The sequence below is a fragment of the Crinia signifera genome, chromosome 4 (assembly GCF_055691185.1).
Source record: "Crinia signifera chromosome 4, ASM5569118v1, whole genome shotgun sequence".
Lineage (NCBI taxonomy): Eukaryota > Metazoa > Chordata > Amphibia > Anura > Myobatrachidae > Crinia > Crinia signifera.
The window spans coordinates 318961093-319033181 of NC_139220.1; the positions used below are offsets into that span (position 1 = coordinate 318961093).

The following is a 72089-nucleotide window of genomic DNA, read 5'->3' on the forward strand; positions in this document are numbered from 1 at the left end:
CAGTGCAGTCACCGTTAGTTTAAACCCCCCTCCATGGCTGTGATTGGTCCGTCGGTCCGACGGACCAATCACGGCCTTTGGGGGCGGGCGGGGTGAGGTGGGGTGACACCAGTGTCACCCTTACACCCCGCGGTGATTGGTGCTGTACTTTACAGCACCAATCACCTCCGATCGCGTGTCACCGGCGAACGTTATTCGCCGGTGACACAGAAAACGCTGTAATTGGCTGTTCACACTGAACAGCCAATCACAGCGATCGCCGACGGGGGGGCGGCATCGCAGCCCCCCCTGGGCATGCACGGACATGTCTGCTGTCAGGGACAGCAGACATGTTGAAACTGTCACCGCGTCTATAGACGCGGTGACAGTTAAATGCCATGACGTACATTTACGCCATGTGTCGGGAAGTACTTCCCGACCATGACGTAAATGTACGTCAATTGTCGGGAAGGGGTTAACCCCTCCTGGTGTGTCTACCCTGTTGCATACCTTTGTGTCATCTGCAAAAAGGCACATTTTACCCTCAATTCCATTTGCAAATCACCAATAAAGATATTAAAAAGCAACGGTCCAAGTACAGATCCCTGGGGTACTCCACTTGTAACCTTTCCCTCCTTTGACTGTACTCCGTTTACTACAACTCTCTGTTTTCTGTCCTGCAACCACACTCTTATCCATTCAACTATCTTAGAATCCAATCCCAAGCTTTCAAGTTTATTTAACAGTCTGCGATGTGGGAGAGTGTCAAAAGCTTTACTAAAGTCTAGATAAGCTACATCTACAGCCCCACCTTGATCTATTACTTTAGTCACCCAGTCAAAAAAGTCAATAAGATTTGTTTGACATGATCTTCCCCCAGTAAACCCATGCTGTTTTGGATCCTGTAAATTGCTGGTTTTGAGATATTCTACAACTCTTTGTTTTAAGAGTGTTTCCATCATTTTCCCTACTACTGATGTAAGGCTCACTGGTCGATAGTTGCTTACCTCTTCCTTGCTTCCACTTTTGTGCAGTGGGACTACATTCTCTGTTTTCCAGTCCTCTGGGATTACTCCAGTAGCTAGTGACTGGTTGAATAATTCTGTTATTGGTTTTACCAGCTCCCCTTTAAGCTCTTTTAGTATCCTTGGATGTATCCCATCTGGCCCCATTGATTTATCCACTTTCAGTTTTGAGAGTTCTGTGAGGACTTTCTCCTCTGTAAATGTACTTGTCTCTACCTCAGTTTTCTGACTATACTTGCAACTTAACTGTGGCCCCTTCCCCTCTCTTTCAGCAGTGAATACTGAGCAGAAATAATTATTAATATTATCTGCTATTACATTGTCCCCCTCAAGAAAACTTCCACTCTCTGTCTTCAGTCTAAGTATTCCACTTTTTGCTTTTCTCCTTTCACTTATATACCTAAAAAAAGTTTTCCCCCCTTTACCCACTGACCAGGGGCTGGCTGGCAAAGTTTAGCCTGGGGGGCATGCACAAAGGACAGGCCCATGAGTGGCAGTCCATCCTCCGCCTCGCATCTACATATATACATGCACCGCCTCTCACATACATACATACAGCACCACTATCATACATACAGCACCACTATCATACATACATATACCGGCACTCTCATACATACACCATCACTTTCATACATACATACTCTGGAACTCTAATACATACATGCATACTCTGGCACTCTCATACATACATACATACATGCATACTCTAGCACTCTCATACATACATACATACATACTCCGGCACTCACATACATACATACATACTCCGGCACTCACATACATACATACATACATACTCCGGCACTCACATACATACATACATACTCTGGCACTCTCATACATACATACTCTGGCACTCTCATACATACATACATACATACATACATACATACTCCGGGCACTCTCATATATACATACGTACATACTCCGGCACTCTCATATATACATACGTACATACTCCGGCACTCTCATACATACATACGTACATACTCCGGCACTCACATACATACATACATACATACTCTGGCACTCTCATACATACATACATACTCTGGCACTCTCATACATACATACATACATACTCCGGGCACTCTCATATATACATACGTACATACTCCGGCACTCTCATATATACATACGTACATACTCCGGCACTCTCATACATACATACATACATACGTACATACTCCGGCACTCTCATATATACATACGTACATACTCCGGCACTCTCATACATACATACATACATACTCTGGCACTCTCATACATACATACATACTCTGGCACTCTCATACATACATACATACTCTGGCACTCTCATACATACATACATACATACATACTCCGGGCACTCTCATATATACATACGTACATACTCCGGCACTCTCATATATACATACGTACATACTCCGGCACTCTCATACATACATACATACGTACATACTCCGGCACTCTCATATATACATACGTACATACTCCGGCACTCTCATACATACATACGTACATACTCCGGCACTCTCATATATACATACGTACATACTCCGGCACTCTCATACATACATACGTACATACTCCGGCACTCTCATACATACATACTCCGGCACTCTCATACATACATACATACTCCGGCACTCACATACATACATACATGCATACTCCGGCACTCTCATAATACATACTCTGGCACTCTCATTCATACATACATGCATACATACTGTGACCCTCTCATTCATACATACATACATACATACATACACTGGCCCTCTCATTCATACATACATACATACGCTGGCACTCTCATTCATACATACATACATACTCCGGCACTCTCATATATACATACATACATACTCCGGCACTCTCATACATACTCCGGAACTCTCATACATACATACTCTGGCACTCACATACATACTCCGGCCCTCTCATATATACATACTCTGGCACTCTCATACATACATACTCCGGCACTCACATACATATGTACATACTCCGGCCCTCTCATATATACATGCATACTCCGGCACTCTCATACATACTTACTCTGGCACTCTCATTCATACATACATGCATACATACTCTGGCACTCTCATACATACATACATACATACATACATACGCTGGCACTCTCATTCATACATACATACTCCGGCACTCTCATATATACATACATACATACATACTCCGGCACTCTCATACATACTCCGGAACTCTCATACATACCTGTACATACATACTCTGGCACTCACATACATACTCCGGCCCTCTCATACATACATACTCCGGCACTCACATACATATGTACATACTCCGGCCCTCTCATATATACATGCATACTCCGGCACTCTCATACATTCTTACTCTGGCACTCTCATTCATACATACATGCATACATACTCTGGCACTCTCATACATACATACATACATACTCTGGCACTCTCATACATACATACTCTGGCACTCTCATACATACATACATACATACTCTGGCACTCTCATACATACTGTACATACATACACTGCTGCTCTCATACAAATACACACACACACACACGCACACACACACACTGCTGCTCTTATACATACATACATACATACACTGCTGCTCTCATACTCATACATACATACATACATACATACATACATACATACACTGCCTCTCTTATATCAATCCAATCATATATACATCGACACACCTCATTCAAATCCATACATATATATAACACCACCATCCCCCTCCCAACAATACAAAACAGCTCCATACACAATTACAAACACCCCCTACCTGCCCTCCGCAGTCTCCCTAGTCTGACACCACCTTCCCCGTTTGGTGACTTCATACAGCCACTACTCCGGGGCGGGCTGCCTCAGTGTGCATTGCAATAAATGGCAGAGTCTAGTACCTCGCTCTGGCAGCCTGCTCCATCTCTGATACTCTGCTGCACTGTCTGTGACCCGGGCCGTGCACTCTCCTCCTCCACTCTAGCAGCCTCCTGCACTACGCGTGTCCTCAGTGCAGGAGGCCGGCGGCCATGTTTCTGGAGACCAGAAACCAGACGGTCAGCCGTGGCTGCAGCAGCAGCAGCCTCAGAGTCAGAGCAAGGTGGCGGCGGCCCGCACACAAAACGATTGAGCGGCCCGGGGGGCACATGGCACCCTGCCCCCCGGCCCAGCCCGCCCCTGCCACTGACTGGGCCATTTTCTCTTCAGCCTGTGCTTTTGCACATCTGATTACCTTCTTAGCCTCCTTCTGTCTAACAAGATACACCTCTTTGTCCTCATTCTTCTGCGTCTGCTTAAATTTCTTAAAGGCCAACTTTTTTGCTTTCACAATATTTGCTACTTCTTTTGCAAACCACAATGGCTTCCTTTTTCTTGTGTTTTTCCTAACTCTTTTGACACAAAGTTCTGTTGCTTTTAGAATTGCACTTTTTAATTTTTCCCACTTATCCTGCACTCCTTCCAAGTTCTTTCACTCTGTCAAACATGACTTTGTGTCGACGGGTCGCGAGGTTGACATGGGTTTTTTCACAGTTTTTTTACCCGCATGTCGACATGTTCGACTCGGACACAGTTGGAAGTGAACCGCAGCCCCTCGCAACGCTCGCTGCACTCGGCACACTGTTTTATTGTCCCACCACGCCCTAGTGGATGGTAGGGCATGAAATACCACCTGTCGGCACGTCGGGTCAAAAAACAGTGGAAAAACCCATGTCCACCTTGCGACCTGTCGACACAAAGTCATGTTGACTGTTTCACCTGTACATTCTATATGTCGGTATTTTGACCATGTCGGGATTTTAAATGTCGGTATTTTGACCTTGTCGGGATTTTGTCCTTGTCGGTATTTTGAGCCATTCAGGATTTTGACCCTGTCGGGATTTTGACCGTCGGGATTTTGTCTGCATCCCGGCACAAACACGTGGTCCATCTAGTGGCACTTCAGCAGCAGTCAGGATGGCAGTTTGAAAAACTACTGTAGGCTGCAAAGAGCTCATAATGGCAAAAGAAAGAGGTGCAACATGGAATTGTCCTTGAGACCTCCCACTCACCCATATGTTGCGTAAATAGGACATGCACACTTTAACAAATCAATCATTTCAGTGACAGTGCCTACCAAACTACTGTGACTGAAATGATTGGTTTGTTTGGGCCCCCACAAAATAGAGAAGCAATTCATCTCTCTTCCTGTACAAACTGGCTCTACAGAGGCAAAATGTCATCCTCCTTCTCTGATTCCTCGCCCCCTTCCGTGTGTACTTCCTCATCCTCACAGATTATCAATTCATCCCCGCTAGACTTTGAATTGATCATCCATTTTGATGAACATCATCTTCTCCACATTTTGTTGAAGGACCCTTCTATGCCGCTCTGTGACCGCTCCACTAAAAACTCTTTTGGAGAACTGACTATATTTTACCTGAGTTGTCCCCCTCCAGTGTGGAGGGGGGACAACTCAGGTAAAATATAGCCAGTTTGTACAGGGGCTTCCAAACTGCCTATTTTTCCCGCCAGTACAGGTAAGGACTGTCTGACCTGTCTACGTTGATGCAGTCACCAAAGTACCCTCCACCATTTCTTCAATGGTGACAGCATCGCATGCAGTGACAGTAGACATGTCAGCAATTGTTGGCAGGTCTTCAATCCGGACCAGATCAGCAGGTCTTTGCTCCTTTGTAGACTTTTGTCTGTCGGAAACAGAGACACAACATACGCTTTAAACTTAGGGATCGAGCATGGTGGCCAGAATGTATTCCTCTGACTTTAATAGACTGACCACCCTCATATCCTGGCAAAGTGTGTGAAGGGTTTTATACACAAGAGCTACATGCTTATTGGAATCGCTGCGCTTTAGCTCTTCCTTCACTTTCTCCAGCTGCTTCTGCAACAGCTTGATCTGGGAAATCACCTGACTCGAGCTGGAAGTGTCAGAACTGATTCACATGTGGAAATTTCAAATGGTTGGAGAACCTTGCACGGTACTCTTTACCTAGATGGGCGCCCGTCGCGGGCATCGCGGGTACATTTATGTCTGGCCGCGACGCGACCGACGCGATGCCCGCGATTTCCCATTGAAACCAATGTTAAACATGGAAATCGTGTCGGTCGCGGCCGGCTATAAATGTACCCGCGATGCCCGCGACGCGATGCTCACGATTTCCCATAGGAATCAATGTTAAAACGCACGATGGACCCGATTTTACTGTTAAATGGCTCAATCCACCCGATTTGGCCATAGGAATCAATGTTAAATGGGCCACAGAGCCCATTAACCCTTAAATGTCCCCCCAAATTTTTAACGCCACCCCACGATCCACGCCAACCCGAAGCGTGGCGAGCGCAGCGAGCCCGCGAGGGGCGGCGGTACGCGTCCTCCGACCTTTTCATGCCCTACTATCCACTAGGGCGTGGTGTGAGAATATAATAGTGTGGGGAGCGCAGCGAGCCACCGAGCCCGAAGCGTGGCGAGCGCAGCGAGCCCCGCGAGGGGACGCGGATACCTTCACAGTTATGCGCGTCCCCTCGCGGGCTTCACAGGTGTCCGTGGCGAGGCGGACACCTGTGAAGCCCGCGAGGGGACGCGTCTACCTGTGAAGGTATCCGCGTCCCCTCGCGGGGCTCGCTGCGCTCGCCACGCTTCGGGCTCGGTGGCTCGCTGCGCTCCCCACACTATTATATTCTCACACCACGCCCTAGTGGATAGTAGGGCATGAAAAGGTCGGAGGACGCGTACCGCCGCCCCTCGCAGGCTCGCTGCGCTCGCCACGCTTCGGGTTGGCGTGGATCGTGGGGTGGCGTTAAAAATTTGGGGGGACATTTAAGGGTTAATTTGGCCTATTTGGCCCCAAATAGGGTCCATTGAGCCATTTAACAGTAAAATCGCGGTCAATCAGCCGTTTTAACATTGTTCCCTATGGGAAAATCGCGGTGATCGCGGTCATCGCGGGCATCGCGGCCATCCCGATTTACCCGCGATGCCCGCGATGACCGCGATCACCGCGATTTTTACCCCCGACGCCCGCGATTTCAATCGCTGGCGCCCAACTAAGTAAAGAGTACCCCTTGCACGGTACTTGTGTAATAGAGCGGTGCACGGCTACGCTATGTTTTAAGCGTACTCTAAGCTACGCTGTCAGCATAGCCCAATGGCTGCCTAGCGTAGTTAGCATAGTGACTCCGCGGCAGCCTGGCTCTGTCCCCGGTATCCCTGGCAAGCCTAGTGAGAGCCTCTCACACAGTGCCAGTAACAGCCAGATCCCCTGCGCTGGCGGACTTCGGCGGAGAGGGGATCCTGCGGGCACCGACGGAGAGGCGCTCCATCTGTCTGAGGCACAGGAGCGTCTGAGATGCAGGAGCATCTTAGATGCTACTGTGTCTCAGTAATTATTGCGGCAGGGTATGGCAACGCGCAAGTGCGTCTCATGCAAAATAAAGGAGGCATTTGCCAGTGCTTCATGTTACATACTGGCAAATGCCTCCTTTTCAAACCCCCACTATCCACGCCAGCCCGAAGCATGGCGAGAGCAGTGAGCCCCGCGAGGGGATGTTACCCATCCCACCGACCTGTTCATACCCCTACTATCCACGTAATATCCCCTCCTATCCACGTTGGCATGGAGTTGATTTTATACAGTGTGGAAAGCGCAGCGAGCCACCGAGCCTGAAGCGTTTTGAGCGCAGCGAGCCCCACGAGGGGACGCGTTACGTGTCCCCCTGACCTGTTGATACCCCCACTATCCACGTCAGCGAATTGACTTTATAAAGTGTGGCGAGCGCAGCGAGCCCCGCGAGGGGATGCGGAATACATGTAAAGTAATCCACGTCCCCTTGCGGGGCTCGGTGGCTCGCTGCGCTCGCCACACTTTATAACATCAACTCAAGGCTGACGACGATAGTGGGGGTATGAACAGGTCTCGGGCATGCGGCCCGTGCGCTCGCCACGCTTCCGGCTGGCGTGGATAGTGGGGGTAATACAAGGCACTTATTGCATGTTACATAATTGCCTCCTTAATAAAAAAAAATCCCTATATCTGTATTCTGTACAATTTCTATAGACCACTTGGTCTTAAACTCGTGAAAAGTGAAATAATTAGCTCAACCTGTGGATCTTTTCAAATGTGTCAGTCAGTAATGAATGCACCTGTTGAGTGACCTGGAAAATGTGAACTGTGTGGGACCGACTTTGAGAACCACTGCTATAGACTATAGTATATTTAGCCTGAATTGTGCAGGGAAGACACAAAACATCTGTATCAAGAATATCCGTAATCTTTCTCCAAGGAAAATAATTATCGCAAGTCTCATGTGTAAAACACCCTCAGGAAATCTGTCTTCAATTCTCGCTGTGGCAAAAAGTATTTAATTATCTACAAAGTGGGCTATTAAGCCTTCAAGAAAACACCTAGGTAATTAAAGCTGTATATTGCTGGGCGATTTCTCTATAAAAGGAAACTTCAGCAATTCTTCACAACACAACCAATGACAACCACAACACAACCAATGACAAGCACTGTAAGTATGGCACCCTGGAATGATGTTACGCCACTTATTATGCCAAAATAATCACCTTGATATAATGTGCATCAGGGATGTTAAGGAACCATCTGACGGGGATCACTTTGACATGGTAGGTGGGTAGGCAGGAGCTAAGAACCTCACAAAGTACCTATTCATATAAAGACCTATTCATCAAAGCATACCCTTCCACTGCATAAACCAGCTGGTTCTCCGACCCCTTGCCTGTTTACATCCTGCTATCTAACCACCACCCACTTGCTTGCACCTCTTGTAATCTGTCTGTCTCCCCTTCCTACTAGATTGTAGATCCTCCGAGTAGGGCCCTCTTCCCTCCTGTTGTCAAAGCCCTCTTCTCTTCACATGTCACTCACAGCTCTCCTATACTCCAACACTCAGTGAACATCTTTGTCCGCATACTCATCTCCATCATTGGCATCTAGCCTCTAGTTGTATGTTGATTGAGTCCTCACTACTTATATCCAAGCTGTAATGTGTATTGAACTGTGGCGCTCTTTATTTGTACTGTATTCTTGTTATTTATTCAATGTTATGCCAAGCTTTGTCTCCCTGTATTGTTCCTTTGTACGGCGCTGCGAAACACTTGTGGCGCCTTATAAATAAAATTATAATAATAATAATAATAATAATAAAAGTAGGGAATTCAATTGGCAGCAAAGGGTGTGAATTGTATAACTGCAGCATTTAAAAGCCAGCAATGGTGGTCCGACTCGCACAGTGTTCCTGGTTGGCCAAACTCCCAACTCAGACACTTCTCCTGGGTGGCCAAACTCTCGATTCGTACACTTCTCCTGGTTGGCCAAACTCCCGACTTGCACACTTCTACTGGTTGGCCAAACTCTCAACTCAGACACTTCTCCTGGGTGGCCAAACTCTCGATTCGCACACTTTTCCTGGTTGACCAAACTCTCGACTTGCACACTTCTCCTGTTTGGCCAAACTCTGATGGCATAGCAGACACTTTTGTGTGAGATCCTGCAACCAATCAGAATCTAATTATTTGTAATTTAGCACCTTCTCGAAGATATTAGATAGAATTTTAGTGGTTGTCCCATCTTCGATAGTAAATAGACCCCATAGAGGGATGGATTGGGAACTGAAAGTGGCCTTGGAAAATCATGTAGAAGTGGCGTGACATGGGCAGCCATTTGGAAATCTTTGGATATTTCATTGCTCAACACAATTTGATTGGTCAGCGGCCTCTGGTGCACCAAAAGAAACTGCGCCTCTCCTCGGATGTTTCCATTGGCCGCCTGGCGGCCAATCAGGAGCCGAGAAAGTCAGCTCCTGATTGGCCGCTAGGCGGCCAATGGAATCATTCTGAGGAGAGGCGCGGAAGATGAACATCTCTGCGCCTCTCCAGTCCGTGAGCGGGTACCAGCCGGGAGCAGCGCATCTGCCGGAGAAGATGCCGGGGTCGTCGCCGGGGACCAGGTGAGTAGGATTTCCTTCCTCAGGTACCCCTTTTGGATTACTTCGGATCCTGGACCCCGGAGACATCATCCCTGGAGCCCAGGACCCCAGACCAGCCCCGGAACCAGGACCAAGGCCCCGGAACCAGACTCTTCAGCCTAGGAGCCCCGGACCCAGGATCCAGGGACCGACCTACGGGCTCAAGGTAGGTAAGTATCAGTATGTGTGGGCTGTGGATGTATTAAACTTTTATTTTTCTGGTTGTCAGTGTGTGTTTTATTTAACTATTTTTTGTACTGTGGAACTACAAGTGCCAGCGGGCTCTTTAATGCCCCGCATGCTGGGACTTGTGGTTCTCCAAGTCCCAGCATGTGGGGTAGGCTTGCTGGGACTCATAGTTCTACAGTATAAGACAATAGTTTTTATTCTTTTTTTTTACACTTTTCATCAGCCCGATGCCCACCGCCCAGGGGCATCGGGGACAGCCCCAGACTTTCAGCATGGGCTGGTAAGTCCTGGAGGGGGGGACCCCTTCATTGGGGGGGTCCCCACTTCCCCAGGACCCCTGCCCATGCTGACCAGCCACGGGAATAATGCTTTGGCCGCGGGACCTTATATAATAAGTGTCCCCCGGCTGTGGCATTACCCTGCTGGCTGGTTGGGTCTGGGGCTGGTTCTTAAAATACGGGGGACCCCTAGTCATTTTGTCCCCCGTATTTTGGGAACCAGCGCTGGACCTTGAGCCTGGTGCTGGTTTCATTAAATCAAGGGAACCACTATTTGTTTGTCCCTCTGATTTTATGATACCAGCACCGGCTTTTTGAGCCCGGGGCTGGTTATGCTCAGGAGGGGGGACCGCACGCCGTTTTTTTTTGTTTGTTTGTTTTAACTAATTTTTTTACAACAGAACCATGCACAGATCTCAATGATCTGTGCATGTTTCTGACAAAATTGCCAGTCAGAACCTGGTCTATTTTTTTTTGGCGATTTTTAGTAACCTTTACTAAAAAATGGCAACCCATTAAATATGCGAGTTCTATACTTTTTAATGGGAAAACATCTGGATGCGATTATTAGTCTAACTAAAAATCGCACCTTTAAAAAATGCGAATTTTTCCGAAAATCGCAACATATAAAATATGCGATTTTCGGAAAATGTCCGAAAACGGCCATTTTTGCGAAAAAAAACGCAAAAATAAAAAAACCGCACCCTATTAAATTTCGCCCAAGGTGCCTAGAAAAGTTGAGAGCCGACTTTATGGGGAAATAAGGGAAACTCCTGGTCACAAAGAAACCTTTATACGCACATAGGGCTGGGGAGAAAGGTCCGTCCTTGGAAAGAAGAGGAAACTTTGGAAAAGACAAATATATTCCTGCTACAGAAAGAATATGCTCCTTTCTTTCTGTGTTCGTGAAGGTCAACATCATTGGGAGGACGACCCCTTCCACCTAAAGGAACAGCGCACAAGTGTACACTCTTTTGTATGTAGATAAATAAAACACATTATTTTAGCGGAATGGTTTTGCAGAATGTAGCATTACGAGATTAAGCCGAAATGTTTCATTTTTTGTTATATTTTAGATGTTTCAATTGTTTACATTTTAGATATATTCACCACTATGGTCAAATCTTCTTTGTCCAACTTTTGTTTGTTTGGATTTTATGCTGTTACATATTTAGGGGTAAATTTATGAAGATGAGAGGTCTATTATAGATAGGAGGTTGCCGGTGGCAACCGAACAGATTCTATCTATTTAACCTTCTAGAAAGTGCCAAATAAATACTGTAAGTAGAATCTGATACTCAAAATCTTGCCTTTGTTTGCAGTACAGAGTGTGTGTGTGTGTGTGTGTGTGTGTGTGTATGTGTGTGAGACCTTTAAAGCAACATTTTTTATTTATATTATTTATTTTATATAGCAGCGCAGGCACCCCCTCACCTGAATGCGCTGTCAAAGTAGTGGGTCTCCCTGTGCGGCGGTGGGGGGCAGTTCTCCCTGTGTGGCAGAAGGTGTCTCCCTGTGCGGCGGTGGGGGGGTCCAGTCTCCATGTGTGGCAGAGGGGGTCTCTCTGTACGGCGGCGGGGGTCTCCCTGTGCGTCATAGGGGGTCTTCCTTTGCGGCAGTGGTGGGTCTCCCTGTGCGGCGGCATGGCTTCTGTATGCATAAAGGGGGAACACAGGACAGTGGCAAAGCAGAATGGGCGGCCCGGTCGCTTCCATCTATGTTAGAGTGGTCAGGCCAGGGACCGCTGTACCCACAGCACCCCCTTGTTGGCAGCCCTGACTGAGGCAGTGTGAAGTGGCCAGCGCTGATGTCAGAGACATGGTAAATAAAAGACAATTGCAGCAGCGGACACTGGCGCAATTATAACAGTGGCAGAGATATATTCTAAGAAAAGCACACGAGGAGAGAGGGCCCTGCTCGTCAGAGCTTACATTCTAAACATTTACTGATACTTCCTCAGAGACAGGTGCAGACTCTGTTACAGACTAGGCAGCAATATCACTTATTAATAATGATGCAGATCCCCTTCCACTGTATTCCTCTCCAAGGCTTAGTACATATGGTAGACCCCATTATTCCACCTTTGTATAACACATGACTGCATCATTTCTTCCATATTGTTAGTAATTGAAGAAGAGTTTCTTATGTTTCTAGGTACTTTACAATGGCGTCCGGTTTATGCTGCATCGTCTGGCTCCTCCTCCTCTCCCCAATTATCTCATTTTCTTATCACGAAGACCACCAATGTCATCTGGAGTCTCCAGGGCTGGAGGGGATTTCACAGCCCGGAGATGTAATACTGGGAGCTGTGTTACCGGTTCGCATCGCTGATGTTTACCAGCGTCCTTCTTTTGTGGAAAGACCTCCAACCACCACCTGCACAATGTAAGTGCTGCTGCAGTAGTGTCAGTAATAGACTTGTTAGGCAAGGAGGCTGCTCACCCCTCTCAAATATTTGAGAGGTGCTGGGCAAAGTATTGGCCCGCGGGACGCAGTGTGGCCGTCATCTACGAAATGGGCAGTGTCTGGAAGGAAATAATCCCCCTTCCGACTGCCCAACCTCATCCCTCCCAAAATCCTTCTCCGCCTACCTCCAGGGCCCTTTGTCCCCCCCCCCCCCCCCCTTCTCTGCACTCATCTCCAGACCCTACTATATACTGTGTCTGGTTATTTAGTGTGGGACGGCCCCTCTTCTGGGGCCAGCCCTGACCCCTTATCACCTCCAACTTCATACATTCCCTTCTTCTACAAAAAGGAGAGATGCAGTAGCAGCCAATTAGCTCCTAACTGCTGTGTTACAGTCTGTGGGGTGGATGTATTAAGCCTTAACAAGAGATAAACATGAGGGTGATAAAGAGTAATAAATGTCTAGTCTATCAGCTCCTAACTGTCACATCACAGGCTGTGGGCCAGATGTGCTAAGCTTCAAAAGTGATAAAGTGGAGAGTGATAAAAAAAACAACCAATCAGTTCCTGCCTGACATTTTTCAATCACAGTCTGTGACATGTCAGGCAGGAGCTGATTGGCTGGCTGTTTATCACTCTCCATTTTATCACTTTTGCAGCTTAGTGCATCTGGTCATGTTTGTGTTTGAAAAATGGCAGTTAAAAGAGATGATTGGCTGAATGTTTATCACTCTTTGGCCAGACGTATACAGCTTCAAAAAGTGATATAATGGAGAGTGATAAACAGCCAGCCAATCAGCTCCTAACTGTCACATTACAGGTTATGTTTGAAAATAGGACAACTGGGGGCTGATTGGCTAGTTATTTATCGCTCTTTTTGAAGCTTGATACGTCTGACCCTTTATCACACTCACATTTATCTCTTTTTAAGGCTTAATACCGCTGCCCCAGTGTTTAAAAAGTGGCAGTTGGGGGCTGGTTGGTTGGTACTGTATCTCTCTCTCTCTCTGCTGTATCTCCATCTAAGGCTTAGACCCCTTGGTCACTGGAATCTGTGGTATTAGTGTCAAAGGCACCAATCTCAATAGTCTAGTACAGGGCTGGGCAATAGCGGCCCTCCAGATGTTGATGAATTACACATCCCAGCATGCATTGCATCAGTTTCAGCATGGCCACATAGCAAACCTAATGCAAAGCATCCTGGGATGTGTAGTTCATTAACATCTGGAGGGCCGGTGTTGCCCAGCCCTGGTCTAGTACCACACAGAGCTACTGCACACTGATTGGTCATAGTTTGACCAAGCCATTCTGATTGGTTAATAGTGGTACATCCCCGCATGATGTTTAGCCATAATGATCTATACACTGAAACATTTTATAATATTGATAGCAAGATCAATAGGAACAACCAGTGACAGAGATGCCACATAGTGACTAAAATATTTCAAAAACATTAGTGAGCAAATTCTACTCGCCCTTTATTGACTGCGGAAGTATTATTATACAGTATATTATTGGATGCATACCTCTACTTTACACGTGGTATTTAATCTAATCAATTAAAAAAATATTATTCTATGTATTTCATTGTCCACACAGACCCCCAGAGGACCGTCTCCCCCAATCAGATTCTGCCTACTGTACCTACGTCTCCCCCAATCAGATTCTGCCCACCGTACCGTATATATGTTATTACTGACTAAACTACGTTATCTCTTCCCCAGGTTCCCCATTGCCTATTTCCAGCAGCTTCAAGCCTTGTTATTTGCCGTAGATGAGATCAACAAAGAGGGGAGGTTACTACCTAATGTGACCCTGGGGGTGCAGTGGTATGATTCTTGTGGGGTGATACCCGTGAACACAGCGGCGACGTTGCAAGTGTTATCCGGACGCGGCATGGCCATCCCCAACTACCGGTGTCTTCAGAATGTTCCACTTAGTGCCTTTATTGGCTCCGCCTCTTCCACGCACTCTATATCTACTGCCAATATACTCGGACTCTACAGATACCCTCAGGTAGATAAAGGTGGATTTTCCTGACCTAAACTGTATAAGTTGGGAAAATAATGGAAACGGCCAAGGTAGACTGTTCTGGGTGGTGGGCAGCGCTTACCCGCTTGCTGTGCAGCAAATATACGCTGCCTAGTGAGCTGGTCTGAATCAGGCCCTTAGAACAACAACCTTCTTAGACAGTTGACTGGTGTGCCCATCCTACCATATTCCCTGAACCGGTGAAAGTACAAAGAGAATATAAAAAAAAAAACAGTGACCTCCAAATCTTGTTCCCCATTACTGTATCATTGCACTTTTTTTTTCAACAGGTCAGCCATTATTCCACCAGTTCCTTTCTGAGTGACAAGAAAAAATTTCCCTCCTTCTTCAGGACTGTCCCTAGCGATGCAGTCCAGTCCCTAGGACTTGCAAAGCTTGTGTTGCACTTTCGTTGGACCTGGATCGGCCTACTGGCTGCAGACAATGACTATGGCCAGCAGGGAATTCAGGTAGTCAGGCAAGAGATCATCAAGGCTGGAGCATGTGTGGCCTTCATGGAGAATATTTTAACCAGCAAGCAAGATCGCAATGCTCCACACATAGTTAGAGTCATCAAGGAGTCAACAGCCAGAACTGTGGTTGTCTTCTCCACTGGACTCGATTTGATCCCTATACTGGATGAAATTATGAAACAGAACATTAAGGGCATCTCATTTGTGGCTAGTGAAGGATGGTCTACAACGACTCTACAATATATGGGCCGTTTTTCTCATCTTCTGCTTGGCACAGTCGGTTTAGCTTTTTACAGTGGGTTGATTCCAGGCTTTAGAGAATTTCTTAATAAGGTCCATCCTAACATGACTCTAGGAGGGAATCTGGTGAGGGCATTGTGGGAGGAAGTGTTCAGCTGCAAGTTTTCAAATGAGAAGAGTTTGTCCATCCAAGACCAAGTGTGTACAGGAGAAGAGAGTCTAGGCAGCATCCAGAACAGCTACACCGATGTCTCCAATTTAAGGGTTTCCTATAATATCTACACTGCCGTTTATGCTGTGGCTAATGCCTTGAAAGATCTTAGAGAAGGACAATGTCAACTATCTCATGATGGCTGTCCTAATATATGGAATTTTACTCCATGGCAGGTATGTGGGGTATGTGGGGTAAAAGGAATATTGTTTTATCAAATAAATCTCTCTAAAATCTAATACAGCGGTTCTCAAACTGTGGGCCCTGACCCCAAAGTGGGTCCCGACCTTCTCAGCATGGGGTCGCGACTCCAAGTTGCTGATGATCAGGCTGATGACTTCTCTAAACTCAGTCATTGATTCAAGGAGTCTGAAACATCTGTTGAATTGTCCGTAACTGTAGACTCCTCCCATCATTTTGTTCCTCCACAATGCTGCCATGTATGCTGGCTACACATGTGATGTGATGACCTTCTGCAGTAACTTGCTGGGGTCCTGTAATAATTCTTATTGTCTAATGGGGTTCCAGAGCAAAGTAGTTTGAGGACCCCTGATCTGATATATACAGTATGATAATTTATCTGGCAAAATCCTACAGAATAGTGATGGGTATTGTAAAAAAAGTTGATCATATGACAACTTAACACTATTTACCATAGTCCTTTAGAAAGTGGTGAAATATAATGCTGGGTTTAATGTTAAATAAACCATTATTTCATTAGCACATAATAGCAGATGGACTGTAACATTTTCTAGAAATTTTGCGGCACCTGCCAAAAAAGTTTCTGGTGCCTCCTTCCCTATATTAACATTAACATTAAGGGGTGGGTTTTTCTGAGGCAGGTAAAACTCCTAGGACAGGTTTTTTTCTGCCCAGAAAAACTCACCATTTCAGGGGCTGCCGGCTAATTCTGCTCCCCTGAGCTTCTTCTACTAATGGAAGCCCTTTGGGTTCTTGGGAGCTCGGGTATACGGGACCCTCAGATGCTTGGACTCCCGGATATCTGCGGTGGGGGGGAGCAGAGGTGCGTTAAACAGTGGGGTGAGGGGATGGTGAGGGGTGAGTGACGTGGGGGGAGCAATGGGAAGGGGGGGCAATGGAGGAAAGGGAGTGGCCGTCTGGGTGGTGCTGCCAGATGGTGCACCACTGGTACATATCTACCATTAAATAGCATGCCCAGAAATTTACAGAGATTGCCAGCCACAGGTCATAGGTCATAGCATGGTCACAATGAACCAGGGCTCCCAGAAAATGGCACTTCCGGATAGCGCTGTAGACGCTGTGTTCCTATGAAAAACGCTAGAGGACCTCTTGGATCTGTTACTTCTTGAGGGATGTTTTAGCAGATTCTATGTGTATAGCCAAATCGCATGGAATGTGCAGATGGTGCATCTTTGGCTCTGGCTGCCTCCGCCTGCAATTGAGCTGTGGTGGTATTTTTACACCACTGGACTTTAATCTCTAGCTGCCTTGTTGACATAAATTTTGAGCCCCAAATAATATATAATAAAAGATAAATGCTGCTTCTCACCTCTATGTGGGGGATTTGAGTGGTTTGTGCACCGGCGGTCACTAGATTCATGTGCTCACAGCCTGGTACCTACAGCAGTTATATATTCTTGTTGCAATTCATTGACCTCTTAGCTCACGTCTAAAATACAGGAAGGTGAGGCCATGGTATATTGACAAATGGTGACATTGATCATGGATTTTGCACAGGATCCACAAAAGTCCTTCTAGTCCCACGAGACAACCTGAAGGACATTATAAGTGATATATACATACAGAACCATCAGATGTGCCCACCATTGCCTGGGTCATTTGTATTAAATTCCCCTTTTTTAGTAAATTCTGTGGAACCCCGTGACTATAGGCGTGACTGCGATTTCACATGTTTCCATTAGCCAGGGCTTAAAGTGGTCTTGTTGTGGTGGTGGAACTCATTTACCTCTGCCACCTAAGTACCCCCCCTCCCTCCCCCCACTCCACTCCCCACCATCCCGCCCCCCCCCCCCCCCACTCCCCTCCCCTTAATAGGCAGAGCCAAGGCCAGTGGTAGAGTTTTTGGTTAATATTAAAGTTGGTTAATATTAAAATTTCCACCTACCTTTGTAGAAATTGCCATTCATAATATATTGCGCTTACCTTTCACCCCCGATCCGGCCGGCCTAGAGTTTTCTAGACACATCATTCATTTACAGAATGCTATCTAACTTATGGTGTAAATGTTCTTTTTTATGCATTTTGCACTATTTATCATTAAAAAGTGTGAAGAATAAAATGTTCTGGCTTTCGCAGTGTTTAATGCAAATTGGTCGTAATTGATCCTGCCCATAATTATTTATTTACAGTGTCTTATATAGCGCAGCAGATTCTGTTGCGCTTTACAATAGTAGACAGTGATAAAACAAACTGGGTAACAGACAGACTTGGAGGTAGGAGAGCCCTGCTGCAAGCTTACAATCTATAGGGACATAGGAGGGAAACACAAGGACAGGCATCAGTAATAGCATAGCAGTCCCACCAAGTTACAAGTCCAGAAGGGAAGCTATATAATACATAAGTGCCTCAGAGGGTTATGCGTGTAGAACTTAAACATGATAGGCTTGCCTGAAGAGGTGAGTTTTCAGGGAACGCTTGAAAGTTTGGCGGCTAGCGGAGAGTCTTATTGTGTGTGGAAGGGCATTCCATAGGATGGGAGCAGCCCAATGACAGTCCTGTAATAGTGAATGGGAGCTAGTGATCCGTGCAGAAGAGAGACGCAGATCTTGTGCAGAACGGAGTGGTCGAGATGGGAGATATTTTGTGATAAGTAAAGAGATATATGCTGGTACAGAATGGTTAATGGCTTTGTATTCTATCAGAAGGGTTTTATATTGAATACAGTAAAATACAGGCAACCAATGGAGGGACTGGCAGAGCGGATCAGCAGACGATGAGCGTCTTGTTAGTAAGATCAGCCTAGCATCAGCATTTAGGATGGATTGCAGTGGTGAGAGTCTGTTCTTGGGAAGACCAGTTAGGAGACTATTGCAATAATCAATGTGGGATATAATGAGTGCAGGGATAAGAGATTTAGTAGTGTCGTGTGTATAACATAAAGGATTCTGCACATCTCTATAGTCTTTGGGGTATTAAGCCTTGGAGAGTGATGCAGTTCAAAATTCATATAGGGGAGACGCACCAACTGCCCGTGAGTCAATTTGGAATGGCATTTGCTTCTCCTTTTGAATTTGAAGTGTGCTGCACAGATCCCTCTGGAGCTGCCACTGAGCCCTGTTATGATGACCATTCAGCCACAAGTGAGATGCAGTTTGTTGGCTCATGACTCTTGTACCTTATATAATATTAATAGGAAAGATGGGAGAACAAACTCTTAGGAAGTGAATTGAGCATGTATGCAATTTTTAAGACTGAAACACATCCCCAATAAAAATTGTGTATTCATGTATCTCAAGCAGATCTAGTAAATAAAGCTTTTGTGTTATTTTTCTGTATCTCTCCCAGCTCCTGCGCTATATGAAGGCGGTGAGGGTAAAACTAAGTAGCGGTAGACAACTCTACTTTGATGAAAATGGAGACCCACCCGCCGTCTATGACATAGTAAACTGGCAGCTGGGTCCGAGTGATGTCATACGGCAAGTCAAGGTCGGTAATTATGACATCACAGCGACCATCAACTCAAGTCTGTTGCTGTGGGCTACGGAAGACAAACAGGTAGAATCAAGAGATTGTATTATTCTGGAATTAATATACTGTATGGTTCCGTACTAGTAAATACACCTGTCTAATATGTTATATTACAATAGTACAATATGTTTTACATACAAGTCCGTAGGTTCACTCGTTTTTTTTGGGGGGGTGGTGGTTGTTGGGCCAGGGGACCTGCCCATGGGAACGCTCAGCATTTCATAGGTGTTCCCATGAATACACTGGCTGTCTTCATGGAAATCACCCAGTGACGTGGGCACCAGGGGTGGGCAGCTGGCATCACCGGATTGGAAGATTGGAAGCCAGCACACCTGAACCAGCTGCGGAATGGGCCTATGGATATATAGCCAACACAGTAGGCGGTAAAGAACAATCGGTCCGTGACAGTAGTAAAGGAGATCAGACAGTATCAAAGCCATTGTGTATCATTGCCAATAGCAAACACTCTTACTCTACCCAAGGCTGAGCATAAATTCAGTTATTAGGCATCTTATGTATAAAGGTGTTCCCAAAGAATGATCTAAAACTCCACCCTAAACTATACAGTGGCAGTATACCATCCTGCAGGCTATACATAAGTATCTTTATTTTCTCATTATTTGACTCAAACATATGCAGTCTCACACACATTTTTATAATTATTTCTAGATCTTCTGTCCCATTTCAATTCCCCTCCCTTCTTCATACTTTTTCCCCTTTTTCTCCATCTCATCCAACACTACTTAATCTGTGGAGCTTTCTCTGTATTCTGCCACATGTATAAATGTTAACTTGGTTATCTGGAAGCCCATAGATCAAGGGTGGCCAAACCTGTCCTCGAGATCTACCAATGGTCCATGTTTTCCAGATCACCTAGCTGGTGCACAGCTGTAGTCATTACTAACTGTCACATTTTAAAACCTGCTGCATTCATTCCTACTATAGATCCACAGGTTGCCTGGAAAACATGCACCGTTGGTAGATCTTGAGGACAGGTTTGGCCACCCCTGCCCTAGATGGAGCAGGAGTCAGACCAATTCCACTTAGATAAGCTGGTTACTAGGCTGGGCCGGGATGGATGGGTTTTACTGGCTGGGACCACTAGTGACAAAAAGTCTTGGCTGGAGTTGGACTTTGTTAATAGACTGGGACCAGAAGTGCTCAAGAGTCCTGGCTGGGTCTGCTTTGTTAATGATGGTTTGGTGGTCAGCTTATCAAAACCTAAATGGCACCACCAAGCAGATGGAGGCAGTAGGAATAACAGTAGAGAGGACATGGGGAACTGACCTTACCCCGGGGTCACCGACTTTTCTAATTTCCTCTCCGGGAGAAGCCCGGAGAGAAGACTTTTAGAAGGAGTTGGGGGGGGGGGGGGTTTGAACGTGACGTCATTAAGCCCCACCCCCATGCTGGAAAATTACCCGATTTACCCATCTCCATGGAGGGGGCAGGGCCAAAATGACGCGATTATGGTACTTTAGCCCCCGGAGATAAGTAGATAAGGTTATTTAAACGGTGCGTATGGGGGGGGGGAAGCTGCGACCAGGGGGTGGTGCCATTTTCGGGACCCTCTCGGCCAGTCTAGGAGGGTAGGCAACCCTGCCCTACCTGAACACAGGGGCAAATTACAACCATCAGAGATTCACAGGAGTGCTGGAACATGTAAGTAAGTGTGGGGCAGGTGGTCACTGGTCCCTGACAAATATGGTATAAAGAAAGATTAAATTTAGTTTATATTTGCAATGCAACAGAGCAGTTTATTAAAACTACATTTCCTAAGCTAAATATCCTGCAATAGAGGTTACAAGTAATGAGTTTCTCTGCCATTGTCTCAGGTTCCAGTGTCAGTTTGCGCTGAGAGCTGTCCTCCAGGACACAGGAAGGCTCCTAGGAGTGGACAACCTGCCTGCTGCTTCCAGTGTGTCCCCTGTCCACAGGGGGAGATGTCCAATCATACGGGTAAGAAGAAGATTCAATTAATATTCGAAAGCAAAACGTTACAATTTTTAAAGCTTAAAAATTGCTAAAAAAAAAAAAAAACAGCCGCCTTGCTGACATTTTTAGCAGATGTTTTGAGGATCTCTCACAGCAGTGATGTACCTACATTTTTGTTGCCAGAGGTTTATTGCTCATTGCCAGGGGCTTCATTCTTGTTGCCAGGGGGTAACATGCTCGTTAGTACAGGTTTCATGCTCGTTGCCAGCGGTTACATGCTTGTAAGTAGAGGTTCATGCTTGATGACAGGGGTTTAATGCTCACAAGCACTGCGTTTAGTGCCTGTTCAGCAGATTTGCATAAAACAGGCACCGGCACTTGGCATTGGTACACCACTGTATTTGCCGATCATTTGTTTCACATGGAGAAATAGTTACCCAACATTCTTGGAATTGCATGCATACACTGACCACTAGGGCTTGCTTTATTTGTACATCTGTGTCATCTGATGCGAGTGGCCGCAACTTTCTTCATGCCAAGTTCCACTGTGCTTCATCTGCGACTTTGAACGTGTATTACAGAAAATGCTTTGCTTTCGAAATCACACCCCTGCATCTCTGGTCCACTGTGACTGACCTTTTCCATGATGTAATTGGGATGTAAAATATAAAAAAAATATGATATATATCATATACTCATCTGATGCTGCTTTCCCACTGCAGACCAGTTTAAAGTACTGGTAATCTTAAATGGTATTTAAAACGGTATTAGCATTCCCACTGCAGCAGATTACCGTTTTAAATACCATTTAAGTACCATTCCCATTGCAGTGAACCGTGTAAAATGTAGAGTGCCTAACCCCCCCCCCCCAGTGTAAAGAGTGCCTAATCCACCCCCCCCCCCAGTGTAAAGAGTGCCTAATCCCTCCCCCCCCCCAAGTGTAAAGAGTGCCTAACCCCCGTACCTGCCCTGTGCCCCCACCTCCCCTTCCCTTGTACTTACCTGCACGGGAATGCAGGGCAGTGGGGAGGCAGCGGGGGTCCATGCAGGGTCCATGCGGGGTACAGGCAGTCCCAGTGCCTGATGAGAACTAGTAGTTCTCACTTTGCGCATATGTAATGAGTGCACGTGCATACTAATGAGCCGCTCATTACATATGCGCATATGTAATGAGCGGCTCTTTATTATGCACGTGCACTCATTACACATGCACAAAGTGAGAACTACTAGGTCTCATCAGGCACAGGGACTGCCTGGAGGCTAAATAACGTTTAAGAGGCATTCCCACTGCCTCTTAAACGCTATTTTAACGTGTAGGACTCTGCTTTAAAAACGGGTTGAAATACCATTTAGCTTTAAACGGTATTTCAACTCTGGCACTTTCCCACTGCAGCCTTAAAACGGTAAATTGCGCTGAAAATCGTCAATTTACCGTTTTTAGCTGCAGTGGGAAAGGGGCATGAAACGCACCGTGCATCATGCTCTGTTTGGTGTAAAAACAATGTATGATCAAACATCAGTATCAGCTTTGCATGAAACATTTTAATGATTTTGTAAGTAAGTTTGAACATTAACACTATTTTGACATTTGTAAAATTATCCTGCAGAAATTTAAGAAATTGCAATAATATTATTATTACTATATTTATTATTATTATTATATTTTAGACTCTGTTGAATGTGTCAAGTGTCCATGGAATGAGTGGCCAAATCCACAGAAGACCAGTTGCCTTGAGAAGCACATAGAGTTTCTCTCCTATGATGAACCACTCGGAGCAACTTTAACCACCACATCCATCTTCTCCTTCTTCATCCCTATTTTAATTTTAAGGCTTTTTATCCAATATAAATCCACACCTATAGTAAAAGCCAACAACTTCTCTCTAAGTTGCTTCCTTCTGATGTCATTGTCCTTCTGTTTCCTCTGCCCTTTGGCTTTCATTGGCTACCCCAATCGTGAGAAGTGTCTGTTCCGCGAAGCTACATTTGGACTGGTTTTTACCCTTTGTATATCTTGCATTTTAGCTAAAACTGGTTTGGTAATGTTGGCTTTCATGGCGACCAGACCGGGCAGCAACCTGAGGAGATGGACCAATCTTCGGGTGTCCTACATGATAATTTCCACTTGTTTCCTTCTACAATTACTCTTGGTCATCACTTGGTTGTCCATAGCTTCTCCATTCCCACATTATAACAATGAAACCAAACCTGAAATCATCATTGTAGAGTGTAATGAGGGCTCCAACATTGCCTTCTGGACCATGTTGGGTTATCTGTTCCTTCTGGCCACCATTAGCTTTATTGTTGCCTTCCTGGCTCGGAGACTTCCTGACAGCTTCAATGAGGCCCAGCTTATTACTTTCAGCATGCTGGCCTTCCTCAGTGTCTGGGTCTCCTTTATCCCGGCCTATCTCAGTGCTCAGGGGAAATACACTGTTGCCATGGAGATATTTGCCATCTTAGCTTCTAGTTGGGCTCTGGTGATCTGTATGTTCCTGCCGAAATGCTTCATCATAGTGTTCAGGCCTGACATGAACTCCAAAGAAAATGTTATGGGTAGAGTAAGAAACTAGTACTATAAGCTCTCAAAAACATAAAACATGGAATGTAGATTTTTTAAACTACTGATACATAGTACAAAACAAATAAAAGTTTTAAGTTACAAATGATCCAATAAACTTATTTTATTTTCAGATACTTTTGCTTATATTTCTCCATTGTATGGCTTTGTGTCTAATATACTGTAGTATTAACATTCGATAAGGCTTGTTCCAGGGGAAAACGCAGGATTTTCAGAAGGGGGTTTCCAAAGGGGGGGAGCAAAGCACGGAGATGGACACTTTGGTGACCCAGTATATGCCGGGTCAGTTAAAGTATTATACTGTAGATAGCCCAAATGTATATAAATAAAAATAATAATAATAATTTAAACAATATATACATACATGCACACACACAACAGCGTAGACCCCTGGGCATAGCAATGTATTGGGGCCCCTACTGATCCTCCAGCGGTAGGAGTGGGGGAAGCATTGATGCCCCGCGGGTGGTAGGGGGTATTATATCAACCGCTCAGCACGTAGGGCCTGGATCAGTAATTTCCACTAATTACCCCTTTACTGCACAGATGGTGGGAGAAGGGGGCATTGGGCTAAATGAAGGGGCCCTGATACATAACTTCCAGGGTGGTAGAGGAAGTTTAATACGCAGAGGAGGGGTGTATAGTGGAGTGGGCTTATTATTCATAATTTTCTTGTGGGGGGACAGCTTACTTGACTGCAGATATCTCCAGTTCCCGGAAATAGATTTCTTAGATTTTAATGGAATTAAAAACTAGAGAATCCCACCTACCAAATGGTATTGGGGACTATGGGATCAGAGTTCAGGAGGCAGAGCAATCTGCCAATGAGTATATTTATTTATTAACAGTTTCTTATATAGCGCATACAGATTCCGCAGCGCTTTACAGAGTATAGTTGAACATTCACATCAGTCCCTGCCCCAGTGGAGCTTACAATCTATATTCCCTACCACATGCACACACAGACATTATAGGGTTAATTTTTGTTGGAAGCCAATTAACCTACCAGTATATTTTTGGATTGTGGGAGGAAACCGGAGTGCCCGGAGTAAACCCACGCAAGTACGGGGAGAATATACAAACTCCACACAGTTAGAGCCATGGTGGGAAGCGAACCCATGACCTCAGCGCTGTGAGGCAGTAATGCTAACCATTACACCATCCGTACTGCCCTACAAAACTACATATAAAATATATAAAACTACATACCAGGTGTGTGGAGCTGGAGCAGTAACCAGCTGCTGGAAGGCTGATATCTCTGGTTCTGGGAACAATAGAGACAACCTACTAGTGTCCATCAAAGGGGGAGAGTCCCAGCTTTTGGAATATACCCTCAGAAAAACTCTAAGTCAGACAGAACCTGAAATATCTGACTGGGAAGAGCAATTAACAGGCTTGGATGGGACCACTGTTTTGAAGTCAGATATCTCTGGTTTCCAAGTGCCGATTTTTAAAATTCTTGCACCCATGGAAAGAGGGGACCCTCAGCTTTCAGTCTAGGGCCCTTAGCCTCCTGGGGGGGGGGTTATGGGTACTCAGAACACCCCCCCCCTGCGTGTGCTAATGTGTTCCATAGCAATTTATGATATTAAATTCACCAATCAATAATGAAAATCTGAACCATTAAATATATTTAATTGATAATATTATGACCTCTCATACATGTAAGAGTCTGAGTTTGTGGAGGTAATCGAGACCTCCGCAAACTCAGACCCTATTACATTTCCAGTACATTTTTGGATTGTGGTAGGTAACCGGAGCACCCGGAGGAAACCTATGCAAGCATGAGGAGAATATACAAACTCCGCACAGTTAGGGCCATGGTGGGAATCGAACCCATGACCTCAGCGCTGTGAGGCAGTAATGCTAACCATTACACCATCCGTACTGCCCTACAAAACTACATATAAAATATATAAAACTACATACCAGGTGTGTGGAGCTGGAGCAGTAACCAGCTGCTGGAAGGCTGATATCTCTGGTTCTGGGAACAATAGAGACAACCTACTAGTGTCCATCAAAGGGGGAGAGTCCCAGCTTTTGGAATATACCCTCAGAAAAACTCTAAGTCAGACAGAACCTGAAATATCTGACTGGGAAGAGCAATTAACAGGCTTGGATGGGACCACTGTTTTGAAGTCAGATATCTCTGGTTTCCAAGGGCCGATTTTTAAAATTCTTGCACCCATGGAAAGAGGGGACCCTCAGCTTTCAGTCTAGGGCCCTTAGCCTCCTGGGGGGGGGTTATGGGTACTCAGAACCCCCCCTGCGTGCGCTAATGTGTTCCATAGCAATTTATGATATTAAATTCACCAATCAATAATGAAAATCTGAACCATTAAATATATTTAATTGATAATATTATGACCTCTCATACATGTAAGAGTCTGAGTTTGTGGAGGTAATCCCGACCTCCGCAAACTCAGACCCTATTACATTTCGGTGATTGTGTGCACAGTAAATAAGAAATTCCAAGAATTTTTTATTTCAGAATGGGAAGAAAAATGGACTGGAATGAAGGAAGAGATCATGACAGTTAATTTGAATTTGCTTAGTTATGAGGTTGGGTGTCGTATGTAGGGGTTGAGCCACTCTCAGTCAATCAGGAGCCGAGTTTTGCCAACGGCAGGCCAATCCTACAGTTCAGGGGAGGAGCTGAGAATGTAAACCATACATTCTCCACTAATCCCGGTCCACTAGTTATGGTCATCAGGTTTTATTTTACCTCTCGTGGATGCTACTTTGGAACAAAGCAGATACAATCTTCGCGGGAGGACCCAGTAAGCAGGCCCGCCGACAGGGGGGTCTGTGGGGTCTGGTGTCCCAGGCCCTGACAGAGAAGGGGTCCCAGACCTGATCCTTGATCCTGATGCACCACCAGAGAGGAGGAGGCCCAATCAGAGCCTGCAACCACTCTGGTGCCAGGAGATGCTTTCATTAATGTTGCTTATCACTACTGGCCAAATGTAATGGTCTCTGAGTGCGGCGGCCATGCGGGATACGTGACAAACCCAGAGGTTTTTTAAAAGGGCAATAACTTATAATGTCTTCTATGCTTCAATCATATTCCTGCTGTATGTTTTTCATAATTTTACAGTGACATGATTTTTCTGCTTCCATAAAAATATTCTAAAAAAAAAAACTTTTATTTATTATTTATTTATTAAATTTATTTAAAATCTAAAAATATTAAATAAATGTAAAAAAAAATCTTTAATCCAAATAAATTACTTTCCTGGCAGTTAAGATTTTGGGATCATCTCTTTTACAGTATGAAATGTTTTTCAGGAATCTTGCAACTGTAAAATCACTTCCGTACCATAAATTTAATTTTTCTCGCAAGACACTGTTGGGCGCAGAACCCATTAAACTAGCCCACGGAGAATATATTTTAGCTCTTTCATGGGAATATGTGGTATGTTAATTGTCCTCAAGTTTGTCGTTGTGCAAGGCCACAGGGAATGTATAGTTAATTTATAATTTGTATTCTCTAGTTATAGCTATACATAATTGAAATTCAGCATTAGTCACAAAGGAGACGAATAGTGACACGGTAATTATGAACTGCCGGGATGAAGCTGGATGACTTTTCCTGCCAAATATATTATATGCTTTCCACACTACAGTATTATAGTGCATCACTTTCTCATGTTCTGTCTTCAGTTAGTAATTAAAAATAAGCTAAATAAATACATTTTATACATATATTAATTTCTGTTATTTTAGTAATTATTTATATAAATATATATATATATATATATATATATATATATATATATATATATATATATATATATATATATATATATATATATATATATGAATAGAAGAACGTGTCACTCCAGGGACTTCACCAAACTTAATGTTTATTGGCGCATATCAACGGCATTTCGGGACATTTCCCGTCATCAGGATAATTGCCTCAAACATAAAACAAGTGCATTATATACATACCGGCAGGTGTAGGCTCCCCCCTCCTTCTGGCGGTTCTCCGTCCCGTTCTCCGCTCCGACTTCCGTATCTGGACCCGCAATAGATGCTAGTGACACTGTCATTTTTGTGATCAATAAAGTTTGTTGTATCCATTCACAGGTCTCGTACACCTCTGGTGTGCGTTCCACCGACCGGGAACGCGTCACTTCCGGGTCCAGATCCGGAAGTCGGAGCGGAGAACGGGACGGAGAATCGCTGGAGTGACACGTTCTTCTATTCATATGTTGGAGCACGCTGTGGCTTTCACGTGAGCACCCGGGCAAATAGAGCTCAGCCACCTCCTGCGGGCAGTGGAGTGCCAGACCTCTTTGTTGGCTATATATATATATATATATATATATATATATATATATTCATATTCTAACACATCGATGGCACTCACGGACTCAACTCTCAAAGAATAACGCAACACAACATGTCAGCAACGTTTCAATGTTCAGCACATTGTCATCAGGCTTACAATAAAGAGCACAATTATTACCTTAAATAACACCATCACCCCCAGTGAGCAGCAGCACTTCCGGACGCGGGACTGCACACCCGGCCCGCTGGCTCATACGTGACGTCATCAGAGCACTCCCATTACCAAGGAAACCCTTCAGCGTCTAAGTGATAAAATGAGACGAGCAACCACATTAACAAAAGCATGTACATACACAGAAATATATAAAAAAATTTAATGCAGTACGGATAATTGTCTTCAAAAACAGCTAAGACCTAATTGATCATTTAAACCATATGGAAACATAGTTTCCAGCCTCATAATCCACTGACTTTCCTTCCTTAATAATACTGCTCCCCAATCTCCACCTCTCTTCAACGGGGGGACATAATCAATCATTCGGTAGCGAATGGCTGCAAAAAATGTTTCCTCTCTACAAAATGTCTAGCGACCGGCTGGTCACTAGACCCTGTTTCAATAGCGGCATTAATTGCCAATCTGTGTGCTGCCATTCTCTCACAGAATGTGGGTTCAGACTTACGAATGTAAGATAATCCGCACGGGCAAATCATTTGGTAGACCAAAAACCGCATTTTACAGGTAAGATGGAATCGTATGTCACTTTGCCTGACAGGGGATGTGAAAAACTGTTGCCTTTAATCAGGAAACCACATGTGGTACAAACACAGGCAAAACACCCATTCTTTGCCTGCAAAAAATGTTTCGATTTATTCAAAAAGTTTCCAATGTAAATGGGATAAGTAAATAAAGAAAAAGGTGAGAGACTTCGTGGATATAAAGACACATATTTGTGCCGATCACTAGCGGGGATCCCCAGCATCAGCACTGATTTCTAGGGCCCAGGAATCAGAATAATGCATTACACAGTTTAGCCTGCCCCCCAGCCAATAGGAGTCCTGGGGGCGGGCTTAAGTGTGTAATGCATTATGCTAATTCCCGGGTGCCGCAATCTGCAGTGGCAGTCCCCAGGGAAACAAAAAGTGACATAGCTCAGAAATCTACCAGAGTGGTCAGCGCCACCAGCGCAGCTCAGTTGGGAAGATTTCCAGGAATACCACTTAAGCGTTTAATCCGGAACCTGTCAGTTAGTCAATTGATATGGTCAAACCACCAATAGGAGTCTGACTAATAATGTTGATGATAATACTAATGTTATTTATATAGATCTGCTATATAACTGACATTTTAACATACTGCAGAAAAGAGACGCTCAGGACGAAGACAGGGTGGGCGGCTGATGTCATGTGATGTCAACCGACTGCCCGGCACATTGCATCACAGCTGCATGGGATGCTCATTAAAAAGCTGGGCGTTTCCATGTCCCAGCACCGCCACCGCCCCGTCCGCCCCTGTCCTGTCCTCTATGTGCGAGTGCCACGGCGACTGAGCAGGTCGGCAAAGGCACCCGCACAGAAGCCCTGCACACGGGCATATGAGAATATCATATGGCATGCACAGTACTTCACCATCGGTCCCCCATGCAAACTCGCGGGGACCAAAGGAATTAGAATTAGGGCCAGTAAAGAGAATACAATATGTGTGTTATGCAGTATGTCAGGTCAGGTATGGATATTTTAAGGTATCATAGTAACATTGACTTCTGCACTTTGTACCAGATACTTTACAAGTGGTGCAATTATTTTGCTGTGAGACCCAGGTTGAGGGCATTGCTGTGTTCCGAGCATGATGACACAAATACACATATGTAGAAGTAGAAAGATTTTCTGATAAAATCAAGTTCGGAATCTGTATGTTACTAAGATGAAAGAAGTATGATTAGATCATGGCTCATACTCGATAATTAAATGTTCAGCCACAACGTGGTCTGCTCTGAACTTCCAGACCTACAGTAATCCCAGATATTTGGGAAAGCTGCTTGTCCTTTACCAGTAAGATCTTTTCATAGGGACGATTCAGATCTGTCTGTACAGGTCCGAATTCGGCCCCATTTCCGAAGGAGGGGGTGTGCGCATGCACATAGTCACTCATGCCCGAGCGCAAACCCCATGAGCGAATGCTTTCAGCGAAATTTTACACCCCCGGTGCGTTCTTAAATTGTGTGACAGGCAGGGGGTGGTCGCTGGGGTCCACCCAGCATTTCACGGTCATGTCCACAAACTCGTTGGCCTGTCCATGGAAATGCTGGGTGTACACCTGCTTGGGGCAGGCAGATGATGTCAGATGACATCAGCGCCCACTTTAAATTCGTTGGGAACCATCCACGAGGAAGTAAGTAAAGAATTACTTTTCTTTATGAACAGAGGAGAAATCATTCGCTGGAGAGTAACCATCGATAGATTTCTCCTCTGTGTGGACGCATGCTAACTGATTGTAGGGTGGGGATTTGGGCAGTGAGGTGTGCGTTTGGCGGTGTGTGTTCGGGGTTATGGTGTTTATCTGCTCGCTAGGCAGTGAATATACACAACCTAGCTGGTCTGAATTACCCCCATTGTATATCCTGTTTTATCAGGATTCAGTTGCAACCAACAGGCATCCACTCCCAGATCTCAAATAGACCGCCGTTTAAGATTTCTACTGGTGTAACATGGACAAGTCAAGAATGGGTCCTGTCATCCACCTTCTGTTCTCCATTACTGCATCTTTTTTTTCAACAGGTCAGCCATTTTGTCCCTAGGACTGGCAAAGATTGTGTTGGACCTGGGTTGGGCTGTTGGCTATGGATAATGACTATGAGCAACAGGGAATTCAGGTAGTCCAACAAAAGATCGTCAAGGCTGGAGCATGTGTGGCCTTCATGGGGAATATTTTAACTGGCAAGCAAGATGCTAAAGCCCCACACATAGTTAAAGTCATCAAGGAGTCAACAGCCAGAACTGTGGTTGCCTTCTCCACTTGACTCAATTGTCTCGCTATCCTGAATGAATTAATGAAGCAAAACATTAAGGGCATCTCATTTGTGGCTAGTGAAGGATGGTCAATAACTACTCAATATATGGAATGCTTCTCTCATCTGATTGTTGGCACAGTTGGTTTAGCTATCTACAATGGTTTGATTCCGGGATTTGGAGAATTTCTAAATAAGATCCATCCTAACGTAAAGCTAGGAAGAAATTTGGTGAGGTCATTTTGGGAGGAAGTTTTCAATTGCAAATTACCTAATGAGAAGACTTTGGCAATCCATGAGAAAGTGTGTACAGGAGAAGAGAACCTAGGCAGCATCAAGAACAGTTGCAATGATGTTTCAAATTTAAGGATTACCTATAATATCTACACTGCTGTGTATGCTGTGGCCAATGCTTTGAAAGATCTTAGAGAAGGCAGCAAAGGACAATGTCCATATTCTCGTGCCATCTGTGCTTATATATGAAATTTCACACCTTGGCAGGTAATAAAACAAAAGAAAATTAGATTAATGAAATCTGTTGTCTAAATGTTACCTTGACCTCAGTGGCGTAACCAGTGGTGTAACTATAGCCCCGCAGCCACCGCGGGGGGGGCGCTGTGCATATGGGGGCGCCGGGGGCTGCGGTGCTATAGTTACACCTCCCCCCAATCCCCCCGCAGGCTTACCTATTTCGCTGGTCCCGGCGGCTCCGTTCTTCTGCTGAGGACCACCACAAAATGGCCGTCCCCATACAGCAGACAGAAACTGTCTGCTGTATGGGGGCGGCCATTTTGTGGTGGTCCTCAGCAGAAGAACGGAGCCGCCGGGACCAGCGTGAAAGGTAAGGCTGTGGGGGATTGGGGGGGTTTGCATGGGCGGCGGGGGGCGCCCCCCCCCCTAACGGCAGGGGGCACCCAAAACGTAGCTACGCCGCTGGGCGTAACTATAAAATTAGCTCCCCCCTGCCTAAATAGTTTCTGGCGCTTCTAATGTTCCATCAGATTCAGGCTTCCTTTTACCTTTTGTTGACGCAGCCAGAACTACCCATTGAAAGGGTGGATGGGCAGGTGGCAGTACGGAGGGAGGGATGGGTGAGTGGCAGTACGGAGGGAGTGATGGGCGGGTGGCAGTACAGAGGGAGGGATGGGCGGGCAGCAGTACGGAGGGAGGGATGGGCGGACGGCAGACTACGGAGGAAGGGAGGATGGGCGGGCGGCAGACTACGGAGGAAGGGAGGATGGGTGGGTGGCACGCTACGGAGGTAGGGAGGATGGGTGGATGGCACGCTACGGACGTAGGATGGACGGGCTGCAGCCTACTGAGGGAGGGAGGATGGGTGGGCGGCACGCTATGGAGGGAGGGGGATGTCCTTCTATTCAGCGCCGGTGGCTGTCAATGCCTGTTCCCGAGAGGCGCAATGTGGCAGCAGCAGTGGCTCAATTATTCTCGGCGCCCAGGCAGACCCCGCTGGCTCTGGCTCCTCCAAGCCACCGCTGGGGCTGCCTCAGCATAGCTACGCCACTGCTTGACCTAATTAATTTACAATCAATACTATATTATTCATTAAAGAAGTACACCCATTACTCATAACAGTAAAAACATCTGCCTAATATTGTGTTTTTCCAGCTTTGTGCCACCCAAATCAGCTGTGACCTGTTGATGGTATCACAAGACCTCTACCATTATCCTATGGTATCTGAAACCAGGACATTATGGAAAGTCCTGCTATGGAAAGTTTTCCTCCCCTGGGAAAATCGCTAAATCGGGCAAAAAATCACTCTGTGTACGCACTGAGCGATTTTCAGCCCAGCGATTTTTCCCATCAATGTTGACAATACACACTGGGCAAAATTGTCCAGTCTGTCTGGACATTAGGTCCTGTTAGTTTTGAGGGTGGGAATCCATGGATCAATTGTTCTAGTATATACCAAACATTCTCTATCAGGTTGAGATCTGGGGATTTTGAAGGCCAAGTAAAGACCTCAAACTCTTTGTCATTGTCCTTCCTGAAACATTTTTATCATGGTTGGTCACACTATCCTGCTAAAAGAGGGCACTGACATCAGTAATCGTGTGTATATGGGGGCAGATGTACTCGACCTGAAAAAGTGGAAAATTAACAATTTACCAAACAATCAGCCCTTAACTGTAATTTTTCAAACAAAGCCTGCAGGGCGGCCGGTGCAAGGCATAGCCCGGCGGATAGCGCTCGTTATTTCTTATTGACTGCAGGGACCCCCCGCTGCCGCCGCCGCCGCCAGCTTTAAATACACAGCGCCGCAGGACAGGTACCCCCGCGGCACGGGGGGCAAAATGCCGCCCTCCAGTGACCGGCGCCCTAGGCAAATGCCTAGATTTGCCTAGTGGTGGCGCCGGCCCTGATAGCCTGTAACATTGCAGTTAGGGGCTAATTGGTGAGTTCTTTTTATTTCTCCACTTTATCACTCTTCAAGGCATTATATAACTCCCCTCAGTCTGAAAAAATGTTTAGATAAGGGGAACATGTCAACATAACATCCACAGGAATGGTAGGACCCAAGGTTTCCAAGCAGAGCATTGTCCACTAGTGTTACAATATTTAATACATTTACAATAAATATGGATGAATAATCATGATTTGGTGTGTCAAACGAGTGTGATAATGACAGAGATATAAACAGTCAAGTGTTTCTAAACTAAGCCCATCATTTTTCTGTATCTCTCCCAGCTCCTGCGCTATATGAAGACGGTGAGGCTAAAACTGAGTAGTGGTAGACAACTCTACTTTGATGAGAATGATGGCATAGTGCATTTCCACCCTCTCTCTCTGTGTAAACCATTTTATTCTCAGCAGATGGCACCTTTCATTACCGAGGGTGTGCAATTTAGAGCCACTTTTCCCTACTATGTGTCTGTGTAGAAATACACACCTGAGGTTTGAGAATGCCTCATCTAGATTAGCACCCATCCCCCACCGCCCTCTATGTTTTCAAGCAGGGAACCAGCATGGACTGCACTCAGACAGAGGCATAAGTCCTATTTATTTGTACATAGTGTCAGAAAATTTGGGGTTGGCATCTGGGCTTGGGGCCCCCGGGCTGCTCTGGCGGGCCTATCTCAGGGCATCACAACTTAAATACACAGTCACTTTTTATTATTTATGTACGCACTCTTTATTTCACACACTCTCTACCTCCAAACATATAGTAAGGACCTTCATACTTATAATTTTACCACTTTACTATCACTATTCTTTATTGTGATGCCCTGGGGGGGTCCTTAGCTGGATCATGTTTCGGGGTTCCCTGCGTCCCAGGTGGTGACTCCATAATGCTAGGGACCTGCTCGACAAGAGGTGACCTGGACGATTGGTGGGCAGGCCAATATCACTGGCCAATGATATACCAACAACCTCTCTCTCTGTGTAAGGCATTTTATTCTCAGCAGATGGCACCTTTCATTACTGAGGGTGTGCAATTTAGAGCCACTTTTCCCTACTACTAATACTACACTACTGCTACTACTGCTACTACTACTACTACTAATAATAATAATAATAATAATAATAATAGTAATAATAATAATAATAATAGATCTTCTGAGATGTTTATATAAAAAAAATATAGCATTTCTTTGATCCATCTCATTTAGACACCTGTCTGAAAATACATTACAAATGGGCTCTCCAGACAATGTGAAATATGTATTATGAATTACTGTATGCCACTGGGAATCCCCATCTGTAGCAGGAAGGATGTCATTTTTCTCCCAGGAAAATAATGGTCCCAGATCTCATGATGAAATCACAAACAAATAATTATTTTCATCTCTTTCATAGAAGTAAATTAAATATAAAAGTATTGTGGAATGCAAGGACACGGGGGTATATATATAGATAATTTATACTGCATTTACATAGTGATCCCTTTACAAAAATGGAAATTCAGCTGTGAATGCAAAGTGTGCAACAGTAAGTATGAAGTACTGGTACACGGCTGATCACTCCTCACTATCACACTGTAACACGATATCATTTCATTTCATGTACAATATTAGGTTTATCAAAAAGCCCTTGACCCTTATTCTGTCTTATTTTTGTTATACTTATTATAGGCACAGCCCAGTTAAAGCTGCGTGTTCATCACTTCAATATTTCTTTAACTCATTTACTTGCATTTGTGATCATACTGTATATTGCTATCGTATTTTATTCAATTACATTACCATTATTTTATATACACACACACACACCCACGACAATTGAGTTATTCACAGTGAGTGCCAGGCTGACCTACAGACCTACATATATATAATATATGTATATATAGTATCGCCACTTGTATGTCCTTAGTAAATGTCCCCAAAAATTAACAATATCCCCTTCTTATATATAGGGTGTCAGCCAATCCTTAAGTACAAAGTAGTGGTAAATTACTTTAAATAGAAAGGTGAAAACAATGGATATGGATGCGGTGACTAATTGTATAATTTAAATAAATAAAATATATAAGACTGGATACATAAAAATTACTAACTATGCAAATAATTAATTATAAAACAGGGAAAGTTTATTTAGTTTAGTTTATTTAGTACAATATTATGAAAAATGAAAAAAATCCATCATTGAAAAAGACATAAAAATTTCAAGTAATGAGTAGGACAAATATAGCTAAAGGCTTATCTTTTGTGGTAGGCAGGAGGCTGTAGGTTGCCCAATGCATTTCGTCTGTCTGACTTCTTCAAGGGGTATATACTGTATATACATATATATATATATATATATAGTATATAAATAAGACAAGAGTATATATATATATACTATATATATATATATATATATATATATATATATATATATATATATATATATACACACACACACACATACACACACACACACACACACTAGTCTTCAGGCCTGTCCAATGGATGGGTGAAAGTTTATGCTTATGCAATTCTTGTTACGCCTACCCTTCCCAACCACAGCAGGGCAGAAGTTTCTGCAGCAGCCAGAGCAGGTTTCCAACTATCCACCTACCCTTCCCAAAAACAGCAGGGCAGAAGCTGCTGCAGCAAACAAAGCAGGTCTCCAACTATCCACCTACCCTTCCCAACCACAGCAGGGCAGAAGCTGCTGCAGATGCCAGAGCAGGTCTCCAACAATCCACCTTCCCTTCCCAACAACAGCAGGGCAGAAGCTGCTGCAGCAGCCAGAGCAGGTCTCCAACTATCCACCTTCCCTTCCCAACAACAGCAGGGCAGAAGCTGCTGCAGCAGCCAGAGCAGGTCTCCAACTATCCCCCTTCCCTTCCCAACCACAGCAGGGCAGAAGCTGCTGCAGCAGCCAGTGCAGGTCTCCAACAATCCACCTTCCCTTCCCAACAACAGCAGGGCAGAAGCTGCTGCAGCAGCCAGAGCAGGTCTCCAACAATCCACCTTCCCTTCCCAACAACAGCAGTGCAGAAGCTGCTGCAGCACCCGGAGCAGGTTTCCAACTATCCACCTTCCCTTCCCAACCACAGCAGGGCAGAAGCTGCTGCAGCAGCTAGTGCAGGTTTCCAACTATCCACCGTCCCTTCCCAACCTCAGCAGGGCAGAAGCTGCTGCAGCAGCCAGAGCAGGTCTCCAACTATTCACCTTCCCTTCCCAACCACAGCAGGGCAGAAGCTGCTGCAGTAGCCAGAGCAGGTCTCCAAATATCCACCTTCCTTTTCCAACCCTAGCAGGGCAGAAGCTGCTGCAGCAGCCAGTGCAGGTTTCCAACTATCCACCTTCCCTTCCCATCCACAGGAGGTCAGGAGCTGCTGCAGCAGCCAGAGCAATTCTTCAAATATCCACCTACCCTTCCCAACCACGGCAGGGCAGTACCTGCTGCAGCAAATACAGATGATCCCTAAAATGCTCAATGTCAAGAGAAAAAAGAAATGACTGGGGATCGATCTCACAATAATATCTACAGATTTTTGTAAAGTGACATTTTTTCATTTAATGGACCCTTATAGGCCCTTATGGGTCCACTTAATGGAGTCTGAGTGCTCGCCAGAACCTCCCCGCTGGCGAGTGCTGGCGGAGAGTAGCACCATCAGACTGGGAGACTGGCGGCTGGCGGGAGCTGGTGATAGAAGAGGCCGGATACATCTGTAGAGTATCACAATGCATGAAAACAGAAATAGCGCTCTCAAGAGCTTGTCCGATTAAGCCCATCTTCAAACTTAGATCATCCCTTAAGACAGGGGTGGGGAACCTCAGGCCCGGGGGCCATATGTGGCCCCCATAGCCTGTCTGAGTGGCCCGCCCACCCGCCCGGCGGCTTTGCCGGGAGTCAAGTACAGGGAAATTCTCGCGAGAGGTTGGTAGTTCTCATGAGATTCCTCTTAATCAACAGCAGCCGGAGACTGTCAGTACTATACAGCGGCAGCCGCAGGAGCGTGGGACGGCTGCAGCAGGACAATTTGTAGGATAAATTTTTACATTTGGCCCCCAAAGGATTTTTTCCCCATACAAACGGCCCTCGGCACAAAAAAGATTCCCCACCCCTGCCTTAGGATGATAAGGTACTGCGCAAAGTTTGTAGATGATTAGTTAAATCATTATTGTTATTAGTTATTGTGGAACATCCATACACACATACATTGTTCAATTATACTCATGTAGATATTTTTTGTTATTAGTTATTATCATTATTCTAGATGGATCAAGAAATTATAATTACTGTACATAAAATAAAATAAAAATATATGGTTCAATTTTATGTAATTATGTCTGTATACAGTATATAATATTTCCCTTTTGTATTTTATTTGATGTTTTTGATAGGCAATTATTTAGTATTTTAAAATACCAATTACAATGAACTTATTCCCCGTCAATTTCGTCTTTCCTATGACAAATATTATAATTCAGATACAGTCTAAAGTCCAAGTACAGCACAATAAGAAAATTCTTCTTCCTTCATTATTCTTCAGCAAATAAAACATCTACTGTAGCATACAAGCTACATATTGCAAAAGCATTGAACACAGATCTATACATTCATTTTGTGATTTCGTTAAACTATTGTGTTTGATGTGTGTTTCTACATGGTAGATTAGAGCTGTATATTAGTGTATGTATTGGAATATTAGCTACAGTACTTATGTGTTTATGTAATTTATTTATTTCGGTCTTAAAGAAAGCACAGAAACAGAAAATGCAAAAACAAAAACAAAAGTAACAACAAAGAAAATAAATGTTTAATATGGCAATTTTATACGATTTAGCATTAGTCAATTCTTATTTTTTTAATAAAATTACAGCAAGTAAAAAATGGTATTTAAAAAAAAAGTTTTCTTATTCGTAAATTTATTTACATTTACTTAAAAAATTGACATTCATTTTTAATGGGCAACTTCACTTAAAATTTAATTTTTATTGTAATTATGTTATATTATCTATGTTCTAAAGGCTTCTTTCTGTGCAGTAGATGTCTTGCAATCTATTTAATTGTAATTTATTAAAGACTTGAAAGTCACCGATGCTAGATATCCTTTGTTAAATTGGTGGCAGTGTGTGGTTGGGATATGTAGTAGGTTGAAGTTTGGCCTAGGGTGCCGAGAATCCAGACACCGGCTCCCTAACCTAGTGCCATTTTTTGCTTTATTCCAATACGGAGTCTGCGGCAGAATCTGGTTATCCTATCTGCCCAGAGAGTTGATGGAGGATGGAAAATGTGAAAAATCTAGAGAGTAGATATGTGTGGACTGTACAGTGGGGATGTGATTAGATAGGAACGGTATATGAAGGTTAAGTGGCTGGTTTTGGAATTTGATAAGTTTGCCTGAAGAGGTGAGTTTTTAGGGAACGCTTGTAGGTTTGGAGACTGCTGGAGAGTCTTATTGTGCTTGGGGGGGCATTCCACAGAGTGAGTGCAGCCCGAAGAAAGTCCTACAGTCGGGAGTGGGAGCGAGTAATGAGTGTGGACGAGAGACTCAGATCTTGTGAGGAGCGTAGAGGTCGGGTTGGAAGATATCTTGAGATTTATGCAAAACTAAGATTGAGCCATTATTTAAAAAATTACGATTCTGTGTTATCTCCACAGGTGTTTCTAAATTATGGTTCATTTACATTGCACAGTTTGGCTCCTCCTCCTAACTGTAATTGTTCCCTTTTCCTGTAACGAGGACCACCAATGTTATCTGAAGTCTTTGAGTCTTGAAGGAATATCACAGCCCGGAGATGTAATACTGGGGGCTGTGTTACCGGTTCGCATCACAAATGTTTACCTGTATCCTTCTTTTGCTGAAATACCTCCAGCGACCATCTGCACAATGTAAGTGGTGATGAAATATTTGCATTTATTTTTTTAAAAAGCAAATTGCAAAACAAGATGCATGCACATCACATTACTTATATGCCAGTCAGACCTCCCACATTGCCATCAAAAACTCCATCATGCCTCTAAGACCTATTACATGATCATATTTCCTACATTCCCATCAAACCTACTTCATGTCCACCAGAACTACCCACATTCCCATCAAACCTACCACATACCTCAGACCTACCCACATGCCTATCAGACCTACATTCCCATCAGACCTACCACATGTACCTTAGACCTACCCACATACCTATTAGACCACCTATATTCCCATCAGACCTACCACATGTACCTTAGACCTACCCACATACCTATTAGACCACCTATATTCCCATCAGACCTACCACATGTCCATCAGAACTATCCACATGCCAATCAGACCCCCTACATTCCCTTCAAATCTACCACATCTACCTCAGACCTACCCACATGACTATTATACCTCCTACATTCCCTTCAGACCTACCACATGTCCATCAGACCTACCCACATGCCTATCAGACATATATTCCTATCAGACCTGCCACATGCCTATCAGACCTACATTCCCATCATACCTAAACCCACTTACTTGCCCATAAGAACTCTTACATGCCCACCACATGCACTAACATGCCCATCCAACTTTCTACATCTCCATCGAACAGACCATCATGCTCCTAAAATCTCTCATATGCCCCTGTGATCCACTGGCATGTCCATCATACTATCTCATATGCCCATTAGACCACCCACATACCCATAATACCTACCACATACCCACTAGACCTCTAACATGCCCACCAGATTCACCCGCATGGCCATCGCACTCATCCACATACCAACCAGATCCCAAATTGCACAAACATGTCCATGAGCCCACCCGGAAGCCCAAAGACCTACCTACATGACCATCAGACCTCCCACATGCTCATATGACTAACTCACATAAATACACCGGGATGTTATATGTAAGTGATTATCCATTATAATTATTATTATTTCATCTCTTCTCAAGGTTTCACTTTGGCTATTACCAGCAGCTTCAAGCCTTCTTATTTGCTGTAGATGAGATCAACAAAGATGGAAGGTTATTGCCTAATGTGTCCCTGGGGGTGCAGTGGTATGATTCATGTGGAGTGACACCACTGAACACAGCGGGGACTTTACAAGTGTTATCAGGAAACGGTATGACCATCCCCAACTATCGCTGTCTACGCAATGTTCCGCTCAGTGCCTTCATCGGCTCTGCCTCTTCCACTCACTCTATATCTACTGCCAATATACTGGGACTCTACCAATACCCTCAGGTAGAATCATTGGCAACTTTTCCAGCTTGTATAGCACTACAAGTCTCAGCATAGTCTGCTAACCAGAGGACTGATTTATTTATTTAATAATTCAATAATATTTCAGTTAAAACACTTATATACTGTATGTGATATCTGTACTGTTCATGTGTCCAAATATAATCCAGAGTTGAGCAGGAGAATCCGGCAAAGTCATCTTTTACTAACCAACAATGTTGCCGCTGACCAGGTGCTGAATTATATTTTTTATGTGTAAGAATAGAATTATATATATATGTATATATATACTGTATGTAAATTGGGTATGGGTCACTGGGTTGACAGTATTTAGGTTGACATGCATTGATCCAAATTCCCTTTGGAACCTTTATATCCACTCACCCCATTGGGCATGTGATACATGGCTTGAAAATTATATTGTAAACTGTAATTAAAAAATTATTATTTGAATTTCCAATTTCTTATTTGAGCATTTATGACGGCTATCGCTTCAGTCTCGATGGGTTTGCCCGTACTGTGAACCAAGACATTGGCCTTCAGGAACTGAGATAGCTGATACAGTATGTGGTCATGAAGATTTGGGGGATAGCTCAGGAAGGACTTTTCTGCTGATTACTGCATTCAGTACATTCTGATAATTACCCAATGCTGCACCTCACGCAATGGTTCACCGGCAGCCACTCGAGGGTCTGAGAAGTGGCCGTGGTCCGAATTAGCTAGCACGGCATATGGTGGAAGTTCGCATAGGCACGGTTACGCACATGTGCAAACTCCTGCCACCAGCGCCTTCATCGAATTTTTCATTCTCCGGGGAGCTAGCCTACAGAGTGACAAGCAATGGGTAATCCGACGGGTCTACCCAGCGTTGTATGAGCATGCCTCCAAAATGGTGGACGTGTCCATAGAAACGCTGGGCAGGCCAGTCAGAATCCAGGCATGACCCTGCCTGCTCAGGCAAAGATGACATCAGATTATTTTTGTTGGTAAGCTGCTCAATCAGAGGTGTGTCACTCAGGTGCCAAAAGGGAAGGGTAATTCTAGCTAGGAAAAAACATTTGGTATCCCAATTGCACACTGAGTGAAACATAACTACATAATAATCAGATAACACAGAGATTTTGGTTGCGTATATCTGCAGATATAGGGCTAAGCCCCCAGGCCGTACGTCAAGGCAACTCTGTCACTGGGGGTCCCTAATACTGGGTATGGGTCTGGGGTGTGGGCCCCCAACATGCCGACACAGGCTGAGTACTCCAGGGCACCACACAAATGAAAATTAGTAGGGGTTAATAAGAAGCACATAGGTGCTATGTAGGGAAGTGAAGGTGGGATTAAAATACAAAATATATACAATGTGATAGGAAAAATAAGTGTTAATAAAGTGTTAGGGTGTGCTACCCTGGAGCAGACCAGCCCTGGAGAAGCCAGGGGTAGCTCCAGGTAAGCTGGCTCTCAGATGTAGTAAGCCATTATCATGTGGCCTTACACTGGGCTATTAAGCCCAGACATATATGTTACTGCTAATGGGATGGGTTTGGGAGTGTGATTCCCCCTGTGTTGGTAGGGCTGGTCTGCTCCAGGTTAGCACACCCTAGCTAGCTGGGGGATTACAGTATTAGTAACCCTAGGTTGCTATATATGGCTAAACCCATCCATAATAAGTATGATCAGCGTGATATCCAGCATCAATTGTATATATCCACTTTAGACTGGAGATTAGGTGGCAATAACAATTCAATTTAATTGGGAATTAAATATAGAAAATTACCCCCCCCCCCCCCAAATTGTGACAACCTATTGAGTCATCCAATTCAATATTGACCTTTTGAATGTGTCGACCTTTTGTACCCACCGACCTTTTCAAATGTCTAACTTAAGCGCGTTGAACTAATGGCCCGTTCAAGCGTTTGACCATGATGGCCTATTATCTCCATCCACTCTTTCTCTCTCTAAGGCTTGGTACATTGACCCTTTAGAGCTACAGTTTGAGTAAGCCGATGTCTTCTTCCAATCAAAATTGTCAATGTCAAGATTATGTCCTGTCACCATATATTTTTTTCCAACAGGTCAGCCATTATTCTACCAGTTCCTTTCTAAGTGACAAGTTACAGTTCCCCTCCTTCTTCAGGACTGTCCCTAGCGATGCAGTCCAGTCCCTAGTACTGGCAAAGCTTGTGTTGCACTTCCGTTGGACCTGGGTCGGCCTACTAGCTGTGGACAATGACTATGGCCAGCAGGGAATTCAGGTAGTCAGGCAAGAGATCATCAAGGCTGGAGCATGTGTGGCCTTCATGGAGAACATTTTAACTAGCAAGCAAGATCGCAATGCTCCACACATAGTTAGAGTCATCAAGGGGTCAAAAGCCAGAACTGTGGTTGTCTTTGCCACGGGACTCGATTTGCTCCCGATCTTGGGTGAAATTATAAAACAGGACATTACGGACATATTATTTGTGGCTAGTGAAGGGTGGTCTACTACTACTCTACAGTATATGGAACATTTCTCTCACCTGCTGCTTGGCACAGTTGGTTTAGCTTTTTACAGTGGTCTCGTTCCAGGATTTGGAGAATTTCTTAATAAGATTCATCCTAACATGACTCTAGGGGGGAATCTGGTGAGGGCATTTTGGAAGGAAGTGTTCAGCTGCAAGTTTCCAAATGAGAAGAGTTTGTCCGTCCAAGACCAAGTGTGTACAGGAGAAGAGAGTCTAGGCAGCATCCAGAACAGCTACAACGATGTCTCCAGTTTAAGGGTTTCCTATAATATCTACACTGCCGTTTATGCTGTGGCCAATGCTTTGAAAGATCTCAGAGAAGACAGCAAAGGGAATGATCTCCTTCCTCATTTCAGTCCATGGCAGGTGAGAAACAAATTATTAAATCGATCTGTCAAAATATTCTGCATATAATACATTCTCTACATGTGTCGGAACTAAAAGTTGCAGTATGCCTTGTTATCTTCTGACTTGTAGCCTACAGAAAATCACAGGTTGATGTGACTGTAACAGCTCATTAGGTCAACACAAGCACTAGGTCGACACGGGGAATGTCGACAGTCAAAATGTCGACATGGACTTTTTTTGTCGAGGATTTCAACAGATTCTGCATCCCCTTGCATGGCTTGCTATGCTCGCCATGCTTCGGGCATGGTGCCTCGCTACGCTGGCACACTATTTTATTTTCCCACCAAGCCCTAGTGGATGGTAGGGCATGAAATACCGCCTGTCGGCACATGTCGGCTCAAAAAAAAGTGAAACCCCCATGCATGATCATCCACCATGATAAATCATCTGTTTCTACTCCCTCCTTCACTGTCTATGGGATGCATTTACATCTGCCTTGGTTCCTCACTCCTGGCTCCATCAGATGACCCAGCAGTCTAGGCCACTCTCATGGACGTCTCTATACTGTATGTGGGCTGATGTGGAAAAGGACTTCAGGAAATCCTCAGTGTTTTACAGATAAGAAGTTACGAGCTAAACCCAATTGAAAAGTAGGAAACTCCAAGTTCCCAATATGAATCTTGCTCAGAAATATGAGGGATCTTAATGATCCTTTGTGTATTTAAGTCAGTGATTTATAATCTCCAGGTCACTCACTTCCTAAGGTACTGGTATAATTTCTCAAAACGATAATTATCAAGTCACAAATCCAAAGTATGATCCAACTGGGGGACAATTTAAAGGATAAAATACTTAATTCTAGAATACCATGAGGGAAGCTTTAATTTTTGATTGATTAGAAGGGGTATTATGGACAAGGATCATATTGGATTAACACTTTAAATTAGCAAATGATTGATGATCTAGGTAGATTAGAGGAATGGTCAAGAGCATGGCAACTAATGCCAAAAAATGCTAAATCATGCACTTGGGTCTCAAAAATCTAAAGACTAAATGTAAATAAAGTATAATGGAAACTACTGAGGAAGAGAGGGATCTAGGTGTCACTATTTCAGAGGATTTAAAGGCAGGTAGGCAATGTAACAACGCAATGAAGAAGGCAAGTCAGATGCTTGGTTGCATAGGGAGAGGTATCAGCAGTAGAAAGAAAGAAGTAATAATGCCACTGTATAGGTCATTGGTACGACCTCATCTAGAGTACTGTGTTCAGTTCTGGAGGCCATATCTCCAGAAGGATATAAATACATTAGAGACTGTACAAAGAAGGGCAACTAAAATGGTGCATGGCCTACATCACAAAACGTACCAGGAAAGACTAAAAGATCTTAACATGTATAGTTTAGAGCAGAGAAGGGAAAATGGGGGGACATGATAGAAACTTTCAAATATATCAAGGGTTTTAACAAGGTACAGGTGAGAGACATTCTTCACAGGAAGAGGAGCAACAGAACACGAGGACATGCACTGACACTAGAGGGAGGAAGATTCAGGGGAAATCTGAGGAAAAATTACTTCACAGAAAGAGTAGTAGATAAGTGGAATAGCCTCCCATCAGAGGTGGTAGAGGCAAATACAGTAGTACAATGTAAACATGCTTGGGATAGGCATATTGATATCCTTACAAAGATATAAGGATCAAATATGGTTTGAGGTAACATGTTTACAAAAGGAGCAGACTAGATGGCCAAGTGGTTCTTATCTGCCGTCAAATTCTAAGTTTCTATAACATTTTGTAGCCCTTCTTATCTTCGAAATCCCAATCACTTTGGGTGCCCACAGTTCACCCTTAAGAAGGGGGATACTCTCATGCATCATACCTTGGCTGTGCCAGAACACACTAGAGCGATATTGTGTATGAATGCACGATTTGGACTGGTCATGTGACTGGATCTGTGCACATCTTGTGGTATATCGGGTCCATGCGTGGCCCCACGGGTCGAGAGGTTGACCCTCAGATCATATGGGCTGCACAACTGGGTAATTGGGTGCAGATTATGAGTTGTTGTTTTTTTGCACATGCAATCGGTCATTTGATGGCTCATAAGACCGGACTCATTTGAGTGGCATTTTTCAGGACACTCTCACCCTGTCGTGAGACAATCAATCGTATGCGGTAGCTGGATCGCATGATGGATTGTTAGCACATCATTAGCATATCGGGTGTCAAAAATGCCCCAAACCGTGAGTCCAGGGAAATCGTGACACAATAAGAATAACAATCAGGTCTTTCTAGTGTATGGCCAGCCTTAGAGTACCATTCATCATTCTGGAAAACCACCTTGCGCCTGGAAACTCCAGGTGCCTCTATCTTCTCATCAATCCTGAAGTCCACTGCTCTCCTGACATCCTCAGTGCCTCATACCTCTGTCTCTATTACATATTAACATTCTGGTAGCATCTGGTGCTCACCTCGCAGGCCATAATGTGCCCCCATTTGGAGAAGGTGCACCAAACCATGAGTGTTACCAGTTGTTCATGGGAATCTGGTGGCAACCGTACCTAGTCTTCCACAAACTCAGAGATGGCAATGATCTGTGAGGCAGTAAAATGTACATGAACGCTATGGTTGACAAAATAAAATGTAATATGGACCAATGTTACCAAATACAAAGATAAATTACTGCCAATTTACTGGCCTATAGGTACTTACAGTAGGTTGCACCACATTGTATTATTCTGTACATGGGAATTATGGAGCTGCGGCATTTGTTAAGTTGAGGACAAGAAATATTGTACTAAAGGGTTTGGAATGTACAAAAAGTAAATTATTCTTCCAAGTCTCCTTCAGTAGATGAAGTCCAATAAACGAATGTTGTAATGATTTACCCATCTGCAGCTCCTACGCTATATGAAGAGGGTGAGGGTAAAACTGAGTAGCGGGAGAGAACTCTACTTTGATGAGAATGGAGACCCACCTGCCATCTATGACATAGTGAATTGGCAGCTGGGTCCAAGTGATGTCATACAGCAAGTAAAGGTCGGTAGTTATGACATCACAGCGTCTCTCGGTCAGGTCTTCACAATCAACTCAAGTCTGATTCTTTGGGCTACGGAAGACAAACAGGTATGAATGTGTCAGAAAAAGAGAACAATTAAATGAAATCTAAACAATGCAATGCTATTGGTTGGTTTTGCGTTATTTCCATATGTAACAACATTACAGCAAGAGTACAGGCAATATGAAAACTACACATTGGGCCTGATTGATGTCTAGGTGTTTATGCCGATGCTCATACATCGGTCCTGTACTGCGGATATGACGTATGTCTGTGTGACGTTGGTCCCAGATTAGCTGCATATCGGCAGTGATTGACAGTCTGATGCTGTATGGGTGCTGGGAGTGGATGGCAAAGGCAGCTAAAGACGGAGGGTGGAGATTTTACTGACCTCTGTTGGAATTGACATGGGTCACATAGCCGGACGATGATGTCACAGGTGATCTGATGCAGCGCCAAAAAAGAGGCTTTTTTTCCAGGTGGCGGGATTAGGGTATAAAAATGTTATATCTTGTTACTAAGGGGGTGTTAGGGGGGTACTGTTATTATATTTAAAGACCACTAGAGGGTTCTATTGGCAATAGGGGAGTGAGGAAGATATTTTAGAATGGGGACCTATGGATATTGGGGAAGGTGGGATAGGGTATGCAAAACAACCGCTAGATACATATATTTTAATAAAATATTTTAACATATTCAAATTCTTTTTAAACTTTAATAAGTAAATAAAATAACTATTTCTGACATTGTCTTTAATCAGTTTTCAATATTTATGCCCTGGAAGATGTTGTGTAGTAGTGTAATCAATGTATCATCATGCAACTGAGTATCAGTGGTGCAAGTAGAATTTTTTTCTTAGTGGTACTGATAGCCTCCACCAATAATGGGCGTGGCCATGTGTCATGAGGGGGGCGTAGTCACACAAAGCTAGAGGAGTGACTAAATGACAATAGAGGCGTGGACACAGGAGACAGGGAATGAGAAACAGGGAATGACTGGGGGTGGGTTGGCTCTTGCTTGGGGGAGAGCCGGGCAGCTTGTGCTTACAATAGTGGAGCCTGCTCTTCATGCTGTCGGCGCTGCTGATGCCTGTCAGTGTGACAGGCTAAATCAGCAGTAGCCGGTAGCTTCATACAGCACCAATCATAACGCTGGGTGGGCGGGCTGCGGGTGCATTATATTTCGACTTAACATAAATATAGAATTGACAGTGGGTCAGGGGGTAAGTGGTACTGCGTACCTGCAACATATTTCTTACGGGTACTCCGTACCACGCCGTACCCCCTTACTTGCAACACTGCTGAGTATAACCAGCCTTGTCTCCCTCTGCCTCTCAAGCCTTCTCCACGTGTATTCCAGCCTCCTGCACCATTTCTCTTTTTCCTTTTCATTCCAGCATTCTACCCCCTGTGTCTCTCCAACCTCCTTCTCCATGTGTCTACCTCCCTGTCACTCCAGCCTCCTGTCCCCTGTGTCTCTCCAACCTGCTTCCCCATATCTCTACTTCCGTCACTCAAGCCTCCTGCCCCCTGTGTCTCTCCAACCTCCTTCTCCATGTGTCTACCTCCCTGTCACTCCAGCCTCCTGTCCCTTGTGTCTCTCCAACCTGCTCCCCCATATCTCTAATTCCCTGTCACTCCAGCATCCTGCCCCCTGTGTCTCTCCAACCTGCTTCCCCATGTCTCTACTCCCCTGTTACTTCACCCTCCTGCTCCCTGTATCTCTCCATCCTGCTTCCCCATGTCTCTTCTTCCCTGTCACTCCAGCCTCTTGCCCCCTGTGTCTCTCCAACCTGCTTTCCCATGTCTCTTCTTCCCTGTCACTTTAGCCTCTTGCCCCGTGTCTCTCCAACCTCCTTCCCCGGATCTGTCCCTTGTCACTCCATCCTTTTGCTCATTGCCAATCCTGCCTCCTGCCTTTCTAGTCTCTATATGCATGTGACTTCAGCCTCCTGCCCAATAACTCCAGCCAGCTGTATTTCAAGCCTGCATCTTGTCACTCCAGCCTTCTGTCTCTCCAGCCTCCTGCCTGGTGGATGACCATTAAAATAGACTGCAGTGGCACCTCATGCCACAGCACACCAGGCAGTAGCCATGCCAGCCCGCCCCCTTGAGCCACCCCTCACACTGTCACAAGACAGAGCAGTTCCATGTGATCTCATTGTGGTTACCTATTTTCCACCCCAAAATGCCCATTTCAAATCTGGCCAAGATCCGCCAAGCTCGGATAAAGATATGTGATTAATTCTATCATACACCATCCTCTTTATACAGTACATAGACATAATCAAACAAATACAGTATTATTTGTTTGCACAGTACAAATGCTTAGCACAGCTTGCGAAAACAGGCCTGCGAATAGCTGCAAATCCATTGACAAGCAGCTCACCATCGATTGATGTTTCCAATGTGTGCAGTCTGTGCGTAGCCCAGGACTTACTCAGCAGCTGCGATAGAAACAGGCTAAATGGGGGCTGGAGCTGACGTCACATGACTTCCCCTCAAATGCCTGACCACACCTGTATTTTACTTGACACTCCTAGAAAACTGCCAGTAACCACCACCAAACAGGGGCTTCCTGACAGTCAACTTGCAATCAATCAGCGACAAAAGAGAAGTAGCAGGATTTTATTACAGGATGGACTAGCGCATGCGTACTACAGGCCTACATTAAGCCTGGCGAAGTGATAAAGTTGTGAGGTACTTGTTTCCTATCTGGGCGCCCACTAAGTTAATTGCGCACCATGCTATTCTCCGTAGAGAAATCGGATCGCATCGCATCGTACACATACACGATATTGAACGATGCGATGCGATGCGATGCGATCCGATTCGATTTCCCATAGGAAACAATGTTAAATGGCTCAATTTAGCCAAATTATCATAGGAACAATAGTAAATGGGCCAAAAACACCCCTGAACATTGAAATGTCCCCCCAAAAGTAGTTTACGCCACCCCGCCATCAACGTGAACCCGAAGCGTGGCGAGCGCAGCGAGCCCGCGAGGGGCGGCGGTACGCGTCCTCCGACCTTTTCATGCCCTACTATCCACGTCGGCGTGGAGTGAGAATAGAATAGTGTGGCGAGCGCAGCGAGCCACCGAGCCCGAAGCGTGGCGAGCGCAGCGAGCCCCGCGAGGGGACGCGGATACCTTCACAGGTAAACGCGTCCCTTCGCGGGCTTCCCAGGTGTCCGCGTCGCCCGCGAGGGGACGCGTATAACTGTGAAGGTATCCGCGTCCCCTCGCGGGGCTCGCTGCGCTCGCCACGCTTCGGGCTCGGTGGCTCGCTGCGCTCGCCACACTATTCTATTCTCACTCCACGCCGACGTGGATAGTAGGGCATGAAAAGGTCGGAGGACGCGTACCGCCGCCCCTCGCGGGCTCGCTGCGCTCGCCACGCTTCGGGTTCACGTTGATGGCGGGGTGGCGTAAACTACTTTTGGGGGGACATTTCAATGTTCAGGGGTGTTTTTGGCCCATTTACTATTGTTCCTATGAGAATTTGGCTAAATTGAGCCATTTCACATTGTTTCCTATGGGAAATCGAATCGGATCGCATCGCATCGCATCGCATCGTTCAATATCGTGTGTGTGTACGATGCGATGCGATCCGATTTCATTACGGTGCCGTACGTAGAAAACCTGGGCGCCCAGATAGGAAACAAGTACCAGTTGTGATAATGAGATGATAAAGTGCAAGGTGACAACGTGCTTGAAAAATGAGAGTTGGGAGTTGATTGGCTGGTGCATTATCACCTTCCACTTTATCTCCCCTTTATCACTTTAGGCTTAATACATCTGCCCCCCGTGTTTGATAATTATGCTAGAAGCTAACCTAGCCACAATCTTCTCAGGTCCCAGTGTCGGTGTGCACTGAGAGCTGCCCCCCAGGATTCAGAAAAGCAACTAGGAGAGGACAACCCACCTGCTGCTTCCAGTGTGTCCCCTGTCCACAGGGAGAGATCTCCAACCTTACAGGTATGAGGTGTATGTGATATGGGGGGTGTAATAGTCAGTGAGATGAGGACTGACATGGTACCAGCGCCAGACTGGTGAGTATAAATAAATGGGTGCAGGCTGCATGGTGTAGGGGACCCCTGGCCCCAGGGGCCCTGTGTACTGTACACCTTGCTCCCATCATAGATACACCAGTGATCTGGTAGCGTGGTGGCTAGCAATACTGCTGCACAGCACCTGGCCTATCTGTGTGGGCTTTGGGCCTACTTCAGACTTGATCCCAAGGCAAATTTGTTCTCAAAATGGGCAAAACAATTGGAACTGCGGGTGGGGCAGATGTTACATGTGCAGAGAGAGTTAGATTTGGGTGGGTGTGTTGAAACTAAAATTTCAAATAAAGCAGCCAATATTTACCCCGCACAGAAACAAAATAAGTCACCCAAATCTAACTCTCTGCACATGTAACATCTGCCCCTCAGACAGTGCAGCATGGTTTTGCCAAGTTTATCCTGTATTCAGGTGTAAATTAGGCCCTTTGTGTGTACATGAGTTTCCACTGGATGCTTCAGTTTCCTCTCAAATTCCAAAAACATTACTAAATAAACATGGCTAAATTAATAATAATAATAATAATAATAATAATAATAATAATAATAATAATAGCAGCACATAGTGTGAGATCGTGGTGACTAAAAGGCTAGAATTGGTGTCATGTGTACAGAGCGGAGGTACCTATATGTAGGGTAGGATGCATCTCTTTAAAAAAATACTTTCCTGCTGTCCCCCACCCTAGCAGAGAGGCAAGGTATTTTTCCCCAGGTGAACAAAGATTGGGAAAGAAATATAATGCAAAAATAAATAAATCCTGCAAAGTATAATAAGACCAAATTTAATCATCATATAAATAATTGCTGACACATATTGTAATCACTATAATAAGACATGTTTATCTCAGGGTTTGCTTCCTGATGGCACATACAGATATAGCGCCACTCATCCAGCGCCGGGACTCGCCAGACCACCCCCGCAGGTGAGCAGTCCCACATGCACGCACGTCCCAGTTTCCCATCGGTGGGGGACGGGAACCCTGCCCATCTCTGCTTTAGGGAGACGAGCAGGGTTGGGGAGAGCGCGGAGGTGGAGGAACGTGGCGGGGACCGGTGGCGGGGTGGCGGAGGGAGCTCTGTTGCGCATCCCCTTCTGAAATCTGGTGAAATCTGGTGGCACATGGCGAATCCACCGGCAGCCCCTGCAATGATGAAAGGGGCTGCCGGTGGTAAGTACAGCTGCCAATCAGTCTGTTGTGTGGTTGGGAGCATAGAAGATACAAACTGGGCTTGATGAATGGAGGATTGCCCTCTCTCTCTATAAAATCCAGAAAAACTTTAAACCAGTTATTACTGTACTTATTATTTATTTATTTATTACCAGTTATTTATATGGCGCACACATATTCCGCAGCGCTTTACAGAGAATATTTGAACATTCACATCAGTCCCTGCCCCAGTGGAGCTTACAATCTATATTCCCTACCACATGTACATGCACACACACAGACATTCTAGGGTTAATTTGTTAGGAGCCAATTGACCTACCAGTATATTTTTGGATTGTGGGAGGAAACCGGAGTACCCTGAGAAACCGACGCAAGCACGGGGAGAATATACAAACTCCGCACAGTTAATGTCATGGTGGGAATCGAGCCCATGACCTCAGCACTGTGAGGCAGTAATGCTAACCATTACACCATCCGTACTGTACTTGGGTTAAGTCTTTTGGTGAGCTGTTACTCTATATCAGAATTTTTCAAAACTCCCCAATTAAGCTCCAGGTTTTAAGGATATCCTTGTTTAAATCCAGATAGTTAAATTGAATTGACGGAGGTGCTAAGTAAGTATTAAGTAACGTGCTTGTGCATGGATGTAGGTAAACCCTTGACATATACGTGATTATAACAACTAATAGAACTCTCAAATATGAATTTATTGTATATAACCCTGCCTCTAATATTTTGCATTATATTTCAGATTCTGTTGATTGTGTCAAATGTCCATGGGATGAGTGGCCAGATCCACAGAAGACCAGATGCCTTGAGAAGCACATAGAGTTCCTCTCCTACGATGATCCACTGGGAGCAACTTTAACCACCACATCCATCTTCTCCTTCTTCATTCCTAACGTCATATTAATGCTTTTTAGGATAAATAAATTCACACCTATAGTAAAAGCAAACAATTACTCTCTAAGTGTCCTCCTTCTGATGTCATTGTCCTTTTGTTTCCTCTGCCCTTTGGCTTTCATTGACTACCCCCAACCTGAGAAGTGTCTGCTCCGTCAAGTTATATTTGGACTCGTTTTTGCCCTTTGTATCTCTTGCATTTTGGCTAAAACGATCATGGTGGTGTTTGCTTTTATGGCCACTAGGCCGGGCAGCAGTCTGAGGAAATGGACCAATCCTCGGGTGTCCTACATGATCATTGGCATCTGTTTCTTGCTACAGCTCCTCCTGTGCATCACATGGCTGTCTCTTGCCCCACCTTTCAAACAAAACAACACACAAAGTCTGCCCATGCTCATTATTGAGGAGTGTAATGAGGGCTCCACCATTGCCTTCTGGACCATGCTGGGTTATCTGTTCCTTCTGGCCACCATTAGTTTTATTGTTGCCTTCCTGGCTCGGAGACTCCCCGACAGCTTCAATGAGGCCCAGTATATTACCTTCAGCATGCTGGCCTTCCTCAGCGTCTGGGTCTCCTTTATCCCAGCCTCGCTCAGTGCTCAGGGCAAGTACACGGTGGCCATGGAGATATTTGCCATCTTGGCTTCCAGTTGGGCTCTGGTGATCTGCATGTTCCTGCCGAAATGTTTCATCATAGTGTTCAGGCCAGATATGAACTCCAAGGAATATCTCATGAGAAGAGCCAGAGATCAGTAGGATAAAATCAGAAGAATATATGGATAAAATACCGTACATACAACACCCAGGGTCTGCTTCTGAGTCGCATGTAATCCACACACAATGTCAATGTCTATGTAAACTGTTTGTGCATGAATATTCTTGGTAACCCCTACGGCTTATACAGAGTGTGCACACAACGGTGCAGTTGGGATCATTGGGCCCAATGGTATCAATGTGGCAGAAAAGTAATGGCCATTCCTGGGTGGTGAGTGAGATGTGTCTAATAGTGCTCTCAAAGACGTGTCTATTTGGTGGGTGGTCTATGGGAGATTCACAGACACAAGTGTTTCACAGATGCAAAGGCACAAGCATAGAACAACGTGGTCCGGTGAAGAAACTGCACCTCCCATTGTGGTGTTGTGGTTTCTATTGTGCGAACAATGGTGGCGTATAAGGACACACCAGCTGGTATATCTGTGCAAACGGATGCTAAATATAGAGGCCTATCAAGTGCCAGACGGCTGACCGCCAATAGGCAGCTGTGTGCTCCTTTACATAAGACTCGGAATAAGCCCTCTATGTACAGTTGAAGGTACTAACCATCACATTCACAAATGATCCAATAAAGTTGATTTTTTTTTTTAAAGAACATATACAGTATCAAGAGGGAAGTCCAGGTAGCAGCAGATGTAACCTGTGCAGAGAGAGTTAGATTTGGGGTGGAGTCATTTTGTTTCTGTGCAGGGTAAATACTGGCTGCTTTATTGTTTCACTGAAATTTAGATTGCAGAATGATCACACCTCACCCAAATCTAATGCTCTCTGCACCTGATGCATCTGCCCCACCTGAAGTGCAGCATGGTTTTATCCATCTGTAAATATTGCAGCACAGCTGATCCCTGTGGGATTGTTGCAATTTTTTCGTCTCTGTGGGCAATAATCTTTGAGTTTAACAATTGTCCCGTGTGTAAGTAACAACTTTACTTTTGGTGTCTTTGTATCTTTCTGGCAAAACCTGGCACTCTGCCCACCTGCCCACTGAGCTGTCAATCAATGCTGCTCTCAGTGCGTCTGTACAAGCAGTCAGCCTATTGGTTAATCAGGCACTGAGCAGCTAGCTTTGATTATTTAAATGATGTACCCCTCACACTGACACGCCCCCACCACTCCTTTCCCGCGGTATAAAACGGGATCGCTCCCCCTTGTCACACATACCATTGTTTCATTGCAAATACAGACTTGCTATGGACAACCAATCAGAATCTACTTGTAGAAAATGATAGATAGAATCTGATTGGTTGTATGAGCAACAACCCATCTTCAATAAAACTCCTGTCTTAGTAAATTCACCCCTGAGTGAGGGCCTGTATCAGGTGATAACAATAAGATGCTTCTCTTTGATGAACCCTCCACCCCACAGGCGGCTGCTAACTCATACTGTATTTATATAATAATTAGAGATGAGCTTTTGGGATTCCACGGGATCCGAACCGCTCTGAACATAGCCGGCCCGAGTGCCCATGAGCCTCACTCGCGAGTTTCCGGCCGAGCGGGGAATATGGCGTCGGATTCTCACGAGACGCAGAGTCTATAAAAGCTTGGTGTCCCAAGAATTCGGCGCCAATTCACCCTCACGCTTCCAGCTGCGCACAGCTCTGCTAGTTGTGCTGCGTGCAGACTAGAGGAGTGTTGTGCTGTGCAGAGGAGTTTGTGGCAGTGCAGTCAGTGCAGACTCAGCAGAGGGGTTTGTGCAGTGCAAAGGGGTTTGTGCTGTGCAGACTGCAGAGGGGTTTGTGTGCTGGATTATATATACTTAATTATATTGATTGTACTGGTCGTGTGTTAGGCAGGCAGGCTGTCAGTCAGTGTAGTGGGGTACAGTAGTACACAGACAGGCTGTCAGCTGTTAATTTTTTTTTTCATTGTGGTGTGTGGTCAGTGCAATCCAATACACCATATACTGTACTACTGTCAGAAGCAGAACAAGTTGTGTGTGTGATTATTCTGCATCCACGGTCCACGCAGTGTTATCCAAGTCCCGTCCGCAAAAAAGAAACACATTATAAAAATAAATTTTGCTGTTCTTTATTTTTTTGCTGTATACTGCACCCCATAGTATACAAGTTGCGTGTGTGATTGTTCCGCCTCCACGGTCCACGCAGTGTTATCCAAGGGCCGTCCATAAAAAAGAAGGGTACTTGTGTAGTTTCACGGCGCCAGTATGGCGCCGTGCGTCTGAGTCCCCTTGCGGGGCTCGCTTTGCTCGCCCACGCTGCGGGCTCGGTGGCTCGCTACGCTCACCACGCTATTTAAAATCAACTCCATGCCAACATGGATAGTGGAGGTATGAACTATCCATGTTGGCATGGAGTTAAGTTACTTTTTTTAACATAGATTGTGGCGAGCGTAGAACCCGGAAGTAGCATGGCGCCATGCTGGTGCCGTGAAACTACACAAGTACCAAAAGAAGTACCATATAAAAATAAATTTTGCTGTTCTTTATTTGTTTGCTGTATACTGTAACTGCACCCCAATAGTGTACACTACAAGTTGCATGTGTGATTGTTCTGCGTCCAAGCAGCGTTGTCCAAGCTCCGCATCAAAGACCAATTAAATTTAAAAAATTTGTAATCGACTTTTCTCATCTTTAATTATTCATACTTTGTGTGTAGTGCACCCACAGAATACACAAACGCAAAAGTTACGTGATTTGGGCGTTTTCTGACCATTTAAAAAAAAAATCCAAATCCAAAGCTTTTCACTGCCACTCGACAAATCCAAATCTTGGCGACGAATCCAAACCCAAATCTTTGGCCCGGCGCTCATCCCTAATAATAATACTTGTTTAAGTTGCTCCTGTTGGCGTTAACGAAACACAGGGCTCCATTGAAAACCTACAGAACCTTGCACTAGGTACTGGTTGCTGGAATACAGATGATAGGTTGACACCATGGTCCTAATTCAGACCTGATCCCATGGTAAATGTGTTCTCAAAATGGACATAACCATGCTGCACTGCAGGTGGGGCAGATGTAACACGTGCAGAGAGAGTTAGAATTGGGTGGGGTGTGTTCAAAATGAAATCTAAATTGCAGTGTAAGAATAAAGCTGCCAGTATTTACCCTGCACAGAAACAAAATAACTCACACAAATCTAATTCTCTCTGCACATGTTACATCTGCCCCACCTGCAGTGCACATGGTTTGCCCATTTTGAGAACAAATGTGTTCTGCGATCAGATCAGATCTGAATAAGGTGCCAGATTCAGACCTGGTTGCTGGGCTGCAAATTCTATCAGTTAGCTGCAGCCCCGCGACACTGAAATCCAGCCCCTGTGAACGGCTGCGAATGCCATCGAAGACGCGTGTACGGGGGGAGGGGGGATACATTCGAATATAATCACCATTGAATGAATTTCCCCCCATGTGCAGCACTGCGTAAGTCAAGACTTTCTCGGGGCTGCAGTGGCCCTGGGGAGATCGGGCCACTGCTGGTGTCAGCATCCCTCTCCCTCCCAACGGCCAGGATCCTCCTGTTCACAAGGCTGTGTATACGCGGGTCAGTGCCACCCACCGTCCAATGAGATGCAGTCATTTATGGCGTCAAGTGGATCGGGTGTGGACTGAAAGGTGTACAGGATCTTAGGTAGACAGTCAATAAGTTGACACCAACTGATCAACATGCAATAAGTCGACACATAAAAAAGTTCGATGGGTCATCACAGAGAAAGGGTCCACATGCAATAAGGGTCAAAAGGTTGAAACAAGAAAAAAGCCAACATATGGAAAAAGCCGACATGAATTTGTCCCAAATTTCTGTCAATGTCGACGCCTGTTAAGATGGACCCCTATAAGTATAGCCGCGTCCCCTCCCATGGCTCGTTTCACTCCCCATACTACCGTCCACAATTGTAAACCACATGGCTGGTAAAGCATTTAAAAAATTGTGAAAAACTCATGTCGACCTTTTCATATGTCAACCTTTTATCAATGTCCATCTATAGCATGTCAGCATTTTGCCATTATCGATATATTACAAGAAGAACTTCTGTCAATGTCAACCTAGTGATCTTTTGCCTACATTGACCTACGGCATGTCGGCATAATGGTGTCTACCCAGACACTGTAGAACTTTCAACTGCTTCCCAATGGATTAAAACAGGGATATGTATCTAATTAGCCCCAGTACTGGCAATTATCAGGGATTATGCTTTGTTTGCCTCAGGCGAGCGAAGCGTAATCCACAATTAGCAGCGCTCCAAGACAATACATAACATGGGAACTGGATCTTTATCCTGGATCCTGTGTTATCATCCCAAACTGGGACATTTTGATCCAGAAAGAATCAGGATTAATTACATTTGACCATCAGAGCTAATTAAATACATATTGGGCCTACTTCAGAACCCCTCGCTAAGCAGCAGTTGCTGCCTGGCCAAACGAGCCCCCAGAATCCCTCCTGTCAGCACCCGCCCCCGACCTGGCGAGTGTGTACCTGAATCAGCCCTGAATCAGGAAGGGAAGATTATAATGTGCAGTTTATATAATGTCTGGGGATGCCGGGAATAATGATCACTCTACAGGGACAGACCTGGGGAACACGTCGCGGTATAAAGGTGAGAAGGTACAGAGACAGCGACAGGCAGAGAGGATGAGCCAGGTTACCACTAACAGCACAGGACACACACATAGCGACAGGCAGAGAGGATGAGGTAGGTTACTACTAACACACAAGCCACACACATAGTGACAGGCAGAGAGGATGAGGTAGGATACCACAAACACACATGACACATACATAGCGACAGGCAGAGAAGATGAGCCAGGTTACCACTAAAAGCACAGGACAGACACATAGCGACAGGCAGAGAGGATGAGGTAGGTTACTACTAACACACAGGCCACACACATAGTGACAGGCAGAGAGGATGAGGTAGGATACCACTAACACACAGGACACACACATAGCGACAGGCAGAGAGGATGAGGTAGGTTACCACTAACAGCACAGGACATACACATAGTGACAGGCAGAGAGGATGAGGTAGGTTACCACTAACAGCACAGAACATACACACAGTGACAGGCAGAGAGGTTGAGGTAGGTTACCACTAACACACAGGACACACATAGCGACAGGCAGAGAGGATGAGGTAGGATACCACTAACAGCACAGGACACTCACATAGCGACAGGCAGAGAGGATTAGGTAGGTTACCATTAACAGCACAGAACATACACACAGTGACAGGCAGAGAGGATGAGGTAGGTTACCACTAACACAGGACACACACATAGTGACAGGCAGAGAGGATGAGGTAGGTTACCACTAACAGCACAGGACAAACACATAGCGACAGGCAGAGAGGATGAGGTAGGTTACCACTAACCGCACAGGACACACACATAGCGACAGGCAGAGAGGATGAGGTAGGTTACCACTAACAGCACAGGACACACACATAGCGACAGGCAGAGAGGATGAGGTAGGTTACCACTAACAGCACAGGACACACACATAGCGCCAGGCAGAGAGGATGAGGTAGGATACCACTAACACACAGGACACACACATAGCGACAGGCAGAAAGGATAAGGTAGGTTACCACTAACAGCACAGGACACACACATAGCGCCAGGCAGAGAGGATAAGGTAGGATACCACTAACACACAGGACACACACATAGCGCCAGGCAGAGAGGATAAGGTAGGATACCACTAACACACAGGACACACTATGGAACTGACATTATTATCATATACAATATGTGTAATGTTGGTTCTACTGCAAAAAGATCTCTTCCATCTTTAGCACATAAGACGTACATGTGTCATAGGCCCTTACTCTGGTTCACTCGCAAATTCCATCTCAAATGGACAAAACCATGTGCACTGCAGGGGGGCAGAGGTAACTTATCAAAATAAAGCAATCAGTATTTTCCCTGAAAACTCACCAAAATCTAATTCTCTATGGACAAGTTACATCAACCCCCCCCCCCTGCAGTGCACATGGTTTTGTCCATTTGAGAAGGAATTTGCCTTTGTGAGTGAACCAGAATAAGGGCCATAGTAACATCAATGTACACACAGCATGTATACTATGGCAGTTTGAAAAACGTACAGCGTACACCTGTACGCTGTATGTGCAGCAATACACCCTGGTATGTATGTACCTGTGCACTGTATGTGCAGCAATAGCCCCCCCTCCCCGGTCAGTCTTTACCTGTGCGCTGTATGTTCAGCAATACCCCCGGTCAGTATGTACCTGTGTGCTGTATGTGAGCAATACACCCCAGTCAGTATGTACCTGTGTGCTGTATGTGCAGCAATACACCCCAGTCAGTATGTACCTGTGCGCTGTATGTGCAGCAATACCCCCGGTCAGTATGTACCTGTGTGCTGTATGTTCAGCAATACCCCCGGTCAGTATGTACCTGTGTGCTGTATGTGCAGCAATACCCCGGTCAGTATGTACCTGTGCGCTGTATGTGCAGCAATACCCCCGGTCAGTATGTACCTGTGTGCTGTATGTTCAGCAATACCCCCGGTCAGTATGTACCTGTGTGCTGTATGTGCAGCAATACACCCCGGTCAGTATGTACCTGTGTGCTGTATGTGAGCAATACACCCCAGTCAGTATGTACCTGTGTGCTGTATGTGCAGCAATACACCCTGGTATATATGTACCTGTGCGCTGTATGTTCAGCAATACCCCCGGTCAGTATGTACCTGTGTGCTGTATGTGCAGCAATACACCCCGGTCAGTATGTACCTGTGTGCTGTATGTGCAGCAATACACCCCGGTCAGTATGTACCTGTGTGCTGTATGTGCAACAATACCCCCTGGTCAGTATGTACCTGTGTGCTGTATGTGCAGCAATACCCCCGGTCAGTATGTACCTGTGTGCTGTATGTGAGCAATACACCCCAGTCAGTATGTACCTGTGTGCTGTATGTGCAGCAATACACCCCATTCAGTATGTACCTGTGTGCTGTATGTGCAGCAATACCCCCGGTCAGTATGTACCTGTGTGCTGTATGTGCAGCAATACCCCGGTCAGTATGTACCTGTGCGCTGTATGTGCAGCAATACCCCCCGGTCAGTATGTACCTGTGTGCTGTATGTGCAGCAATACCCCGGTCAGTATGTACCTGTGCGCTGTATGTGCAGCAATACCCCCCGGTCAGTATGTACCTGTGCGCTGTATGTGCAGCAATACCCCCCGGTCAGTATGTACCTGTGTGCTGTATGTGCAGCAATACCCCGGTCAGTATGTACCTGTGTGCTGTATGTGCAACAATACCCCCCGGTCAGTATGTACCTGTGTGCTGTATGTGCAGCAATACACCCCGGTCAGTATGTACCTGTGTGCTGTATGTGCAGCAATACCCCCGGTCAGTATGTACCTGTGTGCTGTATGTTCAGCAATACCCCCGGTCAGTATGTACCTGTGCGCTGTATGTGCAGCAATACCCCAGTCAGTATGTACCTGTGCGCTGTATGTGCAGCAATACCCCCCGGTCAGTATGTACCTGTGTGCTGTATGTGCAGCAATACCCCGGTCAGTATGTACCTGTGTGCTGTATGTGCAACAATACCCCCCGGTCAGTATGTACCTGTGTGCTGTATGTGCAGCAATACACCCCGGTCAGTATGTACCTGTGTGCTGTATGTGCAGCAATACCCCCGGTCAGTATGTACCTGTGTGCTGTATGTTCAGCAATACCCCCGGTCAGTATGTACCTGTGCGCTGTATGTGCAGCAATACCCCAGTCAGTATGTACCTGTGCGCTGTATGTGCAGCAATACCCCCGGTCAGTATGTACCTGTGCGCTGTATGTGCAGCAATACCCCAGTCAGTATGTACCTGTGCGCTGTATGTGCAGCAATACCCCCCGGTCAGTATGTACCTGTGTGCTGTATGTGCAGCAATACACCCCGGTCAGTATGTACCTGTGCGCTGTATGTGCAGCAATACCCCCCGGTCAGTATGTACCTGTGTGCTGTATGTGCAGCAATACACCCCGGTCAGTATGTACCTGTGTGCTGTATGTGCAACAATACCCCCCGGTCAGTATGTACCTGTGTGCTGTATGTGCAACAATACCCCAGTCAGTATGTACCTGTGCGCTGTATGTGCAGCAATACCCCCCGGTCAGTATGTACCTGTGTGCTGTATGTGCAGCAATACCCCAGTCAGTATGTACCTGTGCGCTGTATGTGCAGCAATACCCCCCGGTCAGTATGTACCTGTGTACTGTATGTGCAGCAATACCCCGGTCAGTATGTACCTGTGTGCTGTATGTGCAGCAATACACCCCAGTCAGTATGTACCTGTGTGCTGTATGTGCAGCAATACCCCCCCTCCCCGGTCAGTATGTACCTGTGTGCTGTATGTGCAGCAATACACCCCGGTCAGTATGTACCTGTGTGCTGTATGTGCAGCAATACCCCCCCTCCCCGGTCAGTATGTACCTGTGTGCTGTATGTGCAGCAATACACCCCGGTCAGTATGTACCTGTGCGCTGTATGTGCAGCAATACCCCCCGGTCAGTATGTACCTGTGTGCTGTATGTGCAGCAATACCCCGGTCAGTATGTACCTGTGCGCTGTATGTGCAGCAATACCCCCCGGTCAGTATGTACCTGTGTGCTGTATGTGCAGCAATACACCCCGGTCAGTATGTACCTGTGTGCTGTATGTGCAGCAATACACCCCGGTCAGTATGTACCTGTGCGCTGTATGTGCAGCAATACCCCCCTCCCCGGTCAGTATGTACCTGTGTGCTGTATGTGCAGCAATATACCCTAGTCAGTATGTACCTGTGTGCTGTATGTGCAGCAATACCCCCGGTCAGTATGTACCTGTGTACTGTATGTGCAGCAATACCCCCGGTCAGTATGTACCTGTGTACTGTATGTGCAGCAATACCCCCGGTCAGTATGTACCTGTGTGCTGTATGTGCAGCAATACCCCCCTCCCCGGTCAGTATGTACCTGTGTGCTGTATGTGCAGCAATATACCCTAGTCAGTATGTACCTGTGTGCTGTATGTGCAGCAATACCCCCGGTCAGTATGTACCTGTGTACTGTATGTGCAGCAATACCCCCGGTCAGTATGTACCTGTGTACTGTATGTGCAGCAATACCCCCCGGTCAGTATGTACCTGTGTGCTGTATGTGCAGCAATACACCCCGGTCAGTATGTACCTGTGTGCTGTATGTGCAGCAATACCCCCCGGTCAGTATGTACCTTCGGCATTGGACTCTGCCTGCCCTCCCTCCTCTATCCCCCTTCGATGCTCCAACCCCCAACCGTGGCACTCACCTATCACCCGATTCCTTAAAAAGTGCTCTCGCACTGCTGAGCGCTTCTGGAAGAAATCACGCTCCCTTGCGGATTATCTCCATTTCAAATTCATTCTTTCCTCCTTCAGCTCTGCCCTTGCTCTGGCCAAGGAATCCTACTTTAAGTCCCTCATCCTTTCCCAATCATCCAATCCCCGCAGGCTCTTCGCCACCTTCAACTCCTTGCTCTCCCCCCCTCCTCCAGCTCTTCCGTCCTCCATCGTAGCCGCTGATTTTGCTACCTACTTTTCAACCAAAATCTCCTCTCTCAGGACTGCCATCACTGCTGCCATGACCTCACCCTCTCCCTCCTCCCCTCCTACATCTCCACTCCCCTCCTTCCAACCCCTGTCCTCATTTTACCCCACCACTGCTGCTGAAGTCCACTCTATCCTTCAATCCGCTTCTCCCTCCACCTGCCCGCTTGATCCTATCCCCTCCAATATTATCCGTCGTCTCAGTCCATCAGTCTGTTCTCACCTGGCTCACCTCTTTAATCTTTCCCTATCCTCTGGGATCTTCCCTTCCTCCTTCAAACACGCTCTTGTCTCCCCAATTCTCAAAAAAACAAATCTGGACCCCAACTCTCCATCCAACTACAGGCCCATCTCCCTCCTCCCTTTTGCCTCCAAACTCCTAGAACGTCTGACCTATAATCGTCTCCTAAGCCACCTTACTGCTAACTCCATTCTAGACCCCCTCCAATCCGGGTTCCGCCCTTTACATTCCACTGAAACTGCCCTGACCAAAGTCACTAACGATCTACTATCGGCTAAATCCAAAGGCCTCTTCTCTATCCTCATCCAGCTTGATCTGTCGGCTGCCTTTGACACTGTTGACCACCCTCTCCTGCTCAACACCCTCCGCTCCTTTGGCATCACTGGCACGGTCTTCTCCTGGTTCACCTCATACCTCTCCGATCGCTCTTTCTCCGTCTCCACTCCGAGCTCCTCCTCTCCTACTACCCCCCAGCCAGTCGGTGTTCCCCAAGGGTCAGTCCTTGGCCCTCTCCTCTTCTCCCTCTACACCACCTCTCTGGGCACCCTCATCAGCTCCTATGGTTTTCATTACCACCTTTATGCTGACGATACCCTAATCTATCTCTCCTCCCCCGACTAATCCCCATCACTTCTGTCCAAGGTCTCCGAATGCCTCACGGCCATCTCAGCCTGGATGACCCAACGCTTCCTGAAACTAAACATGGCTAAAACTGAACTTCTAATCTTCCATCCCCCGAACATCCCCTCTTCTCCCACTATCTCCATCAGCATTGGTGAAACCGAGATCACGTCCACCGACCAAACGCGCTGCCTCGGTGTCATCATTGACTCCTCCCTCTCTTTCACCCCCCACATTCGTGCTCTCTCACAGTCTTGCCGCTTTCACCTACGCAACATCTCACGCATCAGACCATTCCTCTCCACTGACGCGACCAAAATTCTCATTCACTCTCTTGTCATCTCCCGCCTTGACTACTGCAACATCCTTCTCTCTGGGCTACCTCTCACCCGCCTCGCACCTCTCCAATCCATTCTTAACGCTGCTGCTAGGCTCATCTTCCTCTCCCGCCGCTCTACCTCCGCCTCCCCCCTCTGTTTATCTCTTCACTGGCTCCCCATTCCTTTCCGAGTTCTCTTTTAACTCCTCACCACCACCTACAAGGCTCTCTCCTCCTCCACAGCTCCCTACCTCTCTTCACTGATCTCTATCCACACTCCCTCCCGTCCTCTTCGCTCCATCGCTGACCGCCGACTGACCTCTCACCTAATCACCTCCTCCCACTCCCGTGTCCAAGATTTCTCTCGCGCTGCCCCCCTGCACTGGAACAACCTCCCGCCACCCATCAGGCTATCTGATTCCCTTACCTCCTTCAAGCGCTCCCTCAAAACCCACTTTTTTCGACTAGCCTATCCCTCCTCCTAACCTCTTTTGATCCTCCTATCCTGCCTCCGTTCCTACTTATCCTATTGTATTTCGTTCGTCCACCCACCTATTTTTAGTATGTTAACTCTTATGAGCAGGGCCCTCCTTCCTCACGTACTCACCCTACCTCATTACCTCACCTGTGCTCCTGTCCTGTTCTTCCCTTCCTCTACTTCATCTTCGGTCTCCTTGACTATTTTGACACCTACTTCTGAACTGATGCTGATTTTAGTTCTACCAGCTATACCCCTATTTATACTGTATCTTTCTACACACCCTGTACGTTACCTTGTAATTTTTTTTTTTTTTTTTGCTATGTACGGCGCTGCGGACACTTTGTGGCGCCTTATAAATAAACGTACTACTACTACTACTACCTGTGTGCTGTATGTGCAGCAATACACCCCGGTCAGTATGTACCTGTGCGCTGTATGTGCAGCAATACCCCCCGGTCAGTATGTACCTGTGTGCTGTATGTGCAGCAATACCCCGGTCAGTATGTACCTGTGTGCTGTATGTGCAGCAATACCCCGGTCAGTATGTACCTGTGCGCTGTATGTGCAGCAATACCCCCCGGTCAGTATGTACCTGTGTGCTGTATGTGCAGCAATACCCCAGTCAGTATGTACCTGTGCGCTGTATGTGCAGCAATACCCCCCGGTCAGTATGTACCTGTGTGCTGTATGTGCAGCAATACCCCCGGTCAGTATGTACCTGTGCGCTGTATGTGCAGCAATACCCCCCGGTCAGTATGTACCTGTGTGCTGTATGTGCAGCAATACCCCGATCAGTATGTACCTGTGCGCTGTATGTGCAGCAATACCCCCCTCCCCGGTCAGTATGTACCTGTGTGCTGTATGTGCAGCAATACCCCCCGGTCAGTATGTACCTGTGTGCTGTATGTGCAGCAATACCCCAGTCAGTATGTACCTGTGTGCTGTATGTGCAGCAATACCCCCGGTCAGTATGTACCTGTGTGCTGTATGTGCAGCAATACCCCCGGTCAGTATGTACCTGTGTGCTGTATGTGCAGCAATACCCCGGTCAGTATGTACCTGTGCGCTGTATGTGCAGCAATACCCCCCGGTCAGTATGTACCTGTGTGCTATATGTGCAGCAATACCCCGGTCAGTATGTACCTGTGTGCTGTATGTGCAGCAATACCCCCCCTCCCCGGTCAGTATGTACCTGTGTGCTGTATGTGCAGCAATACCCCCGGTCAGTATGTACCTGTGCGCTGTATGTGCAGCAATACCCCGGTCAGTATGTACCTGTGTGCTGTATGTGCAGCAATACCCCCCCTCCCCGGTCAGTATGTACCTGTGCGCTGTATGTGCAGCAATACACCCCGGCAGTATGTACCTGTGTGCTGTATGTGCAGCAATACACCCCGGTCAGTATGTACCTGTGTGCTGTATGTGCAGCAATACCCCCTGGTCAGTATGTACCTGTGTGCTGTATGTGCAGCAATACACCCCGGTCAGTATGTACCTGTGTGCTGTATGTGCAGCAATACCCCCTGGTCAGTATGTACCTGTGTGCTGTATGTGCAGCAATACCCCCAGTCAGTATGTACCTGTGTGCTGTATGTGCAGCAATACCCCCCGGTCAGTATGTACCTGTGTGCTGTATGTGCAGCAATACCCCCCGGTCAGTATGTACCTGTGTGCTGTATGTGCAGCAATACCCCCGGTCAGTATGTACCTGTGTGCTGTATGTGCAGCAATACCCCGGTCAGTATGTACCTGTGTGCTGTATGTGCAGCAATACCCCCCCTCCCCGGTCAGTATGTACCTGTGTGCTGTATGTGCAGCAATACACCCCGGTCAGTATGTACCTGTGTGCTGTATGTGCAGCAATACCCCCCCCCCCCCGGTCAGTATGTACCTGTGTGCTGTATGTGCAGCAATACCCCCCGGTCAGTATGTACCTGTGTGCTGTATTTGCAGCAATACCCCGGTCAGTATGTACCTGTGTGCTGTATGTGCAGCAATACCCCCCCCGGTCAGTTTGTACCTGTGTGCTGTATGTGCAGCAATACCCCCCGGTCAGTATGTACCTGTGTGCTGTATGTGCAGCAATACCCCCCGGTCAGTATGTACCTGTGTGCTGTATTTGCAGCAATACCCCGGTCAGTATGTACCTGTGCGCTGTATTTGCAGCAATACCCCCCGGTCAGTATGTACCTGTGTGCTGTATGTGCAGCAATACCCCCCGGTCAGTATGTACCTGTGTGCTGTATGTGCAGCAATACCCCCGCCCAGTATGTACTGTACCTGTGTGCTGTATTTGCAGCAATACCCCGGTCAGTATGTACCTGTGCGCTGTATGTGCAGCAATACCCCGGTCAGTATGTACCTGTGCGCAGTATGTGCAGCAATACCCCGGTCAGTATGTACTTGTGTGCTGTATGTGCAGCAATACCCCCCCTCCCCGGTCAGTATGTACCTGTGTGCTCTATGTGCAGCAATACCCCCGTTCAGTATGTACATACAGCACGTATGTGCAGCAATACCCCCCCTCCCCGGTCAGTATGTACCTGTGTGCTGTATGTGCAGCAATACCCCCGTTCAGTATGTACATACAGCATGTACAGTATGTGCAGCAATACCCCCCCCCCTCCCCGGTCAGTATGTACCTGTGTGCTGTATGTGCAGCAATACCCCCCTGTCATCCCCTAGATGGGAATTCAGTGTCATCCTCCTGTTGCAGGTCGCACAGTCATTGTTACAGGTCCCTATGGCTCCTTGTCTTCTATCTCATCCCTGCCTCTCGTGGATCCCGCTCAAGGTGCAGACTTAGCGTCTCAAACCTCTCCATGATCCATGAAGATGGTGACATCTTAATAGGAGCCGTGATCCCTTTCCATACAGACCGGATCACCCCCACAATTACGTTCAGGGAGACTCCTCCAGAGGACATCTGCACCTGGTAAGTATTGTATTGTATTATATTATTATTTTATTATATCAAGCTTTGGAGCTATTAAAAGTGAAGAAGTTGTCCAAGGCAACCAATAACATGCCTTCAATCCATCCTAAATTTAGTGGTTTAGGTATTTTCTACTGTAAAAAGACTGCAAAAAGAAATGTAAAATCGACCAACACTTCCTATTGTTTTGCATTTGGCCATATCATACCATACTACCCTTAAAAAACAACCAAAATATCCAAGAACATGTGAGGGTGTAGTTTGGGTTGAGCTGTGGCAAGAAGAGGTGAGGATAGACATGAGGTAGGAAAATATATCTTTGATTGTTGGAAGTTGAGTCACTAGTATATTCCTTATTGTATTTATGCTCATCAGGACTCTCATACCCTCCAACATGACCCATTCCATTCAGTACACAATGCTCTGCTCCTGGACTTCCCTGGTAATGTATGATTGCCAGCACTTGTGTGGAACTAGGTAATTGACAAGAACGGTGTTTGAACTCAGGTGACGGCACTCAAACATCAAGAGGGAAGCCCAGGAACAGAGCATTGTGTACCGGATGCAATGGGTCATGTTGGAGGGTATGGACTCTGCAAAAGAGTCCATGGAGTCAGAAGCAGGGGCAAGATCAATTCCCTATGTAAAAAAACAGACAGTAAAAAAATCAATAATCCTGGCTGGGTAAGACGATGCAGGTATTGTTGAGGAGTACGATGGCAGCCATCACATGGGTTGGATACCTGCTAAACATTTGCTGAGATATGGACAGTACTTTCCCAGAAACTGGCTGAAAGGAGCCTGTGGCAATAAATGCCTAATACACAACAGTCTGTGCAGGCCTTATATACACCTGGCTCTAGCTGAGTCTTGACAAGGCCATGCAATGTCATGATGTTGAAATGATTGGTGTGGAACATCTGCAGGACTTTGCCTTAAGGCACTACATTGAAATGTAACCACCTACAGAAGAACCTATATCTGTGTAGGTGAAGCTGCTGCTGTACCTCTGATTGTGCCACCTGGATCTGCAATGAATTTATTTTTTGGCCACAGTCCACATTACACATGTGCCCCTTGTTTAAGCATCTGCATACTTCCCAACATGACCCTCTCCAGGAGGGACACGATGCTCTGCTCCTGGACTTTCCTCTTGATTTATGATATCCATCACCTGTGGTGAGACACCTTTCTTATTAGTTAACCTGTTCAAAAACAGGTGACGGTGATCATACATGAAGAGGGAAGTCCAAGAGCAAAGCGTTGTGTCCCTCCTAAAGAGGGTCATGTTGGGAGGTATGCATCCTTTTTCACCAATAGAAAGTGTTTTGGATGTTTTGTTAGTCTATTTTTTTTATTAATTTTTTTGTTTTTTTGGGGGAAGGGGGATTGGTTAATTTCTGGGGGAATTTAAATATAACTGTTAGTGAATTGGGAATTTCAGATATAGAAACAATAATATTTTGCGCTCAACTGGTCCGATTTAGCGCTTTGGATGATTTTCAGTTTTGCCTAAATGGACAAATTTCCAATAGAAAATTAACCAAAATATTAAAAAAAACCTGATGGTTACCAAATCAGGTATTTAGCATAATTAACTACCCGACAGTAATGGAAGTTAGATGCCAGAGTTGGAGCGACAGGAGAGTGGTCGACGGTCACATGGTCGACATGAGTTTTTCACCTTTTTTGGTGCCGAATGTCATCGGGGTCCCCGTGAACACTGTATACATGGTCAATCTAGACCTAGTAGATCCGTCGACCAGACCACTGTAAAGAATAAAACTCAGACCCAGCTCGGTGGATTGTTCCTATATCATAGTGTATCACGGTTTTGCCATATCAATGGGTTGTGAATTCTTTGTTGTCTTCTAATACTGTATTTTCTGATATTAGGTGATTACATTTTGTATATGGTAAAAGCCTTACATATAACCCATCACCGGATCCTTCCATTTTACCGGTAGGTTCTTATTTGAAACGTACCAGCAGTACCAGGCATTGAGGTTCGCCGTGGAGGAAATCAACAGAAATCCAGAACTTCTACCAAACATCACCCTAGGGTTCCTTACCTACGACTCCTGTTCTGTTCTGTGCAAGGAGCTGGAGGGGACACTGGCGATGGTCACCGGACATAGTCAAGCAATACCAAATTATTTATGGCTGGGAAGGCCACCATTGGCTGCGATCCTTGGACACTCAATGTCCACTTACTCTATTCTCATGGCACACATCCTAGGACTGTACAAATACCCACAGGTACAAGTTATAGAGGATTTCCCATTTATTTTAGTAGATTTCCAATGAATGAGACATGACCAATACATATTGTCCTACTGTTTAGGAATGTCCAGGAGACTCCTAAATCTCAGCAAGTTCTCTAGTACCAATGGGAGAGTAGAAAGGAGTCCTGGTCGTGTCAACTTTCCCAGTAAAATTAGCATTTAAGGGATTGATGTCCATCAGTAGAGAATAGTATCAATATGCTGTAAAATGTATTGAATTGTGCCATTGTAGAAGTAGACCCCCTTCCAGACCACCTGCTTCTCCCAACTGGACCTCCCACTCTGGAAGGTCCTGGTGGGTATCATGAAACTGCTAGTACAGGAAGTATGCCTGGTTCATGGCTCTCCTCTGGAATATCAGTCTTACTTTACATAATGGCTGCCTCCCCACAGGGGATGTGGTTTACAACATTCCAGCTGTTGGGATACCGGCAGTTGTAATAAAGACACTGTAATCCTGACTCACTGCCAGAAGACTAGCACTGGAATCCCAACATCGATGGAGATGCCAACATGAGTTAGCATTAGGCTGGGGGGTTAGGGAGTAAGGTTTAGGTACTAGTGAGGGCCATAGAGTTAAGCTGCAGGGTGGTGGGTTAGGGTTATGCTGAGGGGATGGAGGGTTGGGGTTACACACTTAGGAGGGGGATTAGGGTTAGGTCCAGGGTGGGAGGGTTAGAATTAGGCTGAGGGGTAAGAAGGTTAGGCCTAACATGGAGGGTTAGAGTTAGGATGCAGGAAGGTTGGCTTAAGTTGGGGGCTGGGAGAAGGTAAATAAATATGATTACCAGACTCACCATCGTGATGCCAGCACCTGTATTCTGATCGCCAGCATTCCGTCTGCCTGTCTTCTCCATTTATTCTCCACAAAGAGAATGTGGCACGGCACTTATTAATACTATCTGTCTTTCTGTCATTGGTCAATGGCGGTGATTCTATTTTACTCTGTAAGCTGCAAAGATCGCAGCTTACCGAGTCCTTGTGACGCTGCCCCAGCGAATGCACGACCACCACCATTTCCCCTCGCATGTGTCATGAAGACACATCCCCTCGCATGTGCCCACAGCAGGAGAAATCATTCAATGGTCCCCAACTGACTTATATTTGCGGGCTTCTGGAGGAAGACAGGGCGGGCAGCTGATGTCATGTGATGTCAGCCGCTCTCCCCGGCACACCACGTCATGCCGCCATTTACATGGTAATGGCCAGCGTTTGCTTGGGAATACCGATGAAACTCTGGGCATTCCCATGTTGGAGCGCCACCACTTCCCCCGTCATGCCCCGTCCTGTGCGAGCACCATGCCGACAGTGCAAGTTGGTAAGGGTGCTCGCACAGAAGCCCTGCACATATAACAGAACTTCACCATCAGTCCCCCATGCAAATGCAGACCGTGCAAACCTTTGGTAATCAGAATAATGCCAATATGTAATGATGATTGTAAGATGTGATCATTAATGTGGATCAATGTTTACTTAATGAAGCTCTTCCTTGTCCTACTATTACAGATAAGTCATTATGCAACAAGTGCTCTACTCAGTGACCGGAGGCAGTTCCCTTCCTTCTTCAGGACAGTCCCCAGTGATACTTTTCAATCAAAGGGATTGGCTCAACTTGTACTGCATTTTGGATGGACATGGGTGGGGCTGGTGGCAATGGGAAATGACTATGGACAACAAGGAATTCATGTTATTACACAAGAAATTCTGCAGGCTGGAGCTTGTGTGGCCTTCACCCAACTCATTCTTCTCAATGGAGCAGATAGGAATGCTCCTTATATTTCAAGCCTCATAAAACAGTCCACTGCCAAAGCTGTGATTGTTTTCTCCATTGATGTCTTCTTCATCCCACTCCTTAATGAGATGATCAGAATGAATGTCACTGGGAAGATA

At 45.7% G+C, this 72089-nt stretch overlaps 3 protein-coding genes across 3 annotated transcripts in view; all 3 read left to right on the top strand.

The window, feature by feature from the left end:
• Window positions 1–4039: 4039 nt before the first annotated feature.
• Window positions 4040–24021, top strand: LOC146073374 (extracellular calcium-sensing receptor-like). Its single transcript, XM_083180553.1, has 6 exons — window positions 4040–4110; window positions 14593–14884; window positions 15190–15576; window positions 19331–19540; window positions 21349–21472; window positions 23117–24021. The coding sequence occupies exons 1-6, from the start codon at window positions 4040–4042 to the stop codon at window positions 24019–24021; spliced, it is 1989 nt and encodes a 662-aa protein (XP_083036679.1).
• A 4966-nt stretch (window positions 24022–28987) lies between these two features.
• On the top strand, window positions 28988–53748 carry LOC146073375 (extracellular calcium-sensing receptor-like). Its single transcript, XM_083180554.1, has 6 exons — window positions 28988–29064; window positions 40666–40957; window positions 43024–43410; window positions 46697–46924; window positions 50711–50834; window positions 52841–53748. The coding sequence occupies exons 1-6, from the start codon at window positions 28988–28990 to the stop codon at window positions 53746–53748; spliced, it is 2016 nt and encodes a 671-aa protein (XP_083036680.1).
• A 14053-nt stretch (window positions 53749–67801) lies between these two features.
• Window positions 67802–72089, top strand: part of LOC146073376 (extracellular calcium-sensing receptor-like) — a 7610-nt gene continuing 3322 nt past the window's right edge. Inside the window, exons 1-3 of the mRNA XM_083180555.1 lie at window positions 67802–67914; window positions 69882–70173; window positions 71706–72074. Coding sequence (XP_083036681.1) covers window positions 67802–67914; window positions 69882–70173; window positions 71706–72074 — 774 coding nt within the window. The remainder of the gene's footprint in view (window positions 67915–69881; window positions 70174–71705; window positions 72075–72089) is intronic.

Coding starts and splice junctions, on each gene's coding strand:
- LOC146073374 (XM_083180553.1), top strand. CDS start 4,040: ATGTTTCTGGAGACCAGAAACCAGACGGTCAGCCGTGGCTGCAGCAGC. Junction 14,885..15,189: donor GACTCTACAGATACCCTCAG/GTAGATAAAGGT, acceptor TTTTTTCAACAG/GTCAGCCATTATTCCACCAG. Junction 19,541..21,348: donor GGGCTACGGAAGACAAACAG/GTAGAATCAAGA, acceptor CCATTGTCTCAG/GTTCCAGTGTCAGTTTGCGC.
- LOC146073375 (XM_083180554.1), top strand. CDS start 28,988: ATGTGGGTTCAGACTTACGAATGTAAGATAATCCGCACGGGCAAATCA. Junction 29,065..40,665: donor CCAAAAACCGCATTTTACAG/GTAAGATGGAAT, acceptor TCTCTTCTCAAG/GTTTCACTTTGGCTATTACC. Junction 46,925..50,710: donor GGGCTACGGAAGACAAACAG/GTATGAATGTGT, acceptor CAATCTTCTCAG/GTCCCAGTGTCGGTGTGCAC.